Raw genomic sequence first — 72,089 nt, 5'->3', positions numbered from 1 at the left:
CAGTATACCCACTGGGCACAAACTGGTTGAATCAAGGTTGTTTACACGTCATTACAACGTGCAACGTGGAAAACTGATTGAATTTGAAAAAAGTCATCAACGTAATGGCACACACACACACACACACACACACACACACACACACACACACACACACACACACACACACACACACACACACACACACTAACACACTAACACACTAACACACTAACACACACACACACACACACACACACACACACACACGGCGTTGAAGAGCACACCCTGTTCTATAACCCCTTTATGAAAGTGTAGAAGCAGATTTAGTCAGTGAACCTTATATTACAGTCATAGCAGTGAGAGGAAGGCCAACGTTCAGCACAGCAAGAGCAGAAAAAAATAACACACACTTTTCCTCTTTCTGTTCCACTAAAGTTCATGACAACAAAAGAGCACACACACACACACACACACACACACACACACACACACACACACACACACACACACACACACACACACACACACACACACACACACACACACACACACACACACACACACACACGTGCCCCATTTGGCTGCCTTGCATGTTAACGAAGCGGATGGTGTTCCGCCCATTATCCTGGCACCCCTCCAGGGTTCTCCACCTGGGGATTCCTATCAGAACAGAAGGGTGGAGTACTGCTGGGAAAGCCTTGGAGAGAGTCCCTACACTGGACAGAGGTCTGGTAGAGGCTATGGACCACATACAGTCAGACCACAGCCATGTTGACTCTGAGCCTGGATGGGGTACTTGGGAAATACTTCAAAACTTAAACTGTATACGTGGACTGGACTGTCAGGTTGACTCTGAGCCTGGACGGGGTTCTTGGGAAATACTTCAAAACTTAAACTGTATACGTGGACTGGACTGTCAGGTTGACTCTGAGCCTGGACGGGGTTCTTGGGAAATACTTCAAAACTTAAACTGTATACGTGGACTGGACTGTCAGGTTGACTCTGAGCCTGGGGGATAGACAGTGTTAGTTTAGAGGTAGTGTAGAACATCCAGTAACTGTCAGGTGCAGGGTACAAAAAAGTCCTCAGTAAAAACTGCAGGAGCATTCAAAAGTGTGTGGGTATCTATCTTTTATGAACAGTATTATGTCTCAGGCTATGAAAGGCCTTTAAACTTCCCTCACGACATTGCCACGTAAAAATCTGCCCATCTATTGCGAATCAATGTATGGAATCGTAGATAAAACTAGCAGGTATTGTGGAACCTCGCAAAATGATCACTAGGCACTTCAGACAGTACCTCCATACTGTAAATCAGATGGGTTTGGTTGAGAGGTCTCAGTGTTGTGACACACAGGTGACAGAATCTGTCAGAGTAGGGAAACGGATTGGGCCTCTCTGTTCCCCTAGCAGAAACAACAACACTATCTAAGTATGTTCAGAATCTGTCAGAGTAGGGAAACGGATTGGGCCTCTCTGTTCCCCTAGCAGAAACAACAACACTATCTAAGTATGTTCAGAATCTGTCAGAGTAGGGAAACGGATTGGGCCTCTCTGTTCCCCTAGCAGAAACAACAACACTATCTAAGTATGTTCAGAATCTGTCAGAGTAGGGAAACGGATTGGGCCTCTCTGTTCCCCTAGCAGAAACAACAACACTATCTAAGTATGTTCAGAATCTGTCAGAGTAGGGAAACGGATTGGGCCTCTCTGTTCCCCTAGCAGAAACAACCACACTATCTAAGTATGTTCAGAATCTGTCAGAGTAGGGAAACGGATTGGGCCTCTCTGTTCCCCTAGCAGAAACAACAACACTATCTAAGTATGTTCAGAATCTGTCAGAGTAGGGAAACGGATTGGGCCTCTCTGTTCCCCTAGCAGAAACAACAACACTATCTAAGTATGTTCAGAATCTGTCAGAGTAGGGAAACGGATTGGGCCTCTCTGTTCCCCTAGCAGAAACAACAACACTATCTAAGTATGTTCAGAATCTGTCAGAGTAGGGAAACGGATTGGGCCTCTCTGTTCCCCTAGCAGAAACAACAACACTATCTAAGTATGTTCAGAATCTGTCAGAGTAGGGAAACGGATTGGGCCTCTCTGTTCCCCTAGCAGAAACAACAACACTATCTAAGTATGTTCAGAATCTGTCAGAGTAGGGAAACGGATTGGGCCTCTCTGTTCCCCTAGCAGAAACAACAACACTATCTAAGTATGTTCAGAATCTGTCAGAGTAGGGAAACGGATTGGGCCTCTCTGTTCCCCTAGCAGAAACAACAACACTATCTAAGTGTGTTCAGGTGTGTTGGCTGCGCCAGTAATTGGCCATGCCTAATCTTAATGAGTGCTTGTTTCCTTTGAAATTAGGTCTGTTTGAATAGACTCAAATGAACAGCTTTGTATTAATGAGGGGAAAAAAACATTGGCATACGTATTCCATCCTGATGGCGCAGTGGACTAATTCCATGGACAGAGAATAGAAGATCATAGGTTCTAATCTTACTGATGCCGTGACGCAAAAAAAAAAGCAATGAGTTTGCATGATTAATGCCTAAGCAAATTAATTCCATGTGTTCTATCTGTGGTTGGATTTCTAAACAGTTAACCTAAGCTAACAGTGTTATTAAAAGTTTTATTGAAACGTGTTCTCAGAAAGTTATTCAATTACCTTCAAATAACCTACTGTATAACATCCGTTCTCAGAATGTTTATAAAACCTCCCAGGAAAATCTTCAGGGAACAATAGTAAAATGTTCACAAAACCTGCCTCCAACTGTTTACATTAATGTTCCCAGAACAGGCGAAATGTTCACTTCGTTCTCAGAACATTTCAAAAACGTTCAGTTTTATCAGTCAGGAAACATATGGCTTTATGTCCAGAACCAAAGGGAAACCAAAAACATATGTTCCCACAACTTCCAATGAACCAAATGTGCTAGCTGGGAATGAACCTGTGCACAGATCAGATGGCTCTACAGGAGGAAGGTTCACCAGAAGTGCTCAAGTAGTAAAGAGCTCAACAATGATTAAATCCTGCTCTACAGCAGCCTGTGGTGAGAGGGTGTGGCGGTCGACCCTGAAATGGTTTCATACGTGTGTGTGTGTGTTCACCTCATTCCTCTTTGATGAGAACAGTGTGGAAAGTGCTAACTGACCCCATAAATATTACACGTAGCAACTGAAACCCATGTTTCTTCTTTCTATACAGAGATGTGGACGTGGTTCTGTGTTGTTCTTGATGCTCCAACTGAAACCCATGTTTCTTCTTTCTATACAGAGATGTGGACGTGGTTCTGTGTTGTTCTTGATGCTCCAACTGAAACCCATGTTTCTTCTTTCTATACAGAGATGTGGACGTGGTTCTGTGTTGTTCTTGATGCTCCAACTGAAACCCATGTTTCTTCTTTCTATACAGAGATGTGGACGTGGTTCTGTGTTGTTCTTGATGCTCCAACTGAAACCCATGTTTCTTCTTTCTTTACAGAGATGTGGATGTGGTTCTGTGTTGTTCTTGATGCTCCAACTGCCCTTGGAGGATGGATTTGTTGGGGGAGTGCATGTGAGAAAGACAGCAATGATTCAATTCCATAATCCCAATGCCTTTCTAGAGTGTTGTACTATAATCTACTCTTCTGGGGGCTTTCTAGAGTGTTGTACTATAATCTACTCTTCTGGGGTTTTTCTAGAGTGTTGTACTATAATCTACTCTTCTGGGGGCTTTCTAGAGTGTTGTACTATAATCTACTCTTCTGGGGGCTTTCTAGAGTGTTGTACTATAATCTACTCTTCTGGGGGCTTTCTAGAGTGTTGTACTATAATCTACTCTTCTGGGGCCTTTCTAGAGTGTTGTACTATAATCTACTCTTCTGGGGGCTTTCTAGAGTGTTGTACTATAATCTACTCTTCTGGGGGCTTTCTAGACTGTTGTACTATAATCTACTCTTCTGGGGGCTTTCTAGAGTGTTGTACTATAATCTACTCTTCTGGGGGCTTTCTAGAGTGTTGTACTATAATCTACTCTTCTGGGGGCTTTCTAGAGTGTTGTACTATAATCTACTCTTCTGGGGGCTTTCTAGAGTGTTGTACTATAATCTACTCTTCTGGGGGCTTTCTAGAGTGTTGTACTATAATCTACTCTTCTGGAGGCTTTCTAGAGTGTTGTACTATAATCTACTCTTCTGGGGGCTTTCTAGAGTGTTGTACTATAATCTACTCTTCTGTGGGCTTTGTAGAGTGTTGTACTATAATCTACTCTTCTGGGGGTTTTCTAGAGTGTTGTACTATAATCTACTCTTCTGGGGGCTTTCTAGAGTGTTGTACTATAATCTACTCTTCTGGGGGCTTTCTAAGCAGTGTTCAGGTCTAAAGACCAGCTTATTCATAAAAGGTTTATTTTGGTCCTACATATACGAAACTACAAACAAAAACATTTTGACATGAATGAACAAGACATTTTTCTTTCGAGAACAACCCTGACGTTATGTTGTTTTGATAACCCTGAAATGCAAGACTTATTTTCTCTTTACTGGTCTCTTTACAGATTTGACTTTATCTAAGCATACCAGTGATCACACATAATGGAATCAGTTAATAAATTGATACAATTTAGTCCACTTAAAAGACGTTCCCATCAAGTGTTCCATCACAGGAAATTGAGAAGAAAGATGACTAGATAAATGAACTTGACAATTGATGACGTGTTCCAGAACTTCCAACGCTCACAAGGGTAACACAGAGGTATCCTCGCTAGGTAATCTCTATGGTCTATGGTGCAACTACCACCCAAAGATACCAAAGTATCAAAAGTAAACTGAATTGCTCAAATATACTTAAGTATCAAATTACTTAAGCAAACCAATAATTTACGGATAGCCAGGGGCATACTCCAACACTCAGACATCTTTACAAACGAAGCATTTGTGTTTAATGAGTCCACCAGATCAGAGGATGACCAGGGATGTGCGTGAATTTGTCAATTTTCCTGTCCTGCACTCAAAATGTAACTTGTACTTTTGGGTGTCAGAGAAAATGTTTGGAGTAAAAAGTACATTACTTTCCATAAGAATGTAGTGAAGTAAAAGTTGGCAAAAATATAAATGATAAAGTAATATACAGATACCCAAAAAAACTACTTAAGTAGTACTTTAAAGTATTTTTGCTTAAGTATTTGACACCACTGCACACAGAAGATGGAAGAGGGGTAGATGAGGGGTCAAAGCTTTCTTCTCCTGCTAAAATAAGAAACCTGAAGCCTCTACGGGCCCTCGTCAAAAGTATTGTACTATTTAAGAAATAGGGTCCCTTATTTGAGAGAAAAATAAAATGTAAGAACTGTCATTTATCTCAAAATAACTCTCCAAAGGGATGTTGTTTTGTGTACTCTTGTTCATTTCACAGCACTATTATAAAATGTGTTACTGCATTCTAGATGAAAGCAGAAACTGTTTACATTTACCACGAACATTCTCTCCCCAAAAGGCAGAATAAATAAAACATCAGCTAGATACAGTATAATGTTTACTGGCTATGTTCCATGTTTGAAAGTGAAAGCAAAATGATTGAGACTGTTTACTTTTAAATATATTTCCAACGGCGTAAGCTATTTACAAAAACAATATCCACATCATTCCATTTCCATGTACCTTTCCCAGTAAATTCCCAGTAAATGTTGTACAAAATATTTACCCAAGAAAGAGTCCATATAACAAGTTCAGGATGCTTGTTGACCTTACAGTACTTACTTATATACTATACTTATAAAACACATTTATAAAGATGAACAAAGAAAACAGAGACCCTGCAGTAACTTCACAGTATTCTTCTAAAGATATTTAAGATGATCAGACCCTGCAGTATCTTCACAGTTTTCTTCTAAAGATATTTAACATGAACAGACCCTGAAGTATCTTCACAGTATTCTTCTAAAGATATTTAAGATGGACAGACTCTGCAGTATCTTCACAGTATTCTTCTAAAGATATTTAAGATGAACAGACTCTGCAGTATCTTCACAGTATTCTTCTAAAGATATTTAAGATGAACAGACTCTGTAGTATCTTCACAGTATTCTTCTAAAGATATATAAGATGATCAGACCCTGCAGTATCTTCACAGTATTCTTCTAAAGATATTTAACATGAACAGACTCTGCAGTATCTTCACAGTATTCTTCTAAAGATATATAAGATGATCAGACCCTGAAGTATCTTCACAGTATTCTTCTAAAGATATTTAAGATGAACAGACCCTGCAGTATCTTCACAGTAGTCTTCTAAAGATATTTAAGATGAACAGACTCTGCAGTATCTTCACAGTATTCTTCTAAAGATATTTAACATGAACAGACTCTGCAGTATCTTCACAGTATTCTTCTAAAGATATTTAACATGAACAGACTCTGCAGTATCTTCACAGTATTCTTCTAAAGATATATAAGATGATCAGACCCTGCAGTATCTTCACAGTATTCTTCTAAAGATATTTAAGATGAACAAAGCACTATTGTACCCTGGAATGTCTTTGCATGGGGCATCAAGAACAGATCTGATCTGAGTAAAATAATGGATATGATCTCATTACAACATTTTCACTATGAACTACAGATGTCTATAAAGTCTACACAGCTCAGAAGATGGACACTGGTATGTTATTATCTCACCATAAACTGAATACAAAGTGGTTTCAAGAGTAAACAGAAGATTTAAAGAGTCATTTAAAGAGTCAGCTCTGACTCTAACTCTGCCTCATGCCAAGAGTTTGTGTGCCCTCCTTCTTGATTAGAAACAGAGCAGACCTGGGTTCAAATACAATTTGAAATCTTTCAAATGTCTCTACAAATGTTAGCTTACCTACAGTGCCAGGTGGGCAGGGTTTGCACTTTTGGGACTTTTCTATTGCAATGGGCAAGCTGAAGTCTGGAGAGAAACTGAGACGCCATCTTGGTTTTCTCTCAGTGGCCAAGAACACTTGCTGGGCTGCTACAGCAACAATACCAAATCCATCTGTGACAAGACGGTGCAGGAGTTCTACAATTCTCTGATAGAATGACCTGCTTTTATTTCGTCACACTCACAACCGTAAGCCATTTTACCTTAAAATAATGATGTTGTTGTGGGGCGGTTTATTTTCCTGTAGTAATGAATAAAAACTAGCTAAAGTTAAGACATTGTCAGCTGTACTATGGTCATTACTGGCTAGCTAGCAAACCAAAGCATTCTTTAGAAACGTGTTTTTAGTTGCCTGGCTTGCTAGGTTGACATTTATTAAATTCATTTTGGATGAGTTTATTGGTGTTCAAATAGAGACAGTATGCTATTTGGAGCACCGGGCTGCTGATGTCATGCAGAGGCTGTCGTTTTGTTATTATACTTTTTCATAACAACAACGACAAGTTAGATGTCGGATGACAATAGAATGTACATGATGTCACTGCGACACCTTTAAACCAGCCTTTAGAGTAATTAGTTTGATAGCACTGCCTTACATGCTGACTAGACACGATCAGGACACGCAGGTTGAAATATCAAAATGAAATCTAGATCATTTGGGGACAGGTTGAAACGCATGGAACATTTATGGCAATTTAGCTAGCTAGCTTGTTGTGGCTAGCTCATTTGTCCTGGGATATATACATTGGGTTGTTATTTTACCTGAAATGCACAAGGTCCTCTACTCTGACAATTAATCCACAGATAAAACGGTAAACCGAGTTCATTTCTAGTAATCTCCCCTAGTTCAGTCTTCTTCTTCTTTGGACTTCATATGGTGGTTGGCAACCAACTTCAAGGTGCATTACCACCACCAACTGTACAAGAGTGTGGACCTCAGTTAATCTTTCAATCACCCACGTGGGTACATGCTCCTAAAAACCAATGAAAAGATGGGAGAGGTGGGACTTGCAGCGCGTCAAGCGTGAAAAATAGAACCAAGTTCTATTTTAGCGCCTGGCTACGCAGACGCTCGTTGGCTCGCGCAATCAGTTTTGATTAAACACTTGAATAACATGTATGTGTACATTTATTTTGCAACGCTCGCGAGCGGTGTGGCATGTTACATGTTTCAAGCTCTCTTAAGTTGGTTGTTGATCATTGCTAGACAGCCAGTTTCAATTTTTGCCATAGATTTTCAAGACGATTTAAGTCAAAACTGTAACCAGGCCACTCAGGAACATTCAATGTCGTCTTGGTAAGTATAGTTGGCCTTGCATTTTAAGTTATTGTCCTCTTGAAAAGTGGATTTGTCTCCCGGTGTCTGTTGGAAAGCAAACTGAACCAGGTTTTCCTCTAGGACTTTGCCTGTGCTTAGCTCTACTCATTTTCTTTTTATCCTAAAAAACTCCCAAGTTCTTGCTGATGACAAGCATACAGATAACATGATGCATCTACCACCATACATGAAAATATGAAGAGTGGTACTCAGTGCTGTGTTTTGTTGGATAATGCTTTGTAGTTAGGACAAAAAGTGAATTTCTTTGCCACATTCTTTGCAATATTACTTTAGTGCCTTATTGCAAACAGGATACATGTTTTGGAATATTTATTTTGTCTACAGGCTTGTACCTTTTTTTATTCTATGAGCAATACATTTTGCAAATATTTTTGAGTCGCAACATCTCTTTTCAAGAGACTGGATCTTTGTATTACCCCCTGGCTTCTGCTCCAGTAGGAGAGAGACCCTCTATGTGTGTCCGATAGTTTGACATTTATATATGAGCAATTAAAACATGATAGTAATGGATCTTGAAGTAGTTCATAAAAATATATGGTATATGATATATGGTATCTCTATTAGAATGCCGTGGAGACCTGGGGTTTTCCCCATCTAAAAGGAATCAATTGCCAACCATAGTTGGTCATGTGTAATTAGGCTTTCACAATAATTATTTTTTGTCGGAGATAACAGTATTTTGTGGGAGAAGGATATTACGAAACATATCATCGAGTGAGGTTGGAGGACCTTAACAAGAAAACATTTGTTAAAAAATATTTTACTTCCTCATTAAAAATCTATGTTGGTGAGATCTCCATCTTATGTAACAATTTTTTGTAGGTTCTTTTTGGTCGTGTTTCTATATTGCAGGTTTAGGAAAAACATTTGCCGTCCTTCTCCATCCAATTTGCTCCGTTTTAAAAAAATAAATGGAACCTGATCTTTCCTGAAAAACTTCCTCAAACTCTTTTTGTTTTGTGTCTAGGTTATTCAGGGTTTCTGGTTTAAAGTGATCTACACCGTTGAAGTGTAATGTCTAGATTATTCAGGGTTTCTGGATTAAAGTGATCTACACCGTTGAAGTGTAATGTCTAGATTATTCAGGGTTTCTGGATTAAAGTGATCTACACCGTTGAAGTGTAATGTCTAGATTATTCAGGGTTTCTGGTTTAAAGTGATCTACACCGTTGAAGTGTAATGTCTAGATTATTCAGGGTTTCTGGTTTAAAGTGATCTACACCGTTGAAGTGTAATGTCTAGATTATTCAGGGTTTCTGGATTAAAGTGATCTACACCGTTGAAGTGTAATGTCTAGATTATTCAGGGTTTCTGGTTTAAAGTGATCTACACCGTTGAAGTGTAATGTCTAGATTATTCAGGGTTTCTGGTTTAAAGTGATCTACACCGTTGAAGTGTAATGTCTAGATTATTCAGGGACCAGGATTAAAATGGTCTACACCATTGATGTGTAATGTTAGATTTTTTGTGCTGTTAGTCTTTTCTCTGTTGACCGATATGGTTTTTGTTTTTGGGATGGACATTTAATTGAATGGCTGTTGGGATATAGGTGAAGAAATCAAGTCAAATCAAAATCAAATCAAATTGTATTTGTCACACGCACCGAATACAGTTAAATGCTTACTTACACGTGTGTTAGTATTTAGTAACATCTCTGTGTCAGGCACAGAGGCTGCTGAGTGGTGCAGTGAGACGATGATGTCACTGTGGCCCCTGGTTCTCTCTAGAGCTGCTTTAACTCTCCAGGGCCTGGCATCCAGCAAGGATGGGAACGGTTATTCCAATTTTAGAATATCCGAATGGACATTAGTATTCGAATACTTGGGAGAGTATTCATAAAAATAACTCATAGTTCTGTTTTAATGAAAAGGCTTTGTCTAAATTAAATTAAATACCATGACATTAGACATTTTTTATTTAATAAAAACAACAAACTTTTCAATTAAGTTTTTATAAACCCCATAAAAAGACATACTGTAAGGATATAGCCCACACGTTTCATGCATGTAGTTTGTTGTTATTGTCGGCCAATAAAAGTGGTGCGCACTACAGTCAGAGGCTCCATGTGTAGCAACGTGAAGTGGGAGATCTCTAATCAATGCAAAATTAAATTACAAATACAGAATAAGTAAGCAAAATGAGAAGGAGTAGGCTGCAACGAGCAACGACCGGTAGTTTAATCTGAATGGAGTTGTTGTAGACAGGGATGGGGAGCTCAGCAAAATAGGCTCAACTAGCTAACATAGCTGGCTAGCTAACATAGCTGGCTAACTTAGCTACGCTGTAAAACTTTTCCCTGTCCATTTACAGAATTATATTGGCACCAAAGTTGCCAGCTTAATACTGTAATTTTGCATTACAGCAGAGATGCTGTAATATATTTTAGATTCCTATTTTCCTTACTGTAAAGACATATTACAGCATTCCTGCTATACATTTACAGGGATGCTGTAAGGTTTAACAGTAAGGAAAATAGTATTGTGAAATACATTGCAGCATCTCTGCTATAAAGCAACATTACAGTATAAAGTATAAAGAAATTCTCCCTGAAATATAAATGTAAGAAAAACAATTCATTTATTCAAAGTGGTAACAACTTTACCAAGAAATTAAGAACAGAACTGAAAATTGAAGTAACCAAATAAGAGCATCATGACAACACTAATGTAAAAACTAAATTGTGTGCCTGTGTGTGAGGGGTGTGGGGGAGAGAGAGACAAAGAGAGAGAGGAAGATGGAGTTAGCATTAGGATTGGGTAATATCCAAGATCTATGATCAGGAGCAACTCTAATCGGGGTAAGGGGGTTCAGAGGCAGTGAAACACACAACGGGTCAGTTTGGGCCGGAGAGCATCCAGAAGAGAGAAGTTAGCGCAGCCCCCCCCCCCCCACACACCTCTCTGATTCAGAGGGGTTGGGTTAAATGCAGAAGACACATTTCAGTTGAATGCATTCAGTTGTACAGCTGACGGAGCTATCTCCCGTTCCCTTTTCCTTTCACCATGGGGTTCTGTAACAATCCTCCTCAGTTATGATTTGTCAGCTCTTCTCACCCCTAAGGAAGATATGAAAAGAAAGAATAGAATGAGAGACAGAGAGCACCAGGGCTGTTACTCTGTATGTCAACCACTAGATAACCAATTCAACACAGCTAGATACACCTACTGTGCTACAACCCCTAGATAACTAATACAAAGCAGCAAGATACACCTACTGTACTACAACCACTAGATAACTAATACAAAGCAGCAAGATACACCTACTGTACTACAACCCCTAGATAACTAATACAAAGCAGCAAGATACACCTACTGTACTACAACCCCTAGATAACTAATACAAAGCAGCAAGATACACCTACTGTACTACAACCCCTAGATAACTAATACAAAGCAGCAAGATACACCTACTGTACTACAACCCCTAGATAACTAATACAAAGCAGCAAGATACACCTACTGTACTACAACCCCTAGATAACTAATTCAACACAGCTAGATACACCTACTGTACTACAACCCCTAGATAACTAATACAAAGCAGCAAGATACACCTACTGTACTACAACCCCTAGATAACTAATACAAAGCAGCAAGATACACCTACTGTACTACAACCCCTAGATAACTAATTCAACACAGCTAGATAAACCTACTGTACTACAACCCCTAGATAACTAATACAAAGCAGCAAGATACACCTACTGTGCTACAACCCCTAGATAACTAATACAAAGCAGCAAGATACACCTACTGTACTACAACCCCTAGATAACTAATACACAAAGCAGCAAGATACACCTACTGTACTACAACCCCTAGATAACTAATTCAACACAGCTAGATAAACCTACTGTACTACAACCCCTAGATAACTAATACAACATGGCTATAGCCTACAGCCCAGCCACAGCTACAGCCCAGCCACAGTCACAGTCACTTCAAACCCTAGCTAACTATACTGAACAAAAATATAAATGCAACATGTAAAGTGTTGGTCCCATGATTCATGAGCTGAAATAAAAGATCCCAGAAATGTTGCTGTTAGTGAGCATTTCTCCTTTGCGAAGATAATCCATCCACCTGACAGGTGCGGCAAATCAAGAAGCTGATTAAACAGCATGATCATTATACAAGTCCACCTTGTGTTGGGGACAATAAAAGGCCACTAAAATGTGCAGTTTTGTCACACAACACAATGCCACAGATGTGTCAAGTTTTGAGGAAGCGCACAATTGGCATGCTGTCTGCAGGAATGTCCACCAGAGCGTTGCCAGATAATTGAATGTTCATTTGTGCAAGTAGACATCCTGATATGATGTGAATAATAGTCCTATAGTATACCAGTAAACATCCTGATATGATGTGAATAATAGTCCTATAGTATACCAGTAAACATCCTGATATGATGTGAATAATAGTCCTATAGTATACCAGTAAACATCCTGATATGATGTGAATAATAGTCCTATAGTATACCAGTAAACATCCTGATATGATGTGAATAATAGTGTCACGCCCTGACCTTTAATATCTCTGTTTTTCTATATATTTTGGTTAGGTCAGGGTGTGACTAGGGTGGGTACGCTAGTTTTGTATGTCTAGGGTTTTTGTATGTCTAGGGTTTTTGTATGTCCAGGGGTGTTGTATGTCTAGGGGTTTTGTATGTCTATGTTGGCCTGATATGGTTCCCAATCAGAGACAGCGGTTTATCGTTGTCTCTGATTGGGGATCATATTTAGGTAGCCATTTTCCTCGTTTGTGTTGTGGGATCTTGTCTACATTGAGTTGCCTGAGTGCACACCTGTAGCTTCACGTTTCGTTTGGTCGTTTGTTGTTTTGTTAGGTGAGTTTCAGTTGATTAAAATTATGTGGAACTCTACTCACGCTGCGCCTTGGTCTCCTCTTTACGACGAACGTGACAAATAGGCCTATAATATACCAGTAAACATCCTGATATGATTTGAATAATAGGCCTATAATATACCAGTAAACATCCTGATATGATGTGAATAATAGGCCTATAATATACCAGTAAACATCCTGATATGATGTGAATAATAGGCCTATAATATACCAGTAAACATCCTGATATGATGTGAATAATAGGCCTATAAAATACCAGTTAACATCCTGATTTGATGTGAATAATAGGCCTATAATATACCAGTAAACATCCTGATATGATGTGAATAATAGGCCTATAAAATACCAGTTAACATCCTGATATGATGTGAATAATAGGCCTATAATATACCAGTTAACATCCTGATTTGATGTGAATAATAGGCCTATAATATACCAGTTAACATCCTGATTTGATGTGAATAATAGGCCTATAATATACCAGTTAACATCCTGATATGATGTGAATAATAGGCCTATAATATACCAGTTAACATCCTGATTTGATGTGAATAATAGGCCTATAATATACCAGTAAACATCCTGATATGATGTGAATAATAGGCCTATAATATACCAGTTAACATCCTGATTTGATGTGAATAATAGGCCTATAATATACCAGTTAACATCCTGATTTCATGTGAATAATAGGCCTATAATATACCAGTTAACATCCTGATATGATGTGAATAATAGGCCTATAATATACCAGTTAACATCCTGATATGATGTGAATAATAGGCCTGTAATATACCAGTTAACATCCTGATATGATGTGAATAATAGGCCTGTAATATACCAGTTAACATCCTGATATGATGTGAATAATAGGCCTATAATATACCAGTTAACATCCTGATTTCATGTGAATAATAGGCCTATAATATACCAGTTAACATCCTGATTTCATGTGAATAATAGGCCTATAATATACCAGTTAACATCCTGATATGATGTGAATAATAGGCCTATAATATACCAGTTAACATCCTGATTTCATGTGAATAATAGGCCTATAATATACCAGTTAACATCCTGATATGATGTGAATAATAGGCCTATAATATACCAGTTAACATCCTGATTTCATGTGAATAATAGGCCTATAATATACCAGTTAACATCCTGATATGATGTGAATAATAGGCCTATAATATACCAGTTAACATCCTGATATTATGTGAATAATAGGCCTGTAATATACCAGTTAACATCCTGATATGATGTGAATAATAGGCCTATAATATACCAGTTAACATCCTGATTTCATGTGAATAATAGGCCTATAATATACCAGTAAACATCCTGATTTGATGTGAGTAATAGGCCTATAAAATACCAGTTAACATCCTGATTTCATGTGAATAATAGGCCTAAAGTATACCAGTTAACATCCTGATATGATGTGAATAATAGGCCTATAAAATAACAGTAAACATCCTGATATTATGTGAATAATAGGCCTATAAAATAACAGTAAACATCCTGATATGATGTGAATAATAGGCCTATAATATACCAGTTAACATCCTGATAGGATGTGAATAATAGGCCTATACTATACCAGTTAACATCCTGATATTATGTGAATAATAGGCCTAAAGTATACCAGTTAACATCCTGATATGATGTGAATAATAGGCCTGTAATATACCAGTTAACATCCTGATTTGATGTGAGTAATAGGCCTATACTATACCAGTTAACATCCTGATATTATGTGAATAATAGGCCTAAAGTATACCAGTTAACATCCTGATATGATGTGAATAATAGGCCTGTAATATACCAGTTAACATCCTGATATTATGTGAATAATAGGCCTGTAATATACCAGTTAACATCCTGATATTATGTGAATAATAGGCCTGTAATATACCAGTTAACATCCTGATATTATGTGAATAATAGGCCTATAATATACCAGTTAACATCCTGATAGGATGTGAGTAATAGGCCTATACTATACCAGTTAACATCCTGATATGATGTGAATAATAGGCCTATACTATACCAGTTAACATCCTGATATTATGTGAATAATAGGCCTAAAGTATACCAGTTAACATCCTGATATGATGTGAATAATAGGCCTGTAATATACCAGTTAACATCCTGATTTGATGTGAGTAATAGGCCTATACTATACCAGTTAACATCCTGATATTATGTGAATAATAGGCCTAAAGTATACCAGTTAACATCCTGATATGATGTAAATAATAGGCCTGTAATATACCAGTTAACATCCTGATATTATGTGAATAATAGGCCTGTAATATACCAGTTAACATCCTGATATTATGTGAATAATAGGCCTGTAATATACCAGTTAACATCCTGATATTATGTGAATAATAGGCCTATAATATACCAGTTAACATCCTGATAGGATGTGAGTAATAGGCCTATACTATACCAGTTAACATCCTGATATGATGTGAATAATAGGCCTATAATATACCAGTTAACATCCTGATATTATGTGAATAATAGGCCTAAAGTATACCAGTTAACATCCTGATATGATGTGAATAATAGGCCTGTAATATACCAGTTAACATCCTGATATGATGTGAATAATAGGCCTAAAGTATACCAGTTAACATCCTGATATGATGTGAATAATAGGCCTAAAGTATACCAGTTAACATCCTGATATTATGTGAATAATAGGCCTAAAGTATACAAATAAACACCCTGAAATGATGGGAAAGAGTCAGAAGTGTTTGGACTGAAGATGAGTCAAACACTAGTTTGCTGCCTAGCCCTAACTCTGTATCAGGACTTATTTATAAAAAGTGATCAGGGCTTCAGCTGACCTTTCTGAGGCTTGATGAGTGAATACGCCCCGATGCCAATGAGTCAGAAGTGTTTGGATTTGAAGATGAGTCAAACACTAGTAGGGCTGGCTAGCCTAAATATATATATATCAGGGTTTATTTATTGAAATCGCTCACACACCCACACATGTGGGCATGCACACACACATTTATTTAATCTATCCTGGGGTGGATGTCGATGCTGATGTCGATGCTGACTGGAGACACAGGGACAATACCCAGCTGTGTGAGGAGCGCTAGGACACAACAGTTCACTGACACACACACACACACGCTGACTCGCTGTCTCTCTCTCTCCCTCTCTCACATACACACACGCTCTGCAGGAGGTCAGTCACCCTACCTGCAGTCTGCAGTCCATTTTAATGTGTGAAAGTGAAAAAGAGATGCTTAGCCTCTACAGATGTGGCATCTTAATTTGATCATGTTGCAGGAGAAACTTGTAGTGTATTTGAGGTTTTAAAAGGCATCTGAAGTTTGTAAATTCCACTTTGAAATTTCAGACATTTTATTTATTTTTTATTTCACCTTTATTTAACCAGGTAGGCAAATTGAGAACACGTTCTCATTTACAATTGCGACCTGGCCAAGATAAAGCAAAGCAGTTCGACACATACAACAACACATAGTTACACATGGAGTAGAACAAACATACAGTCAATAATACAGTGAAAAATAAGTCTATATACAATGTGAGCAAGTGAGGTGAGATAAGGGAGGTGAAGGCAAATAAAATATATTAATAAATAAAAATATAAAAAAGGCCATGGTGGCGAAGTAAATACAATATAGCAAGTAAAAAAAAACACTGGAATGGTTGGTTTGCAGTGGAAGAAGGTGCAAAGTAGAGATAGAAATAATGGGGTGCAAAGGAGCAAAATAAATAAATACAGTAGGTAAAGAGGTAGTTGTTTGGGCTAAATTATAGATGGGCTATGTACAGGTGCAGTAATCTATGAGCTGCTCTGACAGCTGGTGCTTAAAGCTAGTGAGGGAGATAAGTGTTTCCAGTTTCAGAGATTTTTGTAGTTCGTTCCAGTCATTGGCAGCAGAGAACTGGAAGGAGAGGCGGCCAAAGGAAGAATTGGTTTTGGGGGTGACCAGAGAGATATACCTGCTGGAGCGCGTGCTACGGGTGGGCGTTGCTATGGTGACCAGCGAGCTGAGATAAGGGGGGACTTTACCTAGCAGGGTCTTGTAGATGACCTGGAGCCAGTGGGTTTGGCGACGAGTGTGAAGCGAGGGCCAGCCAACGAGAGCGTACAGGTCGCAGTGGTGGGTAGTATATGGGGCTTTGGTGACAAAACGGATGGCACTGTGATAGACTGCATCCAATTTATTGAGTAGGGTTTTGGAGGCTATTTTGTAAATGACATCACCGAAGTCGAGGATTGGTAGGATGGTCAGTTTTACAAGGGTATGTTTGGCAGCATGAGTGAAGGATGCTTTGTTGCGGAATAGGAAGCCGATTCTAGATTTAACTTTGGATTGGAGATGCTTGATGTGAGTCTGGAAGGAGAGTTTACAGTCTAACCAGACACCTAGGTATTTGTAGTTGTCCACATATTCTAAGTCAGAGCCGTCCAGAGTAGTGATGTTGGACAGGCGGGCAGGTGCAGGCAGCGATCGGTTGAAGAGCATGCATTTAGTTTTACTTGTATTTAAGAGCAATTGGAGGCCACGGAAGGAGAGTTGTATGGCATTGAAACTCGCCTGGAGGGTTGTTAACACAGTGTCAAAAGAAGGGCCAGAAGTATACAGAATAGTGTCGTCTGCGTAGAGGTGGATCAGAGACTCACCAGCAGCAAGAGCGACATCATTGATGTATACAGAGAAGAGAGTCGGTCCAAGAATTGAACCCTGTGGCACCCCCATAGAGACTGCCAGAGGTCCGGACAACAGACCCTCCGATTTGACACACTGAACTCGATCAGAGAAGTAGTTGGTGAACCAGGCGAGGCAATCATTAGAGAAACCAAGGCTGTCGAGTCTGCCGATGAGGATGTGGTGATTGACAGAGTCAAAAGCCTTGGCCAGGTCAATGAATATGGCTGCACAGTACTGTTTCCTATCGATAGCGGTTAAGATATCGTTTATGACCTTGAGCGTGGCTGAGGTGCACCCATGACCAGCTCTGAAACCAGATTGCATAGCGGAGAAGGTATGGTGGGATTCGAGATGGTCGGTAATCTGTTTGTTGACTTGGCTTTCGAAGACCTTAGAAAGGCAGGGTAGGATAGATATAGGTCTGTAGCAGTTTGGGTCAAGAGTGTCCCCCCCTTTGAAGAGGGGGATAACCGCAGCTGCTTTCCAATCTTTGGGAATCTCAGACGACACGAAAGAGAGGTTGAAAAGGCTGATTTTCTCTTACGATAAATTCATCAATTCACATTTCCTGTTGCTGCAGGATTATTTTCCTGCTGTAGCAAACTGGCTCAAATTAAAATCCTACATCTGTACTTCCTCAGAGTCCTAATAGTGCCCAGCAAACATGAAAGGAAAGTTCCACTCAAAAACGCATCATACTGGAGAATCAGGACAGAACCTCGGCCGGTAATGATTGGTTATGATGTATGGATGACCTTCGGGGTCACAGGTCAGGGTTCAAGATTGTGAGAGACAACACACGACAGACACCAGGCATGCAACCATGCTAAGTTCAGAGTCGGCATACACACACACACACACACACACACACACACACACACACACACACACACACACACACACACACACACACACACACACACACACACACACACACACACACACACAGTTGAAGAGCACACCCTGTTCTATAACCCCTTTATGACAGTGTAGAAGCAGATTTAGTCAGCGAACCTTATATTACAGTCATAGCAGTGAGAGGAAGGCCAACGTTCAGCACAGCAAGAGCAGAAAATATAACACACACTTTTCCTCTTTCTGTTCCACTAAAGTTCATGACAACAAAAGAGCACACACACACACACACACACACACACACACACACACACACACACACACACACACACACACACACACACACACACACACACACACACACACACACACACACACACACACACACACACACACACACACACACACACACACACACAGGCTGAGCTTTCAAGTCAGCATACCAGTTCTTTCCCCCCTGCTCTTAGGTTGTACTGTTCCCCTCCTTACATCAGAGGAGTTCTGAGAAAGACAATCTGGAGTAATGTGTTGACTACTCACTGCAGGCCATGGACGCATAAAACTTTCATATAACTGCTTCAAGCCTTGGTTATTTTGGTTATGGCTTTGATTTTGCAATGCTATCCTTCAACTATTCAATATAATTAAACGTTTTGTGCTATCAAAGTCATCTACTGATCGTAGGACATTAAGTATTGTTTTGCTTTTAACAGCATGATCAATTTTTTCTGCTTCTTCAGACAAATGATATGAACCAACATGGAAGTATTTCATGTACAGTAGGGCCTCCCATATGTTTAGATGTCTCTTCTTCATCATTCTTCATCATCTTTAAACGAACTGGATCTGGTAGGTGGATCTTGTGGCTCAACCCAACAAATACTTTGTAAAGCTTCTGAACAGTGAATCTGAAAACTATGTTGTTCTTAGCTTCAGTTACATAATGTGAGTTATTGTATGAGTGTGTGTGTGTGTGTGTGTGTGTGTGTGTGTGTGTGTGTGTGTGTGTGTGTGTGTGTGTGTGTGTGTGTGTGTGTGTGTGTGTGTGTAATGTGAGTTATTGTATGAATGTGTGTGTGTGTGATGTGAGTTATTGTATGAGTGTGTGTGTGTGTGTGTGTGTGTGTGTGTGTGTGTGTGTGTGTGTGTGTGTGTGTGTGTGTGTGTGTGTGTGTGTGTGTGTGTGTGTGATGTGAGTTATTGTATGAGTGTGTGTGTGTGATGTGAGTTATTGCTAGGTTTAGCTAACTGGCTCAATGCGATGGAAGAAAGAGGTACAAATCCAAAGTTCAAAGCAAGAGTGAGGGAGACATGATTCAGTTAGCTATGTAGGGTTACATTTTCACTGCCTATGGAAAAACCAATCAATCAATAACACAAGCATACCTGAAGAACTAATGTTGTTTCTGAAAGAACATGTCAATGGATACATGCTTCTATAAGTAAGGCTTGATAATACAAGTAAATGATTATGATACAATACGAGTGCAACTCAGTGTCAGAGGACTGGGATGAATAATCAGTGTTAGAGGACTGGGATGAATAATCAGTGTCAGAGGACTGGGATGAATAGTCAGTTTTAGAGGACTGGGATGAATAATCAGTGTTAGAGGACTGGGATGAATTATCAATGTTCTGGATGAGAGAAAATATTTACAAGAAGGGTGTAGTATCCTTAAAGGCTTCTTATAATTACGACTCATGAGACTTACGTACGGTTTAGTATTTAATTGTAACTTAGATTTACATTATCTTATGCACCTGGCTTAAACCTACTGAAGCTTTCTTAATCATAGTTATATAGCCAGACATAGGAAATAGCTACGGATAGCGGGAAGCAAACCCCCGTCTTGAGTCAATACTGCCATCTATTGGTAAACATAAATATACCAGGTTACTACAAAGGGTAACTAAAAGACTTCCACCAATTTGATATTTTTTTTAACCTTTTAATCGGGTAGATTGAGATTTGTCCATTCTCTTACAATAATAATCAAGCCAGGCAAGATTTTTAACTTCCCTAATGACAACATTTATCGGACTTACAGAGCAGACATTTCATGTATTTACTTAACCTTTATTTAACCAGGTAGGCCAGTTGAGAACAAGTTCTCATTTACAACTGCGACCTGGCCAAGATAAAGCAAAGCAGTGCGACAAAAACAACGACACAGAGTTACACATGGAATAGACAAACGTACAGTCAATAACACAATAGAAGAAAAAAAATATGTATACAGTGTGTGCAAATAAAAAAGGAGGTAAGGCAATAAATAGGCCAATAGTGGCGAAGTAATTACAATTGAGCAATTAAACACTGGAGTGATAGATGTGCAGATGAGGATGTGCAAGTAGAAATACTGGTGTAGAAAAGAGCAGAAAAACAAAAACCAACATGGGGATGAGGGATGTAGTTGGTTGGATGGGCTATTTACAGATGGGCTGTGTACAGCTGCAGAGGTCGGTAATCTGCTCTGACAGCTGACGCTTAACGTTAGTGAGGGGGATATAAGTTTCCAACTTCAGTGATTTTTGCAATTCGTTCCAGTCGGTCATTGGCAGCAGAGGAAGGAAAGGCTGGAAGGAAAGGCGGCCAAAAGAGGAGTTGGCTTTGGGGGTGACCAGTGAAATATACCAGCTGGAGCGCGTGCTACGGGTGGGTGTTGCTATGGTGACCAGTGAACTGAGATAAGGCGGAGCTATACCTAGCAAAGACTTGTAGATTACCTGGAGCCAGTGGGTTTGGCGACAAACAAGAGCCAACAAGAGCATACAGGACTGCATCCAATTTGCTGAGTAGAGTGTTGGAGGCTTATTAGTAAAAGACTTCGCCGAAGTCAAGGATCGGTAGGATAGTCAGTTTTACGAGAGTAAGATTTGCAGCATGAGTGAAGTGGGCTTTGTTGCGAAATAAGAAGCCGATTCAAGATTTAACTTTGGATTGGAGATGCTTAATGTGAGTCTGGAAGGAGAGTTTACAGTCTAACCAGACACCTAGGTATTTGTCCACATATTCTAAGTCAGAACCGTCCAGGGTAGTGATGCTAGTCGGGCGGGCAGGTATGGGCAGCGATCGGTTGAAGAGCATGCATTTAGTTTTACTTGCATTTAAGAGCAGTTGGAGGCCACGGAAGGAGTGTTGTATGGCGTGGAAGCTCGTTTGGAGGTTAGTTAGCGTAGTGTCCAAGGAAGGGCCAGATGTAAACATAATGGTGTCGTCTGCTTAGAGGTGGATCAGAGAATCACCCGCAGCAAGAACGACATCATTGATATATACAGAGAAAAGAGTCGGCCCGAGAATTGAACCCTGTGGCACCGCCATAGAGACTGCCAGAGGTCCGGACAACAGGCCCTCCGATTTGACACAATGACCTCTACCTGAGAAATACTAAACCAGGCGAGGCAGTCATTAGACAAATCAAGGCTGTTGAGTCTGCCGATAAGAATAAGGTGATTGACAGAGTCGAAAGCCTTGGCCAGGTCGATGAAGATGGCTGCACGGTACTGTCTTTTATCGATGGCGGTTATGATATCGTTTAGGACCTTGAGCGTGGTTGAGGTGCACCCGTGACCAGCTCGGAAACCAGATTGCATAGCAGAGAAGGTACGGTGGGATTCGAAATGGTCGGTGATATGTTTGTTCACTTGGCTTTCGAAGATTTTAGAAAGGCAGGTCAGGATGGATATAGGTCTGTAACAGTTTGGGTCTAGAGTATCTCCCCCTTTGAAGAGGGGGATGACCGCGACCGCTTTCCAATCTTTAGGAATCTCAAACGATACGAAAGAGGTTGAACAGACTAGTAATAGGGGTTGCAACAATGGCGGCGGATAATTTTAGGAGGAGAGTGTCCAGATTGTCTAGCCCAGCTGATTTGTAGGGATCCAGATTTTGCAACTCTTTCAGAACATCAGCTATCTGGATTTGGGTGAAGGAGAATCGGGGGGGGGGAGGGGGGGGGGGGGGGCTTGGGCCAGTTGCTGCAGGGGGTGCAGAGCTGTTGGCCGGGGTTGGGGTAGCCAGGTGGAAAGCATGGCCAGCGTAGTGAAATGCTTATTGAAATTCTAGATTTATCAGTGGTGACAGTGTTTCCTACTCTCAGTGCAATGGGCAGCTGGGAGGAGGTGCTCTTATTCTCCATGGACTTTAGTGTCCCAAAACTTTTTGGAATTATTGCTGCAGGATGCAAATTTCTGTTTGAAAAAGCTAGCCTTAGCTTTCCTAACTGCCTGTGTATATTGGTTCCTGATTTCCCTAAAAAGTTGCATATCGCGGGGACTATTCGACGCTAGTGCAGTACTCCACAGGGTGTTTTTTTGCCGGTCAAGGGCAGTCAAGTCTAGAGTGAACCAAGGGCTATATATTTTCTTAGTTCTACATTTTTTGAAAGGGGCATGCTTATATAAGATGGTGAGGAAAGCACATTTAAAGAATAACCAGGCATCCTCTACTGACGGGATGAGGTCATTATCCTTCCAGGATACCCGGGCCAGGTCGATTAGAAAGGCCTGCTCACTGAAGTGTTTTAGAGAGCGTTTGACAGTGATGAGGGTTGGTCGTTTGACCGCGGACCCATAACAGACGCAGGCAATGCGGCAGTGAACGCTGAGATCCTGGTTGAAAACAGCAGAGGTGTATTTAGAGGGCAAGTTGGTCAGGATGATATCTATGAGGGTGCCCATGTTTACGGATTTGGGGTTGTACCTGGTAGGTTCTTTGATAATTTGTGTGAGATTGAGGGCATCTAGCTTAGATTGTAGGATGTCCGGGGTGTTGACCCAATTTAGGTCACCTAGCAGTACGAACTCTGATGATAGATGGAGGGCAATCAATTCACATATGGTGTCCAGGGCACAGCTGGGAGCTGAGGGGGGTCTATAACAAGCGACAACAGTGAGGGACTTATTTCTGTAGAGACGGATTTTTAAAAGAAGAAGCTTGAACTTTTTGGGCATAGATCTGGATAGTATGACAGAACTCTGCAGGCTATCTCTACAGTAGATTGCAATTACACCCCCTTTAGCAGTTCTGTCTTGACGGAAAATGTTGTCATTGGGGATGGAAATTTCTGCATTTTTGGTGGCCTTCCTAAGCCAGGATTCAGATACGGCTAGGACATCAGGGTTGGTGGAGTGTGCTAAAACAGTGAATAAGGGAAACTTAGGGAGGAGGCTGCTGATGTTAACATGCATGAACCCAAGATCTACATGCATGAACCCATAAATCTAGGATCCCAGACGACATATACATCACTGTGTGGGTTTCACACTGTAATATGCATGGAAAGGTGGAGATGAGATTGGAGTGGGAAGATCCGTGAGGGGGGAACAGAGGAGAGAGGGAACAGAGGAGAGAAGGAAGACTGGAGAGAGGGGGAACAGAGGAGAGAGAGAAGACTGGAGAGAGGGAACAGAGGAGAGGGAAGACTGGAGAGGGGGAACAGAGGAGAGAGGGAAGACTGGAGAGGGGAAACAGAAGAGAGGGAAGACTGGAGAAGGGGAACAGAAGAGAGGTGGAAGGGAAGGGGGAACAGAGGAGAGGGGTAACAGGAGATTGGTAACAGAGGAGAGGGGTAAGACTGGAGAGGGGTAAGACTGGAGAGGGGTAACAGAGAAGAGGGGGGAGACTGGAGAGGGGTAACAGAGGAAAGGGGAAGACTGGAGAGGAGTAACAAAGGAGAGGGGAAGACTGGAGAGGGGTAACAGAGGAGAGGGGAAGACTGGAGAGGGGTAACAGAGGAAAGGGGAAGACTGGAGAGGGGTAACAGAGGAGAGGGGTAACAGAGGAGAGGGGAAGACTGGAGAGGGGTAACAGAGGAGAGGGGAAGACTGGAGAGGGGTAACAGAGGAGAGGGGAAGACTGGAGAGGGGTAAGACTGGAGAGGAGTAACAGAGGAGAGGGGTAACAGAGGAGAGGGGGGGTCAAAACGTTTGACACAAAAAGCTTTTGTGATCCTGGAGGATCTTTATGGAGACATAATACTGTGAATGATGTAAGGGTACAGAGGAAACAGCACTGGATATCCAGAGAGGTCAAAACCTATTCATTCCTGTCAAAATACATAGGTACTGTATTTCCATTGTCTCACGCCAGATAATTTCAGTAATCAATATAAAGAGTAATGTCATTACTACTTAACGAGACAACTCTATTGTCAATTTGATATTGTAATAAGTTATATTCTGTTCTGCTAATGGCCACAGCCAGGATGTAGTTAACCCCTATTATAAGACCAGCCAACCATCAGTAGTTAACCCCTATTATAAGACCAGCTAACCATCAGTAGTTAACCCCTATTATAAGACCAGCCAACCATCAGTAGTTAACCCCTATTATAAGACCAGCCAACCATCAGTAGTTAACCCCTATTATAAGACCAGCCAACCATCAGTAGTTAACCCCTATTATAAGACCAGCCAACCATCAGTAGTTAACCCCTATTATAAGACCAGCTAACCATCAGTAGTTAACCCCTATTATAAGACCAGCCAACCATCAGTAGTTAACCCCTATTATAAGACCAGCCAACCATCAGTAGTTAACCCCTATTATAAGACCAGCCAACCATCAGTAGTTAACCCCTATTATAAGACCAGCCAACCATCAGTAGTTAACCCCTATTATAAGACCAGCCAACCATCAGTAGTTAACCCCTATTATAAGACCAGCCAACCATCAGTAGTTAACCCCTATTATAAGACCAGCCAACCATCAGTAGTTAACCCCTATTATAAGACCAGCCAACCATCAGTAGTTAACCCCTATTATAAGACCAGCTAACCATCAGTAGTTAACCCCTATTATAAGACCAGCCAACCATCAGTAGTTAACCCCTATTATAAGACCAGCCAACCATCAGTAGTTAACCCCTATTATAAGACCAGCCAACCATCAGTAGTTAACCCCTATTATAAGACCAGCTAACCATCAGTAGTTAACCCCTATTATAAGACCAGCCAACCATCAGTAGTTAACCCCTATTATAAGACCAGCCAACCATCAGTAGTTAACCCCTATTATAAGACCAGCCAACCATCAGAATGCTATGCATCTGTCTGTCAGTGTCAGCGTGTGTAGTTGGATCTCTCTCAGACAGGGTCCTATCCTGCGGTAAGATAGACCATCGGTGTTGAAGAGGAATGTTGATAATGTCGGTCTCAGTATGGCTTTCCGTCTGTCTGCTCTGGTTGTTGTACTGTGTGGGAATGTTAAAGGGACAGAGTGATATTTTGACAAGTAAGCCCCTTTTCTGCTTACCTACAGTCAGATGAACTCATGGATACCTTTTTTATGTCCCACTAGTTAGCAATGGCTCAAGAAACTACCTTGAACTACCTTCAAACTGCACGTGGAGACATAAAAGTGGTATCCATGAGTTCATCTGACTCTGGGTAAGATGAAAAAGGGTTTCATTACCAAAATGTTGCACTATCCCATTAAAGGCCCACCTCAGACAGACAGACATATGGAATCCAGCTTGACCTTAAACATGGCCCCAACTTACACATCGTCAATTCTTTGCATTGGTATTCTGTCAGTCAAATACATTCCTTTTAAAGAACAACTGAATTTATAGTTTGGCCAACTAAATCCCTCTCTCATATCTTCTTTAATATGCTGTAAGCAGTCATGATGAAGACTGTTTTTTTTTATATGTGTGAGTGTGAGTCTTTAGAGAAGCCTCTCTCAGATCAGCCATTATGACACTCTGCTGTGAAATTCTGGAACAGCCAGAGGAACCCTGAACTGTTTACTGTCTGAGGGGAGAGGTAGAGGTAGAGGTAGAGGTAGAGGTAGAGGTAGAGGTAGAGGTAGAGGGAGAGGGAGAGGGAGAGGGAGAGGGAGAGGGAGAGGGAGAGGGAGAGAGAGAGAGAGAGAGAGAGAGAGAGACAAGGTTGAGAAAGAACAGGGTGTCCAATAATTTTATAAAATGCATATTTTAACTAATAGGTCAAATACTCTTGATATTAACTGCGTAGATATTCCTCTAAGAAAACCAATGTTCCAAACCTCATGTCATCATAACTCGTTCAAAAGTTATTGGAGTTTTTACCCTTGTAGGATGGCCAGAATTAGGGTGACTAAATCAATGGAGGCCAGAGAAAAAAAATGTGGGAAATAGCTACTTGCTACCTATCCCGTTGAACTCGTCATCTTTCTTCTCAAATCTGCAGGACATAGAACATTATAGATGTAGGATGGATATTTTAGTATACACTTTTCATATTAATTAGAAATTCTTGTTGTTTTTCAAAGATTTCTCACAAAAACAAGCGTATCTCTGTGAAATGTCAACAGAGCACTGATCATAAAAGCAAGCTTTATATTTTCAAAGTTACAATTAATTCAGCTCGTGACATGCTAATTTAGCTTTTTTGCGACCCGCAGACACATTGAAGACGATGACCAAAAAATGTTAAATCTTTAAAAGTTGTTACGAGAAAGCTGCACCGCTCTGTCGGAGCTCAGTGCTTATTTTTGGATGCATTAGGTTACGGAATTGAACTTTTGGGATATAATGTTAATTACAAGTCAGAGAAAGACCCCACTGAACGATTCAGAACATAATCATATTTGTGTTGGTAAAATGTATTTTAGAACATAAGGAAGTGAAATGATCACCACCAAAGCGGATTTTCACCCACTCTGGGCCGATTGAAAGAGAGAGAGAAAGGTTAAAAAGAATAATAGAAATGGAGAGAGGACAGATTGAGATGTTGTCCAAGAATGAGATGAAGCTACGCTCCATAGAATAGAATGTATGATTGGGCCACATCTGCTGCAATACCATTTCCCTCCACACGCACGCATGGATGCACCACACACACACACACACACACACACACACACACACACACACACACACACACACACACACACACACACACACACACACACACACACACTTGTATTTATTAGATTTTTTACTCTTCCTGGGGTCCAATCACAAAATCGAGCAAACAGCCATGCAATCTCCATAGACAAACACTGGCAGTTGTAAGGATCGACGGTGGTAGACGAGAAGCAGTTACAGGGAGAACATTTAATGAACAACGGACATGGAACAAAACAGGAACAGTGTCTGGACAGGGGAAAAAATAACATTAATAATGCTGACACAGGGAACCAATGGAGGAACTGACAGAAATAGGGAAGGCAATCAACAAAGTGAAGGAGACCAGGTGAGTCCAGTGAGCAATGATGCGCATAATGATGGTGACAGGTGTGCGTAATGAAGGGTAGCCTGGCGCCATCGAGCGCCAGAAGGGAGAGCGGAGCAGGCATGAGAGCTCAGTGACTTTCAACGTGGCACTGTCATAGGATGCCACCTTTCCAACCAATAAGTCAGTTCGTCAAATCAAATCAAATCAACAATGTTCCAACATCTAGTGGAAAGCCTTCCCAGAAGAGGGGAGGCTGTTAAAGCAGCAAAGGGGGGACCAACTCCATATTAATGCCCATGATTTTGGAATGAGACATTCGACAAGCAGGTGTCCACATACTTTTGGTCATGTAGCGTGTGTGTGTGTGTGTGTGTGTGTGTGTGTGTGTGTGTGTGTGTGTGTGTGTGTGTGTGTGTGTGTGTGTGTGTGTGTGTGTGTGTGTGTGTGTGTGTGTGTGTGTGTGTGTGTGTGTGTGTGTGTGTAGAGTGCATGTGTTAGCATGTGTTTGCAAAAGCTGTGTCTCTCTCTTCACAGTTCACGCTGTTCCATAAGGTGTAGTCTTACACACACACACACACATACACACACACACACACACACACACACACACACACACACACACACACACACACACACACACACACACACACACACACACACACATACAGAAATAGAGAGGCACACACACAAAGAGTAACACATGAACACTGAGGTAAACCTACAGAGCCGTTTGGGTGATTCATTCCCCATTCCTTTTGCCCTATCAGGATGTCAGTCAGGTAGAGAGTTAGAGAGAGTTTCCCCCTCCACAGCAGAGACAGCTGGTGGTGTCAGAGAGCGGTCACACTCTCCCACTAACTTTCACACATCCATCGCAACAACACCTGAGAGATGACAGCAGTCTCTGGATATCCCATCTACCTCTCTCTCCCTCCATTTCTGTGTCTCCTTTCCCACATATCCTCATCACTTCCTCCATGTCGTACCCACAGTGACCGTACGTACATATCCCAACCAGAAGCCATTGATAACAGGCAACATCCACACTGATCTAAAGGCTAGAGCAGCTGCTTTCAAGGAGCGGGACACATAAGAAATCCCTCTATGACCTCTGACGAGCCATCAAACAGTCACAAGGGACACACAAAACAATTTAGGCAACATGGATTGTGATCCAGGTGGAGATTGAATGTATCGGCTGTAACCAAGGAGCTTGATCTTGCCATTTAGCCACTTAGCTAGCAAGTTAACAAACCAAATGCATAGCTGGAGCCCTGAGCTGGATATCATTTATTTGACACATCTTAGAATTCTTATATTTATACTTGACTTAAGCCGTGGCGTAGCACGCACTCCCACAGCCCCCACGAGGCAGGGGTGCTCCCAAACCCCCCAAAAGGAATAAAAAAATGTCCGTATTTCAAAATACCCCAGTATACTGTATACACAGCATATTTCCCAAGCCTACAATACAGGACTAAGATTGAATCCTACTACACCGGCTCTGACGCTCGTAGGATGTTTCAGGGCTTGCAAACAATCACAGATTATAAAGGGAAACCCAGCTGTGAGCTGCCCAGTGACGCAAGCTTACCAGACAAACTAAATACCTTCTATGCTCGCGTCGAGGCAAGCAACACTGAACCATGCATGAGAGCAACAGCTGTACCAGACGACAGTGTGATCTTGCTCACTGTAGCCGATGTTAGTAAGACCTTTAAACATGTTTACATTCACAAGGCCGCAGGGCCAGAGGGATTACCAGGACGCTCACTCAGAGTATGCACTAACCAGTTGTCAAGTGTCTTGACTGACATTTTCAACCTCTCCCTGACCCAGTTTGTAATACCTACATGTTTCAAGCAGACCACCATAGTTCCTTTGCCCAAGAACACCTAGGTAACCTGTCTAAATTATTATCACCCTGTAGCACTCACACCTGTAGCCATGAAATTCTTTGAAAGGTTGGTCATGGCTCACAGCCACACCATCACCCTAGACACCCTGGACCCACTCCAATTCGCATTCCACCCCAACAGATCCACAGATAATGCAATCTCTGTTGCACTCCGCACCTCCCTCTCCCACCTGGACAAGAGGAACGCCTACGTGAGAATGGCTGACCTTAATCCCATCATAAATTGGACCATCATAAGAAGGTTAATGTCCATGCTAGTATTCTAATTCTATGGACAAAACTGACTGTGTGCATCTGGGAGTCAATATTGTGTTGTGGTGGTGGTGTGCATAGAATAAGGAATTAGAATACTAGAATGGACATTAACCTTCTTATGATGGTCCAAAGGTCAGCCATGTTGGTCAGGGAGTTGGTCAACCATGGTTTGCCAGTGCTGTGATAGGATGTTGTGTAAAACAATGAATGTGAAGAATTTATCTGCATTGTATGTGTTTTAGCTAGCTAGCCAGACAGTTTTAGAGGAATGATTCCATACATTTTTCTAAATACATTTTGCCAATATTCCAACATTCCATTCAAACAATGAAGTCAATCCACAGCCATACACTGGCTGAAATCAGATGATAGGACTTAGACAAGCTGTAAATACAACAAATACTGATACTGTATCATATAATAGCACTCACAGCTTTACAATAAAACAAAATCTGAGACATTTATGGTCTGTTTACATATGTTTTTCAAGGCTATTTATACAGGAAATTGGTATAAAACCCATATAAACTCTATTTTTAAATATATGTGACAATATTTTTGTTTGACTATAATTCCATTACACCATTTCTGATACATCACTTGCCTTACTTTTATTTTCCTGCATAAGTAAAAGCAAGCAATGCATTTCCAATTATTCCACATTTATCTCTATCAGAGTTATACAGCAAGTAACTGCATGCTTTTCATGATCAGTAAACATCAATTCATCATATAATGTCAGATACGTGAGGGTAGCCTATCCACTTGGCATGTAGCTCGATGACACGACCACCTGACGCCCAAGCATGTCCCGGAACGCCTCGTTCACTAATGCCTGGACCACCGACAGAGCATTGGCTAATTCATAAGGCATCATCGAGTACTCGTAGTGCCCACTCGTAGTTCCCAGACATCGTGCTGAAGGCCATTTTCCATTCATGGTGCACGGGTCCCACGGTGATGGTGCACGGGTCCCACGGTGATGGTGAGTGGTGCTGTGAACCGGGAAAGGAGAGGAGAGTGGGTATGAGGTTATGTTCAGGGAGGTGGTGAGGGCATTATCAATGAAATTCCCTGCGGCACCAGAGTCAACTAGAGCTGTAGAGACAACACGAGGGACAGCCAGCCAGTGAAATTGAAGGCAGAAAGAGTTTGGCGGAAAGTGATGATGAAATTCTCATGCCAACCCCGGGAGATGGATGATCATGGGGCTGTCCCTCTGCCCTCGTGGACCCCTAGTTGGGACGCACCAGACACCGTTGAAACTGGTGCCCCTCCTGGCCACAATAGGGACAGAGCCTCAGCTGTCTCTGATGGCGTTGCTCTTCTGCGGGGAGGTGTTTTGACCATACCTCCATGGGTTCAGGCTCTTTCTCAGGACGGCCAAAGGAGGAGGGTGAGAGGCAATGGAAGTGCCAACGCTCCCAAAGAAGGTTATCCAGACGGATGGCCATCGCGATGAGTGCGTCCAAGGAGAGGTTGTTGTCTCGACACGCCAGATCCGTCTGGACCTCTTCGAGCAGTCCTCTTCTGAATAGGGTGCGGAGCGCAGGCTAATTCCATCCACTGGAGGCTGCCATGGTCCAGAAGGTGAGGGCATCCTCCGCAGCGGTCTGGCAACCTGCCGGAGTTGGAGTAGGCGCTTGTAATATTTGTGTTGTGGAGAAATGACCAGGCAGGAGACGGGAGTACAGTTAGTCTCGTTTAGTCAAAACTCCTCGCCCTCTACAGCCCCCGGAACCATAGTGCGCATGTGCATTTCCTATTGTCCGATACGAGCTCATTGACTAGTCCAAAGGATGCGAACAGGTGTCTGAGAAGATTGATGGTCTTCTCAGCTGTGGTCAGTTGAGTAGGGAACACTTCCATCCACTTGGAATGGACATCGACAACAACAAGGAAATGTTGCTTGTCAATCTCGGCGTAATCCACATGGATGCGTTCCCATTGTGTAGCAGCCCAGGACCATAGATGAAGAGGTGCAGCAGCAAGCTTGTTGCAAACAGCTTCACAAGTTGAGCAGTGGCCTACATGCTGTTGAATGTCAGATAAATGCGGGGGAGTGCTTTCAGTCGAGTGGTCCATGGATGTCCCTCATGCAGGTCAGATAGCAGTCTCCTCTGGAATTTGTGACGTACCACCACCCTTGAGCCCCACAGAACACATCCTTTATCAGTAGACAATTGATCTTTCTTGTCAATGAATGGACGAAGGTTATCGTAATTTACAAAGGTTGGCCAACCGCCTAATGTTAAGTCCAAGACTTTGGAAAGCACTGGGTCCTTCCTCGTTTCTTCTGCTATGTCTGAACCAGATATGGGCAGTTCGTCGATGAGAGAGATCTGGAAGACTGCTCTATCATCTTCACTGTCAGAGTCACTATTGCATGGTAGTCTTGATAGTACATCTGCATTTGCGTGACTACTCGATCTCATAGTTGTAGGCTAGCAATATCAGAGCCCAAAGTTGCATTCGAAGTGCAGCAAGGGTTGGTATGGCGGATTTTGGTCCAAGTTGGCCAACAGAGGCTTGTGATCTGTCAGCAGTTGGAACTTCCTTCTGTAGAGATATTTGTGAAACTTCTTCACTCTGAATATTATGCTCAGGGCTTCCTTCTCAATTTGAGCATCATTTTTCTCACTTGGTGACAGAGTCCGTGATGCAAATGCAATAGGGTGTTCTTCACCTGATGGTAGAACATGTGAGATGACGGCTCCTACTCCGTATGGAGATGCATCACATGCGAGTCTCAGCTTCATCTCTGTGTCGTGGTGGGCAAGCCACTTGCTCTTTATCAGACACTGTTTGCAAGACTTGAATGCTTCTTCACATTGTGGGGACCAATTCCACTTTGTATCGGCCTGCAGCAGTTGGTGAAGCGGATGCAACAATGTGGACAAGTTTGTCACAAACTTTCCGTAATAGTTCAGGAGCCCCAAAAATGACCTCAACTATTTGTGGGTGCTGGTGCTGGTGCATTTGCGATTGCTTCCAACTTGCTGTTGGTTGGGTGCAGGCCTTGTGCATCAATCTTGTATCCAAGATACTCAACTGAGTCCTGGAGGAACTCACACTTGCTGCGTTGCATTCTCACTCCATATTTCAACAGTCTTGACATCACTTTGTCCAGTACAAGGTGTTCTCATTTTGGAATCGACATTCACTGTGCTGATGACTATCTCCCCCACATCTGTAGCAACTTGGCTTAGACCTTTGAGATGTGGGCTGCTGTGTTCTTGTGTAGCCTTCAGGACGGGACTGAGAAAGTGTGACTTTTGTGACCCTTTTTCACCACGTGCAGCACTGACCATATGAACACCTTTCTGACGTTCTGCATGTCCTGATAGCTCAATAGTATCCCTGTGGGCAAGCTCGAGTCCAAGTGCGATATCACAGGCTTTCTTAAAGGTCAGGTCCTTCTCTGACAGAAGCCTTCTATGATATGCTTCATCTGTGAGACCACATACAAACTTGTCTCGGAGAGCGTCATCAAGAAATCGTGCAAACTCACATGTTTAGGCTTAGGCTTATTGGTTCAATGAGGCCAGCCTTTTCAAAGCAAGGATGTAGTCAGCCACAGCTTCCCCTTGACTCTGGTGACGTTGGTAAAATCTGAAACGTTCTGCAATGAGAATTGGCTTAGGCTTGAAATCCCTTGAAAGAGTTTCAGTCAGTTCTGCATAAGTCAACTCCACTGCTTTTATTGGTTCAATGAGACCTTTCAGCAATCCATACTCAGTTGGACCCAAAACACTGAGAAATATGTCTGCTTTCTTTTCATCTTTGATTTCATTTGCAGCCAGCCAACGCTCAAAACACTCTAAATAGGAATCAAAATCCTCTTTTGTAGCCTCAAACTCTGGTACTCGACCAATGGTTGCCATTTTCACAGTTAATTGTTTCCTTATTCCTTGTATTCCTTCATTTTCATCAAATTCTTCACTTTCTTCAATTCAGAAGTTTCTGCAATTACTTCATTCACTGCACTCATTTGTACACACTGTGTTACGTTTCTTCTTCCATTTTTTTTTACAATATTTCTCCACTGAGATCGCCTAATTTCAATGGGTTCAATAAGTTTTTTTATTTTACCACCAGAGGGCAGTGTCGTTATTCTGGACTCCAATAGTCTTGCTACTTGGCAGCTCCTGAACACTGTACCTACTAGCAGTGCTTAGCCTTTTCTACTGGCAAAAAAATAAAATAAATAACTGACGATTTACATAATTATTTTGTGTTTCATTACTCACGCAATATTCTTCCCTTCAAGCAATGTCCGTTTAAGAAGCTTAATCACCTCGTCGCCACTGTAATATTTGTGTTGTGGAGAAATGACCAGGCAGGAGACGGGAGTACAGTTAGTTTTTGTTTAGTCAAAACCCCTCGCCCTCTACAGTTCCCGGGCACCATAGTGCGCATGTGCATTTCCTTTTAGGTGTAGTAACGAAACACTGCGTAATACATTACTGCTTAGTAACAGCATAGTAACTAATATAAACAGATGTAGATCACAGATACTACAGCGCTCACAACAGCTCCTCCTTTCCTCTCTCCCAGATGGCCGTGGCCCACTTCAACGCCCGTCTGACTGGCAGGGAAATGGCCGTGGCAACCTTGGACCTCTCAGTGGTAGGGGCTCTCGTCTGATGGGCGGAATAGAGGGAGCACTGGAGTAGGAAGCCACGACATTTAGATGGAGTCCCATCATATTTGTACGGGAGGGACAATCAGGCATCGCTAACTGCTGGATGGGCTGGGTGACTGGCTGGCAGGGACGACTCGTGGTAGAGGGTCCTCCGCTAGTTAGAGGTGATGCCCCTCGGATGATGTTGGAGAACGCGGAGGACCTCATCCATAGCCGTACCCAGTTGCGCCAGTTGGTCGTGGTGTTGGGGGATTAGGTGTCCCTGTTAGCCGACCCTCCGGGAGATGTCTGCATTTTCTGCTGCTTCTATTTGTTGAGGCACTATTCTGTAACGTAGACGCAGGGAGTTAGGAAGCAAGTGCAGTTGGTGAGATTAATAACGAAAAACATGCAGATATACAAAACAAGAGAATAGTACTTGGCATGAAAAACAAAACCAATACTGCCTGAAGACTGAGGCTACTGAGGGCTAAATAAAGGGGAAGTAATCAAGGTACTGATGAAGTCCAGGTGTGCATAACAATGGGGAGCAGGTGTGAGTAATGATGGTTGCCAGGTGTGTGTAATGTGAGTTGCCAGGACCGGTGGTTAGTAGACGTTGAGCGTGCAGTTCCTTGCTGTATAACTCTGATGATGGAGCTAAATGTGTGTAATTGTTTGTAGTTTTGACTATGCTCTTCAAGAGGTGAAGATATTACAACCGAATAGTTAAAATTTATTTAACAATCCGTTTTTAGCGGGGCTGAGGGTCTCCTTGCCCCCCAGCAGGGAAATCAAATGCTCTGCACCTTATTGTGATGTTTTAATGATAACGACTTATAGGATCTCAATGATGGTGTGTCATGGTGGGGTTGTTTGAAAAGGATACATATCAAATTTCCAGACTTTCAGGACATGCGAGTCAGACTACATGAGAGACCCATGAGTCATTCACACAGAGCATTTGATTTGTTTCTTCCCCTCCATGAATTTTACTGTGATCTTCAAACTTCAAACTTCTATGATCCTTATTTTCAGTTGACACTCAATCAAAGAAAAGGGACACGTGGGTTTTTGCTTATTCACAGCTGTATTCTAGGTTTCATTGGATGCTGAAAGCTTGTAAATGTTCAAGCCCATCACATGGAGAACATACCATCTGGTCAAAGACATGGATGCCTTGTGATTCCTCTTCATGCTAACATCACAAAACATCTGTAATTGACATGGACAGATACACAGCAGGGTCTGACCTGCTTGACTTATTCCCATTAGGTCCAAGTGCAGGAAATGGCCTATATCTTGGGCCTAAAGTTGGATAAATCTCCTTTCTATAAGTTGAACTTACAAATGAACACCTGCACCCCCTTATGCCCTCAGAACAGCCTCAATTCGTCGTGACAAGGTGTTGAAAGCGTTCCACGGATTTCAGTTTCAATGGCACTTAAATCTTTTGTCTTGCCCATTAACCCTCTGAATGGCACACATACACAATCCATGTCTCAATTGTCTCACATCTACTCCCCTTCATCTACACTGACTGAAGCGGATTCAACAGGTAACATCAATAAAAAAATTGTCAAAGACTAGTCACCCAAGTCATAGACTGTTCTCTCTGCTACCACACGGCAAGCGGTAACGGAGCACCAAGTCTAGTTCCAAAAGGCTCTTTAACAGCTTCAACCCCCACAACAAAATGTGAAATAAGTCAAGGGTTATATTTAGAGGTCGACCGATTATGATTTTTCAACGCCGATACCGATACCGATTATTGGAGAACCAAAAAAGGCCGATACCGATTAATCGGCCGATTTTTTAAAATGTATTTGTAATAATGACAATTACAACAATACTGAATGAACAATTATTTTAACTTAATATAATACATCAATAAAATCAATTTAGCCTCAAATAAATAATGAAATATGTTCAATTTGGTTTAAATAAGGCAAAAATGCAAAATGTTGGAGAAGAAAGGAAAAGTGCAATATGTGCCATGTAAGAAAGCTAACGTTTAAGTTCCGTGCTCAGAACATGAGAACATATGAAAGCTGGTGGTTCCTTTTAACATCCTTTTAACATGTCTTCAATATTCCCAGGTAAGAAGTTTTAGGTTGTAGTTATTATAGGAATTATAGGACTATTTCTCTCTATACGATTTGTATTTCATATACCTTTGACTATTGGATGTTCTTATAGGAACTTTAGTATTGCCAGTGTAACAGTATAGCTTCCGTCCCTTTCCTCGCCCATACCTGGGCTCGAACCAGGAACACATTGACAACACCCACCCTCGAAGCAGCGTTACCCATGCAGAGCAAGGGGAACAACTACTCCAAGTCTCAGCGGGAGTGACGTTTGAAACGCTATTAGCGCGCACCCCGCTAACTAGCTAGCCATTTCACATCGGTTACACCAGCCTAATCTCGGGAGTTGATAGGCTTGAAGTCATAAACAGCGTAATGCTTCAAGCATTGCTAAGAGCTGCTGGCAAAACGCACTAAAGTGCTGTTTGAATGAATGCTTATGAGCCTGCTGCTGCCTACCACCGCTCAGTCAGACTGCTCTATCAAATCATAGACTTAATTATAACATAACACACAGAATTACGAGCCTTAGGTCATTAATATGGTCGAATCCGGAACTATTATTTCGAAAACAAAACGTTTATTATTATCGCATATACCCTGACTCTGCGTGCAATGAACACAAGAGAAGTGACGCAATTTCACCTGGTTAATATTGCCTGCTAACCTGGATTTTTTTTGCTAAATATGCAGGTTTAAAAATATATACTTCTGTGTATTGATTTTAAGAAAGGCATTGATGTTTATGGTTAGGTACACGTTGGAGCAACCACAGTCCTTTTTCCGCGAATGTGCACCACATCGATTGTATGCAACGCAGGACACGCTAGATAAACTAGTAATATCGTCAACCATGTGTAGTTAACTAGTGATTATGATTGATTGATTGTTTTTTATAAGATAAGTTTAATGCTAGCTAGCAACTTACCTTGGCTTCTTGCTGCCCTCGCGTAACAGGCGGGCTCCTCGTGAGGCAGGTGGTTAGAGCGTTGGACTAGTTAACCGTAAGGTTGCAAGATTGAATCCCTGAGCTGACAAGGTAAAAATCTGTCGTTCTGCCCCTGAACAAAGCAGTTAATCCACTGTTCCTAGGCCGTCATTGAAAATAAGAATGTGTTCTTAACTGACTTGCCTAGTTAAATAAAGTTTCAAAAAAAGTGCCAAGGTAACATCAACCACATGAGCTTCATCTTGCTCACTCCTGAGTCTATTCCAAGTTGGACTCAAACCCTTTCAACAGGAGGAAACCATCTTTGTTTCTGCGTCCAACAGACGACACTACAGTGGTAGGCTTGATTACCAACAACGACGAGACGGCCTACAGGGAGGAGGTGAGGGCCCTCGGAGTGTGGTGTCAGGAAAATAACCTCACACTCAAGGTCAACAAAACAAAGGAGATGGTCGTGGACTTCAGGAAACAGCAGAGGGAGCACCCCCCTATCCACATCGACGGGACAGAAGTGGAGAAGGTGGAAAGTTTTAAGTTCCTCGGCGTACACATCACGGACAAACTGAAATGGTCCACCCACACAGACACCATTTTTGCAACAGCTCCTCTTCAACCTCAGGAGGCTGAAGAAATGTGTCTTGTCACCAAAAACACTCACAAACTTTTACAGATGCACAATCGAGAGCATCCTGTCGGGCTGTATCACAGCCTGGTACGGCAACTGCTCTGCCCATAACCGTAAGGCTCTCCAGAGGGTAGTGAGGTCTGCACAACGCATCACCGGGGGCAAACTACCTGCCCTCCAGGACACCTACACCACCCGATGTCACAGGAAGGCCATAAAGATCATCAAGGACAAGAACCACCCGAGCCACTGCCTGTTCACCCCGCTATCATCCAGAAGGCGAGGTCAGTACAGGTGCATCAAAGCTGGGCCCGAGAGACTGAAAAACAGCTTCTATCTCAAGGCCATCAGACTGTTAAACAGCCATCACTAACATTGAGTGGCTGCTGCCAACATACTGACTCAAATCTCTAGCCATTTAATAATTACAAATTGGATGTAATAAATGTATCACTAGTCACTTTAAACAATGTCACCTTATATAATGCCCTACATTACTCATCTCATATGTATATACTGTACTCTATACCGTCTACTGCATCTTGCCTATGCCGTTCGGCCATCGCTCATCCATATATTTATATGTACATATTCTTATTCATTCCTTTACACTTGTGTGTATAAGGTAGTTGTTGTGAAATTGTTAGATTACGTGTTAGATATTACTGCATGGTCGGAACTAGAAGCACAAGCATTTCGCTACACTCGCATTAACATCTGCTAACCATGTGTATGTGACCAATAACATTTGATTTTGATTTGAAATGAATCCTGTAATCTCTGTCTTATTTACACTTCTGGTTGTTGGCACCTTCAATAGAGACACAGAAGGACACCCACTCTGACCAAACATTAGATCAACAGAACATCTAAGTTAATCAGAAGAAGCTTGGTCCAGATGGGGGGAGGAGAGGAGAGGAGAGGAGAGGAGAGGAGAGGAGAGGAGAGGAGAGGAGAGGAGAGGAGAGGAGAGGAGAGGAGAGGAGAGGAGAGGAGAGGAGAGGAGAGGAGAGGAGAGGAGACATAGAGAGATATATAGAGAGAGATATAGAGAGAGATATAGAGAGAGATATAGAGAGAGATATAGAGAGATATATAGAGGGAGGAGAGGAGAAGGCAATTAAAAGAGAAGAAAAGAGAAACAAGCTAAGAAGAAGAGAGGAGAAGAGAGGAGAAGACAAGAGAGGACAAGAGAGGAGAAGAGAGGGTAAGAGAAGACAAGAGTAGAAGAGAAGACAAGAGGAGAAGAGAAGACAAGAGAGGAGAAGACAAGAGAGGAGAAGAGAAGAGAAGACAAGAGGAGAAGAGAAGACAAGAGGAAGCTGTTCTGGATACTGAACTGATTTCAACCCTCCAGGGTCCTGACTGAACGACTCAGATATCCTTCAGGACAGGATGTCTTTACCATCTGCCTGAACTAGGGCTCAAACTGTCTTTCACCACGCCACACGTCACAGGTAAACATCAAGAACATTCTCTCTCTAAGCCATTGGCAGGTTGTGGATGCAGGAAACGAGGCTTGGCTTGGCCGAGTTGTCATGGCATCATAGTCAGCATGGGGCCAAGAGTGATGAATCGGCAGATTCACAATCATCAATCACTCATCTCATAAAATGGAAGTCCAAAGCCTCAGTTCACAACCAGCAACTTTCAGGTGCAGGACACAAAAAGTATAGTCATAAAAAAGATACTGTATACTCCTGTTGTTTTATTGAGCGGAACCATTTAACCAGAAGTTCTTCAACAGTCCTGGTTTGCTGTGACCCAGTAATGTCTAGCACAAATCAAATCAAATTGTATTATTCACATGCGCCGAATACAACTGGTGTAGACCATTAAATGCAATTTACAACAGGTCTACACTACAGCTGCAAAAGTGCTACGTTGTACCAACCACATACTCTGACTGGAGGGGAGGAAACCTCAGATTGTAAGCCTTTCCAAGACCCACTTTTCTCTGTTCCATAAGAATTGGCTCAGATTTGGATGCCAACACTATGCCAACATTGGCCTATATAGGCTAGTCTGCAATGGATGCTCCATGTGGTTTCTCTGTTCATTTGTTCTCCTGTGTCATTTAGTTTCAGACTTTCTGACTGGAATATATCATCCCGGCTATCTAAACCAATTCCATATTCCTGCTTTGTAGCCTTCTTATGACGTAAGGCTTGGGACTTTACTCCCTACCACACACAGTCAAGCCTTACCTACTGATTCAGATACACAATGAGGTGATGAAGAAACTAACTAAGAGACACATCAATCATATTTACTAAGCTCTCTGTGTCAGTGGCATCATTTAATTTCTATGATCTATTACTTGCGTTAGTCCCAATCCCAGTCAAACCCCAACCACTGCCACAGATACACTTAATGGTGCTGAAAAGAAACATCAATCACGCTAATATAAGCCTTCTGTCTGTGGCATCCTTGTATTTCTAGAATCTAAGACAGTAGATGCATTACTAGAAGAAGCCTGTCATATGTTGTTTTATACCAGAGATATCTGGGTCAGGTTTACACATTGAAAAACATCATTCAAGTACAGCTGGTTAGAAGGCCAATGTATAGCCTATCTTAGACCGTATCCGTCATTAAGAAAACACATTTACTTGTCTTACTATAGTGTAGTGTACATAGCTAACACATGGTGTCCATATCACACTATCAGTCCTTTTGAGGGAAGAAATGAGAAATTCCTGGACCCAAGCTTAGAAAAATATGCAACAATATGTAAATATCGGTACGTTTCATTGCCCTTACGCCTAAAAAAATTCAATATAGACAAAAACAAATAACAATTAAATATCCATAAATATATTTTCATGTTTATTTTTCCCCATTATAAACACTCTTACATACCTGTCTAGGTTGGAACTGTTGCTGTTAAAATACAATAAATAATTTCATTCTGAACTGGAATAAAAAGATTGATCACATCACACAGAGGTAGACCAGAAAACACACACAGTCCTAATGAGAGGTGTGTGGCTGGTTGAAGTTTTCAACAAGCATGTCTATTCTGGGCTCAGTTTTTGACAGTACAACACTGAGGTCATGCTCAGCATTGACACTGCTTCTGTACTTGAGAACCTTGACTCGTGTATGTGGGGCCAAACTGGATCAGAACATCTACTGCTTTCTCAGTCAGGCTGGAGACCACTTCCTGCTGTAGATGAGCAACCCAGAACTGAGTTTGCCTCCATTGTTTTGTTTTTCAATTTAACTAGGCACGTCAGTTACAAACAAATTCTTATTTACAATGACGGCCTAGTTCAGGGGCAGAACAACAGATTTATACCTTGTCAGCTTGGGGATTCAATCCAGCAACCTTTCTGTTACTGGCCCAAAGAGCTAACCACTAGGCTACCTGCCACCCCAAAAAGCATCTTGCTTCAATCAGTTTATTCCAGTTCAGAATAAAAAATATTACTTGTATTTTAACAGCATGAGTTCCAACCTAGACTTGTTTTCGACAATAATTTCTACAGTAAAATGTACAGTAGGCCTGATCATTTTTCATCTTCATCTGTACTGTCTCTTAGGTTTGCACTATCAGTAGGTAGCTAGCTTGGTTTGGCTAACGTTAGCTATTAGCTGGCCATGGGAGAGAAACTCACATCTACTACTATGAGAGATAGTACTCCCTTATTTCTGCTTATCATAAAATGACAACAATGCCTTGCTAGTTGACTTCCTTTCCACTTTCAAAGCAGTTTCCTGAAGCATTCTACTCTGTTCTGAAAGAACTCCCTGGGTTTATCGTCATGTTGTGGATGTTTGGTCAGGACGTGTCTTTTTATTAATTAGTTTGTTTTGAGAGACTCATTACTAAGCACTTCCCCGCACAAAACACAAAGCACTTCCCCGCACAAAACACACTCCTCGTTATTTCTCAAAGTTTGTTTGAAAGAGACAGAAAGTCATCACTGTTTTTGCGTTTCATGACGATTGAGCTCAGTCAAAATGTGTGGCTAGCAAATCAAATCAAATCAAATTTTATTGGTCACATACACATGGTTAGCAGATGTTAATGCGAGTGTAGCGAAATGCTTGTGCTTCTAGTTCCAACCATGCAGTAATATCTAAAAAGTAATCTAACAAATTCACAACAACTACCTTATACACACAAATACAAAGGGATGAATAGAATATTTACATATAAATATATGGATGACCGATGGCCGTGCGGCATAGGCAAGATGCAGTAGATGGTATAGAATACAGTATATACATATGAGATGAGTAATGTAGGATATGTAAACATTACTAAAGTGGCGTTATTTAAAGTGACTCGTGATAACTTTATTAAGTCCATTTATTAAAGTGGCTAGAGATTTGAGTCAGTATGTTGGCAACAGCCTCTCTGTGTTAGTGATGGCTGTTTAACATTCTGATGGCCTTGAGATAGAAGCTGTTTTTCAGTCTCTCAGTTCCAGCTTTGATGCACCTGTACTGACCTCGCCTTCTGGATGATAGCGGGGTGAACAGGCAGTGGCTCGGGTGGTTCTTGTCCTTGATGATCTTTTTGGCCTTCCTGTGACATCGGGTGCTGAAGGTGTCCTGGAGGGCACCTATATGAGTCCATTTCATGACAGCGGTAAGTGATGGCGAGTGAGAATAACAAGTCAGTGGCTGAACAACAGCACATGGGTCGCGGAGTGATCTTCAAGAAAACTGCAGAAAAAAGATCCGGTAACAGAGACCGCTGCTAAGCAGGGAGCGCACTAAACCGAGAGCGCAGTTGCACTTGGCCAAATCAATTCCAGTAATTTATTAAATAATTATACATTTACGTCGCGACCCACCATTAGCAGGTCGGGTCGCGACCCATACTTTAAGAAACACTGGCCTAGGAAAACACTCCCCTCTTTAACAAGCGGAGAAAGATACGTTTGTTAAGGGTGAATGCATCATCTTCTGACAGGTGGCTTCATTCTCACATAACGCATCACATAGGATCTACAACTAGCAGTACAAATGGATTTGTCATCTGAGAGTCTGAGAGTCAATGCTGTTGACCTCTCTATGGTGATGTTGACCTCTCTATGGTGATGTTGGCCTCTCTATGGTGATGCTGGCCTCTATATGGTGATGTTGACCTCTCTATGGTGATGTTGACCTCTCTATGGTGATGTTGACCTCTCTATGGTGATGTTGGCCTCTATATGGTGATGTTGACCTCTCTATGGTGATGTTGACCTCTATATGGTGATGTTGACCTCTCTATGGTGATGTTGGCCTCTCTATGGTGATGTTGGCCTCTCTATGGTGATGTTGACCTCTCTATGGTGATGTTGACCTCTCTATGGTGATGTTGGCCTCTCTATGGTGATGTTGACCTCTCTATGGTGATGTTGACCTCTCTATGGTGATGTTGGCCTCTCTATGGTGATGTTGACCTCTCTATGGTGATGTTGGCCTCTCTATGGTGATGTTGACCTCTCTATGGTGATGTTGACCTCTCTATGGTGATGTTGGCCTCTCTATGGTGATGTTGACCTCTCTATGGTGATGTTGGCCTCTATATGGTGATGTTGACCTCTCTATGGTGATGTTGACCTCTCTATGGTGATGCTGGCCTCTATATGGTGATGTTGACCTCTCTATGGTGATGTTGACCTCTCTATGGTGATGTTGACCTCTCTATGGTGATGTTGACCTCTCTATGGTGATGCTGGCCTCTATATGGTGATGTTGACCTCTCTATGGTGATGTTGACCTCTCTATGGTGATGTTGACCTCTCTATGGTGATGTTGACCTCTCTATGGTGATGTTGACCTCTCTATGGTGATGTTGACCTCTCTATGGTGATGTTGGCCTCTATATGGTGATGTTGACCTCTCTATGGTGATGTTGGCCTCTCTATGGTGATGCTGGCCTCTATATGGTGATGTTGGCCTCTATATGGTGATGTTGACCTCTATATGGTGATGTTGACCTCTCTATGGTGATGTTGGCCTCTATATGGTGATGTTGACCTCTCTATGGTGATGTTGACCTCTCTATGGTGATGTTGACCTCTCTATGGTGATGTTGACCTCTCTATGGTGATGTTGACCTCTCTATGGTGATGTTGACCTCTATATGGTGATGTTGGCCTCTCTATGGTGATGTTGACCTCTCTATGGTGATGTTGACCTCTCTATGGTGATGTTGACCTCTCTATGGTGATGTTGACCTCTCTATGGTGATGTTGACCTCTCTATGGTGATGTTGACCTCTCTATGGTGATGTTGACCTCTATATGGTGATGTTGACCTCTATATGGTGATGTTGACCTCTCTATGGTGATGTTGGCCTCTATATGGTGATGTTGGCCTCTATATGGTGATGTTGACCTCTATATGGTGATGTTGACCTCTCTATGGTGATGTTGGCCTCTATATGGTGATGTTGACCTCTCTATGGTGATGTTGGCCTCTCTATGGTGATGCTGGCCTCTATATGGTGATGTTGGCCTCTCTATGGTGATGTTGGCCTCTCTATGGTGATGTTGGCCTCTCTATGGTGATGCTGGCCTCTATATGGTGATGTTGACCTCTATATGGTGATGCTGGCCTCTATATGGTGATGTTGACCTCTCTATGGTGATGTTGGCCTCTCTATGGTGATGTTGACCTCTCTATGGTGATGCTGGCCTCTATATGGTGATGTTGACCTCTCTATGGTGATGCTGGCCTCTATATGGTGATGCTGGCCTCTATATGGTGATGTTGGCCTCTCTATGGTGATGTTGGCCTCTCTATGGTGATGTTGACCTCTCTATGGTGATGTTGGCCTCTCTATGGTGATGCTGGCCTCTATATGGTGATGCTGGCCTCTCTATGGTGATGCTGGCCTCTATATGGTGATGTTGACCTCTCTATGGTGATGTTGGCCTCTCTATGGTGATGTTGACCTCTCTATGGTGATGTTGGCCTCTCTATGGTGATGTTGACCTCTCTATGGTGATGCTGACCTCTATATGGTGATGCTGGCCTCTCTATGGTGATGCTGACCTCTATATGGTGATGTTGACCTCTCTATGGTGATGTTGGCCTCTCTATGGTGATGTTGACCTCTCTATGGTGATGTTGGCCTCTATATGGTGATGCTGGCCTCTATATGGTGATGTTGACCTCTATATGGTGATGTTGACCTCTCTATGGTGATGTTGACCTCTATATGGTGATGTTGACCTCTCTATGGTGATGTTGACCTCTCTATGGTGATGCTGGCCTCTCTATGGTGATGTTGGCCTCTCTATGGTGATGTTGGCCTCTCTATGGTGATGTTGGCCTCTCTATGGTGATGTTGACCTCTCTATGGTGATGTTGGCCTCTATATGGTGATGTTGGCCTCTCTATGGTGATGTTGGCCTCTCTATGGTGATGTTGGCCTCTCTATGGTGATGTTGACCTCTCTATGGTGATGTTGGCCTCTATATGGTGATGTTGACCTCTCTATGGTGATGTTGGCCTCTATATGGTGATGTTGACCTCTCTATGGTGATGTTGGCCTCTATATGGTGATGTTGACCTCTCTATGGTGATGTTGACCTCTCTATGGTGATGCTGACCTCTATATGGTGATGTTGACCTCTCTATGGTGATGCTGACCTCTCTATGGTGATGTTGGCCTCTATATGGTGATGCTGACCTCTCTATGGTGATGTTGGCCTCTATATGGTGATGCTGGCCTCTCTATGGTGATGTTGACCTCTCTATGGTGATGCTGGCCTCTATATGGTGATGTTGACCTCTCTATGGTGATGTTGGCCTCTCTATGGTGATGTTGGCCTCTATATGGTGATGTTGGCCTCTCTATGGTGATGTTGGCCTCTCTATGGTGATGTTGGCCTCTCTATGGTGATGTTGACCTCTCTATGGTGATGTTGGCCTCTATATGGTGATGTTGACCTCTCTATGGTGATGTTGGCCTCTATATGGTGATGTTGACCTCTCTATGGTGATGTTGGCCTCTATATGGTGATGTTGACCTCTCTATGGTGATGTTGACCTCTCTATGGTGATGCTGACCTCTATATGGTGATGTTGACCTCTCTATGGTGATGCTGACCTCTCTATGGTGATGTTGGCCTCTATATGGTGATGCTGACCTCTCTATGGTGATGTTGGCCTCTATATGGTGATGCTGGCCTCTATATGGTGATGTTGACCTCTCTATGGTGATGCTGGCCTCTCTATGGTGATGTTGACCTCTCTATGGTGATGTTGACCTCTCTATGGTGATGCTGGCCTCTATATGGTGATGTTGGCCTCTATATGGTGATGTTGACCTCTCTATGGTGATGTTGGCCTCTATATGGTGATGTTGACCTCTCTATGGTGATGTTGGCCTCTATATGGTGATGTTGGCCTCTATATGGTGATGTTGACCTCTCTATGGTGATGTTGGCCTCTATATGGTGATGTTGACCTCTATATGGTGATGTTGACCTCTCTATGGTGATGCTGGCCTCTATATGGTGATGTTGGCCTCTATATGGTGATGTTGACCTCTCTATGGTGATGTTGGCCTCTATATGGTGATGTTGACCTCTCTATGGTGATGTTGGCCTCTATATGGTGATGTTGACCTCTCTATGGTGATGCTGGCCTCTATATGGTGATGTTGACCTCTCTATGGTGATGTTGACCTCTCTATGGTGATGCTGGCCTCTATATGGTGATGTTGACCTCTCTATGGTGATGTTGACCTCTATATGGTGATGCTGGCCTCTATATGGTGATGCTGGCCTCTATATGGTGATGTTGGCCTCTATATGGTGATGTTGGCCTCTATATGGTGATGTTGGCCTCTATATGGTGATGTTGGCCTCTATATGGTGATGTTGACCTCTCTATGGTGATGTTGACCTCTCTATGGTGATGTTGACCTCTCTATGGTGATGTTGACCTCTCTATGGTGATGTTGGCCTCTATATGGTGATGTTGACCTCTCTATGGTGATGTTGGCCTCTCTATGGTGATGTTGACCTCTCTATGGTGATGTTGACCTCTATATGGTGATGTTGACCTCTCTATGGTGATGTTGACCTCTCTATGGTGATGTTGACCTCTATATGGTGATGTTGACCTCTCTATGGTGATGTTGACCTCTCTATGGTGATGTTGGCCTCTATATGGTGATGTTGACCTCTCTATGGTGATGTTGGCCTCTCTATGGTGATGTTGGCCTCTATATGGTGATGTTGACCTCTCTATGGTGATGTTGGCCTCTATATGGTGATGTTGACCTCTCTATGGTGATGTTGACCTCTCTATGGTGATGCTGGCCTCTATATGGTGATGTTGACCTCTCTATGGTGATGTTGGCCTCTATATGGTGATGTTGACCTCTCTATGGTGATGTTGGCCTCTATATGGTGATGTTGGCCTCTATATGGTGATGTTGACCTCTCTATGGTGATGTTGGCCTCTATATGGTGATGTTGGCCTCTATATGGTGATGTTGACCTCTCTATGGTGATGTTGGCCTCTATATGGTGATGTTGACCTCTCTATGGTGATGTTGACCTCTCTATGGTGATGTTGACCTCTCTATGGTGATGTTGGCCTCTATATGGTGATGTTGGCCTCTATATGGTGATGTTGACCTCTCTATGGTGATGTTGGCCTCTATATGGTGATGTTGACCTCTCTATGGTGATGTTGGCCTCTATATGGTGATGTTGACCTCTCTATGGTGATGTTGGCCTCTATATGGTGATGTTGACCTCTCTATGGTGATGTTGGCCTCTATATGGTGATGTTGACCTCTCTATGGTGATGTTGGCCTCTATATGGTGATGTTGACCTCTCTATGGTGATGTTGGCCTCTATATGGTGATGTTGACCTCTCTATGGTGATGTTGGCCTCTATATGGTGATGTTGACCTCTCTATGGTGATGTTGGCCTCTATATGGTGATGTTGACCTCTCTATGGTGATGTTGGCCTCTATATGGTGATGTTGACCTCTCTATGGTGATGTTGGCCTCTATATGGTGATGTTGACCTCTCTATGGTGATGTTGGCCTCTATATGGTGATGTTGACCTCTCTATGGTGATGTTGGCCTCTATATGGTGATGCTGGCCTCTATATGGTGATGTTGGCCTCTATATGGTGATGTTGGCCTCTATATGGTGATGTTGGCCTCTATATGGTGATGTTGGCCTCTATATGGTGATGCTGGCCTATCTATGGTGATGCTGGACTCTCTATGGTGATGCTGGTCTCTCTAATGGGATGCTGGCCTCTCTAAGGCGATGCTGTCCTCTATATGGTGATGCTGGCCTCTATATGGTGATGCTGGCCTCTATATGTAATATTGGTCTCTATATAGTGATGTGGGCCTCGATATGGAGACGTAGGCCTCTATAAGGCAATGGTTCCTCTAAAAGGTGATGCTGGCCTCTCTATGGTGATGCTGGCCTCTATATGGTGATGTTAGCCTCTCTATGGTGATGTTGGACTCGATACATGGTGATGTTGGCCTCTCTATGGTGACGTTGGCCTCTATATGGTGATGCTGGCCTATCTATGGTGATGCTGGACTCTCTATGGTGATGCTGGTCTCTCTAATGGGATGCTGGCCTCTCTAAGGCGATGCTGACCTCTCTAAGGTGATGCTGTCCTCTATATGGTGATGCTGGCCTCTATATGGTGATGCTGGCCTCTATATGTAATATTGGTCTCTATATAGTGATGTGGGCCTCGATATGGAGACGTAGGCCTCTATAAGGCAATGGTTCCTCTAAAAGGTGATGTTGGACTCGATATATGGTGATGTTGGCCTCTCTATGTTGATGTTGGCCTCTATATGGTGATGCTGGACTCTCTATGTTGATGCTGGCCTTTATATGGTGATGCTGGCCTCTCTATGGTGATGCTGGCCTCTCTAAGGTGATGCTGGCCTCTATATGGTGATGTTGGACTCTATATGGTGATGTTGGCCTCTATATGGTGATGTTGGGCTCACTATAGTGATGTTGCGCTATATATGGTGATGCTGGCCTTTTTATGGTGATGCTGATCTCTATATGGTGATGTTGGCCTTTATATAGTGATGTAGGACTCTAAATGGTGATGCTGGCCTCTATATAGTGATGTTGTCCTCTATATGGTGATGTTGGCCTCTATATGGTGATGTTGGCCTCTATATGGTGATGCTGTTCTCTATATGGTGATGCTGTTCTCTATATGGTGATGCTGTTCTCTATATGGTGATGCTGTTCTCTATATGCAGATGTTGGCCTCTATATGGTGATGTTGGCCTCTGTATGGTGATGCTGGCCTCTATACGGTGATGTTGGCCCCTATATGGTGATGAAGACCAGGTTAGAGTTGTCTCCGGTCCTTGGGTGGGCAAAAAGCAGAGAGAGAATAGTTACTTAGCCATCCACGTGACAGAGCGCAGCTGTTCTGTAATAGCACCCAGACAACTGTCTCATTGTTTGGGAGAACTAGCGCTGGACCTGAAAGCAAACCACTGAAAACCTGGTTGCCCAATCAACATCACTACAGCGCCAGTGGTGGTGGTGACTAAGAGGAGATCCCTCTCATTTATTTAGCTCTTCTGATATTTTGGACATGAACTATCCCCTTCCAATAAGGAGATCTAGTCTCTCTGGCTGAGTAACAAATAACTGTCAACGAAACCACTGGTAACTACTGTAAATCTAATCTTACATTTTCCTTTCACATTATTGCTTCCGTTTGTTGTGTGGGGCTTGTGTGACGAATGTGAATTGTATAGTTAAATGGTACCAATACATTTCTGTCAAATCTCCATCATAATATAATAGAGAGAGAGAGAGAGAGAGAGAGAGAGAGAGAGAGAGAGAGAGAGAGAGAGAGAGAGAGAGAGAGAGAGAGAGAGAGAGAGAGAGAGAGAGAGAGAGAGAGAGAGAGAGAGAGAGAGAGAGAGAGAGAGAGAGAGAGAGAGAGAGAGAGAGAGAGAGAGAGAGAGAGAGAGAGAGAGAGAGAGAGAGAGAGAGAGAGAGAGAGAGAGAGAGAGAGAGAGAGAGAGAGAAAAAAAAAAATCAGGCCAGTAAACTAGCCACGGATAAAAGTTTCCACTTTCAACATACCTCAGAGAATCTCAATGCATCAGCGTGAAGCGAAGAAGAGACAAGGGAATAGAACAACACAGGAGGCCATGCATGCGCCTTCAAAACACGTGTCCAAATCGACTTCCCATCCAAAGCAAGTAAAAGAAGTAGAGAAGTTCCCATGATACAAGCAACAGAAGTTGGGATCGATGTTGTGAGGTTTTTAAAGGGGTTGTTCGCAGACTACCGATGGCACTCGCTGGTCTCAGGGGTGTGTTTTATCAGACGACATTCTGTCTCATTGGCAGGTTGGGCCACTGTCAGGTCCCTGGTCTCTAGTGATAGCACTGTTTCTTTTAACTTTGACTTCCTCAATAATGACAATTAAAGAGACTCGAATCATGAGAATGAATGGCTTTCTGCCTAAATGTAGCTCTGTTTAATGGCTGCATGGGGCCTTTAGTGCCTCATTTCAAAGGTTAAACCACTCATTCACTCACTGTCCTCAGATCTAAGAACAGAACAGGGCCAGATCCCTGCTGGCCAGAAGAGCAGCTGAGGGTATTAGTCAAGATAGCAGGTAGGAATAACTATACATTATCTCTGGAGTTTACAATATGTACTGGGCATGCCATTGAGAAGTGATGAGCCTACTAATGGACTAAAAACAACACTCAAGGGAGAATCTCTTGAGTTTGAAAGTACTTTTTTTCGTCCAGGAGTAGCCTAGTCTGCAAAAGTCTGAAAAACTAGCAGTGAAAAACTAGCCTAGCTGGAATGTCTGGAAAAGTAGCAGGAAAGTCCTGAAATGTAGTTCTGGGTGTGAAGGTTTTGTGTGTTTTTGACCACCTTGAACGCCCTATGGATTTCTTCATCTGAAGCCTTGACTGACTGGCAGGATGAACATGTCAACCTCAACCTGTATATCTACATAGTGTCATATTTCTCTAGAACATTCTCTCCACTCTATCCCCTAGGACATATCTTACCTCAGAGGCTTAATCTGGCATGGCCGGTAGGCCGTAAAACTTGAAAACTAGTAGTCTGGGTCTGGATACCAACAGTAATACTCCACAGGTGTAGGGGGTTTCTTTACAGTAGTCTGATAACTACAGTAATACTCCACAGGTGTAGGGTGTTGCTTTACAGTAGTCTGATAACTACAGTAATACTCCACAGGTGTGGGGTATTTCCTTACAGTAGTCTGATAACTACAGTAATACTCCACAGGTGTAGGGTGTTGCTTTACAGTAGTCTGATAACTACAGTAATACTCCACAGGTGTAGGGGGTTTCTTTACAGTAGTCTGATAAATACAGTAATACTCCACAGGTGTAGGGGGTTTCTTTACAGTAGTCTGATAACTACAGTAATACTCCACAGGTGTAGTGTGTTGCTTTACAGTAGTCTGATAACTACAGTAATACTCCACAGGTGTGGGGTATTTCCTTACAGTAGTCTGATAACTACAGTAATACTCCACAGGTGTGGGGTATTTCCTTACAGTAGTCTGATAACTACAGTAATACTCCACAGGTGTAGGGTGTTGCTTTACAGTAGTCTGATAACTACAGTAATACTCCACAGGTGCAGGGTGTTGCTTCACAGTAGTCTGATAACTGCAGTAATACTCCACAGGTGTGGGGTATTTCCTTACAGTAGTCTGGTAACTACAGTAATACTCCACAGGTGTAGGGAGTTTTCTTCCTTACAGGCATCTACCACACATTAGCAACATACCAAACAGTTGAAGAAGAAGAGCCCTTGGAATGGTTTGAGACTCGATTTGTTTTGTAAGCAAAATGAAGGCCGGGATTCATTACAACACGATTAACAGCCTGCACACAGAAATAGATTTTTAAAGGCAATGCCCGCAGAGATCACATCCACAAAATGGCCAACTGTGGTTTATCTTCACGATCATCAACAATCAACAGTCTATATTCTCTCCAACAGAAAAGCAATGTTTTCACATTCAGCTGACACTCAAACATACCCCACTTAGGGGCATGGTGAGGAGTCATATTAGGACCTGTTTTCACATTCCAGTTTGAATGATTAGTCATCAATGACTCGATTACCAAGACCTCTACCAAAGGATATTTTCCCAGCATTATTTTGAGGGAGAAATAGTTTCTTGATGCGTTTCCACTTTCCAAAATATGAATGTTTATCTTTCTTATTCTCTTCCTCCCCTATTTCCTGTGAGTCACTACTCTTCCTCCCCTATCTCCTGTGAGTCACTACTCTTCCTCCCCTATCTCCTGTGAGTCACTACTCTTCCTCCCATATCTCCTGTGAGTCACTACTCTTCCTCCCCTATCTCCTGTGAGTCACTACTCTTCCTCCCCTATCTCCTGTGAGTCACTACTCTTCCTCTCATATCTCCTGTGAGTCACTACTCTTCCTCCCCCATCTCCTGTGAGTCACTACTCTTCCTCCACTATCTCCTGTGAGTCACTACTCTTCCTCCCCTATCTCCTGTGAGTCACTACTCTTCCTCCCATATCTCCTGTCAGTCACTACTCTTCCTCCCCCATCTCCTGTGAGTCACTACTCTTCCTCGCATATCTCCTATGAGTCACTACCCTTCCTCGCATATCTCCTGTGAGTCACTACTCTTCCTCCCCCATCTCCTGTGAGTCACTACTCTTCCTCCCCCATCTCCTGTGAGTCACTACTCTTCCTCCCCCATCTCCTGTGAGTCACTACTCTTCCTCCCCCATCTCCTGTGAGTCACTACTCTTCCTCCCCCATCTCCTGTGAGTCACTACTCTTCCTCTCATATCTCCTGTGAGTCACTACTCTTCCTCCCCCATCTCCTGTGAGTCACTACTCTTCCTCTCATATCTCCTGTGAGTCACTACTCTTCCTCCCCCATCTCTTGTGAGTCACTACTCTTCACCTTTGAGGCCAACTTCTTCCAGGTACCTGTTAACTAATTGATTTAACAATAACTGACTACACTCACAGGGACAAAACGTTATGTAACTCCCATAAAAACAACCTTTTAAATCACTAATAATAAATTGTCTGATACAACACATTGGAAACACTGAGATTTGAACCAGAAACAAATATTTATGTATTTCATGGTTGTTGGTAACATACCACAGGACTAATATATTTTGCAGGCAGTACAGACCTAATTATCTCCAATCATCTAACCTGAAAACAAACATATATTTATTAATACCTATAACGTTAGACTTTGAATGATGAATAAATATAGTATTTAGGACAGGAACAAATTCAATTGTACTAGCCTTCCCAACACAGCTTGGATGAAGCAACCTGTCACTTATCTTATCAGCCCTGTTTGGAATGATTGGAAGCTAAGAAGAGGACTGGACTCCCTACTTAACAAGAGTACATGGATACTGACGGGTGCCATTAGATATGAGGGGCTGGGGCAGTATAATGATTACGGTAATCACAATGTAAACAGCAGTTGCCATTCAAGGCACATTAAGTGGGTCAAACAAACAGCTAGTCAGTGCTGTAACCTCATCTAACTACTGAAAAGCAATAACATTCATATCATTCACAGTTTTATGGGCTTGCTTGTTATTTTTAAAGCACCGTTGACGGAAAATCTACGGGGGGAGAGGGGGGGGGGGCAGACGAAGGAAGCAAGGGGCTTAGCTGGGTCTATTTTTTGTCCTTATAAAGAATGCGTAGTGCAGATAGATGAGTTGCGGTGAAAACGTCTTGGCACTTCAAACAGTCCTGGGATCCAACAGTAGTATGTATGAGGCTGAGCATCTCATCTCAAAGCTACAGTCTGGGATTAGTTTTTCAGTTAAATGACAGCCCCGCCACTTGTTTTGGTATATGGCTGAGGGATGGAGTTGTGATAAAGTAAGACAGTTGTGCAGAGCTCATAAGGCATTTGTAAGTTCTATTCTTCAATAATCAGTGGGTCAATATCAAGAATTGATATGGCTCTTAAACAGATTCCCGGCTTCAACATTTAAGGCAGGGATCATAAACTATATTCAGTTAGTTTTTTTCATGAGTGGAAGGTCGGGGGGCAGAACATAATTACAAATAATTTGTAGACTGCAAATTGACCACAAGAAGCCCAAACATATATAATATTTGATTAAAAACATAATCATTTCAAAACTTGCTTACATTTGTATTCAAGCACGTGTTTCTCTATTATGCATGGGAACAATTGGGAACAGATTTCCAAAATTAAAATAACTTGGAACTGATTTCCTGGTGTTTCTACAGTCTTTTATGTCAGGCCAAATTTTGGGGAACCCTGCTTTAAGAAGTGACGCATGGCTTCTGCAGCTGCTCCGCGGGCCAGAGAGAGGAGTAGTGCTGACTGCTGACTGTTGGCGCAAGATGGCGCCGACAGAGCTGGTTGCCTCGTTTCTTAGGAAACTATGCTGTATTTTATTTTTTTATGTATTATTTCTTATGTTGTTACCCCAGGAAATCCTAAGTCTTATTACATACAGCCGGGAAGAACTATTGGATATAAGAGAGACGTCAACTCACAACATTACGACCAGGAATACGACTTTCCTGTTTGGACCACCACCCAGGATAATGGATCTAATCCCAGAAGCCGACCCAAAACAACGGTGCCACAGAAGGGCAGACGGAGCTGCCTCCTGGTCAGGCTCCGTAGACGTGCACATCGCCCACCGCTCCCGAGTATACTACTCACCAATGTCCAGTCTCTTGACAACAAGGTAGACAAAATTCAAGCAAGCCTTCCAGAGAGACATCAGAGATTGTAACATCCTCTGTTTCACGGAAACATGGCTCACTCGGGATATGTTGTCGGAATCGGTTCAGCCACCGGGCTTCTCCATGCATCGCGCCAACAGATATAAACACCTCTCCGGGAAGAGGAAGGGCGGGGTGTATGCTTCATGAATAACGACTCATGGTGTAATCATAACAACATACAGGAACTCAAGTCCTTCTGCTCACCCAACATAGAATTCCTTACAATCAAATGCTGGCCATATTACCTTCTAAGAGAACTCTCGTCAGTTATCGTCACAGCTGTGTACATTCCCCCTCAAGCAGACACCACGTCAGTCCTCAAGGAACTTCACTGGACTCTATGTAAACTGGAAACCATATATCCTGAGGCTGCATTTATTGTAGCTGGGGATTTGAACAAAGCATGGGAACAAGGCTACCTAAATTCGATCAGCATATTGATTGTAGTACTCGCCGGGGTAATACACTTGATCACTGCTACTCTAACTTCCGCGATGCATACAAAGCCCTCCCCCGCACTCATTTCGGCAAATCCGACCACGACGCCATCTTGCTCCTACCGTCTTATAGGCAGAAACTCAAACAGGATGTACCAGTGACTAGAATCATTCAATGCTGGTATGACCAAACGGAATCCGCGCTTCAAGATTGTTTTGATCACGCGGACTGGGAAATGTTCCGGTAAGCCTCAGAGAACAACATTGATCTATACGCCGACTCAGTGAGTGAGTTTATTAGGAAGTGCATTGGAGATGTTGTACACACTGTGACTATTAAAACCTACCCTAACCAGAAACCGTGGATGGATGACGGCATTCACGCAAAACTGAAAGTGCGAACCACCGCATTTAACCGTGGAAAGAGGTCTGGTGATATGGCTGAATATAAACAGTGTAGTTATTCCCTCCGCAAGGCAATCAAACAAGCAAAATGCCGGTACAGGGACAAAGTGGAGTCGCAATCAATGGCTCAGACTCAAACCGTATGTGGCAGGCTCTACAGGAAATAATGGACTACAAAAAGAAAACCAGCCATGTCACGGAAACTGACATCACGCTTCCAGACAAACTCAACACCTTCCTTGCCCGCTTTGAGGATAATACAGTGCCACCGTCTCGGCCCGCTAACGAGGACTGCACCCCCCCCCCCCCCCCCCCCCCCCTCTCCTTCTCCGTGGCCAACGTGAGTAAAACATTTAAACCTGTTAACCCTCGCAAGGCTGCTGGCCCAGACGGCATCCCTAGCCGCGTCCTCAGAGCATGCACAGACCAGCTGGCTGGTGTGTTTACGGACATATTCAATCTCTCCCTATCCCAGTCTGCTGTCCCCACATGCTTAAAGAGGGCCACCATTGTTCCTGTACCCAAGAAGGCAAAGATAACTGAACTAAATGCGTACCGCCCTGTAGCACTCACTTCTGTCATCATGAAGTGCTTTGAGAGACGAGTCGAGGATCATATCACCTCCACCTTACCGTCCACCCTAGACCCACTTCAGTTTGCATACCACCCCAACAGGTCCACAGACGATGCAATCGCCATCACACTGCACACTGCCCTATCCCATCTGGACAAGAGGAATACCTATGTAAGAATGCTGTTCATTGACTACAGCTCAGCCTTCAACACCATAATACCTTCTAAGCTCATCATCAAGTTGGAGGACCTGGGTCTCAACCCCACCCTGTGTAATTGGGTCCTGGACTTTCTGACGGGACGCCCCCAGGTGGTGAAGGTAGGAAACAACATCTCCACTTCGCTGACCCTCAACACTGGGGCCCCACAAGGGTGCCTGCTCAGCCCCCTCCTGTACTCCGTGTTCACCCACAACTGCGTGGCCATGCACGCCTCCAACTCAATGATCAAGTTTGCAGACGACACAACAGTAGTGGGCTTGATTACCAACAACGATGAGACAGCCTACAGGGAGGAGCTGAGGGCATTCGGAGTGCGGTGTCAGGAAAACAACCTCTCAATCAATGTCAACAAAACAAAGAAGATGATCGTGGTCTTCAGGAAACAGCAGAGGGAGCACCCTCCTATCCACATTGAAGGGACAGCAGTGGAGAAGGTGGAAAGTGTTAAGTTCCTCGGCGTACACATCACGGACAAACTGAAATGGTCCACCAACACAGGCAGTGTGGTGAAGAAGGCGCAACAGCGCCTCTTCAACCTCAGGAGGCTGAAGAAATGTGTATTGTCACCCAAAACCCCGACAAACTTTTACAGATGCACAATCAAGAGCATCCTCTCGGGCTGCATCACAGCCTGGTACGGCAACTGCACAGCCCTCAACCGCAAGGCTCACCAGAGGGTGGTGCGGTCTGCACAATGCATCACCGGAGGCAAACTACCTGCCCTCCAGGACACCTACACCACCCGATGTAAAAGGAAGGCCAAAAAGATCATCAAGGACAACAACCACCCGAGCCACTGCCTGTTCACCCCGCTACCATCCAGAAGGCGATGTCAGTACAGGTGCATCAAAGCTGGGACCGAGATACTGAAAAACAGCTTCTATCTCAAGGCCATCAGACTGCTAAACAGCAATCACTAACAGAGAGGCTGCTGCCTACACTGAGACCCAATCACTGGTCACTTTAATAAATGGATCACTAGTTACTTTAAACAATGCTACTTTACATAATGCCACTTTAATAGCTGGGGCGGCAGGTAGCCTAGTGGTTAGAGCGTTGGACTTGTAACTAAAAGATTGCAAGATTGAATCCCTGAGCTGACAAGGTAAAAATCTGTTGTTCTGCCCCTGAACAAGGCAGTTAACCCACTGTTCCAAGGCCGTCATTGAAAATAAGAATTTGTTCTTAACTGACTTGCCTAGTTACATACTTTTTTTTTCCTTTTTTTTTTACATATCTTACATTACTCATATTATATGTATATATTGTATACGGATATGGAGTATATGGATGAGGGCCATCGCTCATCCATATACTTATATACTTATATGTACATATTCTCATTCACCCCTTTAGATTTGTGTGTATTTGGTAGTTGTTGGGGAATTGTTAGATTACTTGTTAGATATTACTGCACTGTCGGAACTAGAAGCACAAGCATTTCGCTACACTCACATTAACATCTGCTAACCGTGTGTATGTGAACAATTTGATTTGATTTGCTGACACCATATGAAGTCACTTGTGCACATAGGGCCCCTATTCAAAAGTAGTGCACTGTAGGGTGGCATTTGGAACACAGATATAGCTTTCCACTCAGAAAGGTGTTGAGGAAGACCCAAGTCGTGACGGAAATAAAGGTGAATATTAAGAAAATAACGCCAAGAAGTAACACAGGGTGAGCATGGAAAGAGGAGACTGTTTCCAGAATCAGATTAAATCTTTCTCTCCCCAAAGAGGACTATGAAAATCTGATGACAAAAATGGATATTACCTTAGACACAGATAATTCAGACTGAGTTTCCCTATTGTTCTCCTTCTCTAGTAGTCGACTAAAAGGTACTGACTGAAAGCCAGTATGATTTTTAGCAGATGCTTTTATCCAAAGCAACTTATGGTCATGCATGCATATATTATTTTGTTTGTACTGGTGGTCCCAGGAATTAAACCCACTATCCTGGTGTTGCAAGCACCATGCTCTACCAACTGAGCTACAGGCGACCACAGTAGCATATTCTATTTTAAAAACAACCAACCCAACATAAACACACAATAAACACAAGCCAATCTGGACACCAACATCTCATCAACTGTTCGTTAATGATCTTAGTGTGCTTCAGTAGTTCTCCCAACAGTACACATTTCTGTTGTAACCCCGGAAAAACACACCTGATTCTACTCATCGCGGGCTTGATGATGAGTTGACAAGTTAGTTGAACCATGTGTGTTTGTCTGGGGCTACATCAAAGTGTGTGCTGTTGGGGTTACTTGAGGACTGGAGGTGGGAAAAACTGCCTTACATGGAGATTTGACACGAAAATACATGAATTAATTAATTAATTCAGCAGTGTGGTTTATTGTTCTTTAGCTTTCTTCCTGAACCTGGACTCATCAAGACAGGATGGTACTCAATCTGTTTACAACTCACCTCACATGGTGATGGCAAGGAACACTTAACATCCCCTGAATTAAATCTGCCTCTAGGGCACTGCTTCCTTACTGTAAAGCAATGACGTTAAGCACCACACAACTAAATAAATAACAAACACCCGGAAGATGCATTATTTATGTTTTCTGGTACCAGCACTAGGATTAAACTGAACCCTGGAATCCGATGTAGACATTATAGATAGCCTTAGCTCTTATGGACTAACAGAATAGAGACAGGACTGAAAGTTGCTCCCTGAAGCAGATCAATTGGAGATTGTGTTGATTGACAGGTAAGAAAGGCTTTTGCTATGGCCTGAGTCTACTCTGAACACACTGCTTAGTGGGGTATTGAACACCCCCAGTGGACTATTCCAGGGACGATGGCTCTGGAAGCAAGGATTGCCCCCCAGAGAGGGGGTCCAAAGTGGGACTTAGCAAGTCCAAACTGCCCACTCCATCTATATTCCTGGGGGTTTTCCTTTCCATGGAATCCACACAGCAGACATCACCAGACCTGGCTTGAAATACTATTCAAAATCCTTTTAATTAATTTAGCTGTGCTTGATTGAGCTTGCCTGGCACAACATGAGTAATGGAATAGTTCCAAAAGTGAAAACCCAACCCATCTGGTTCCCTGGGCAGTCTCAAGCAAACACTGCAAATATTTTAAAGAAAACAAATACCATTTGAATCCAGGTCTGTAATCTTGGGGGTTCTCCATGGAATCCACCACAGCAGCGGATATGGCAGTGTGTTTTTCTACTCAGTCAGGCCAGTCAGAGCTGGACCTCCCTCCGAGACTGTGTCCAATATCCGATTGATAGAGGGGAGCAAGTCCAAGGGGAGCAGGACAACAAAATAAACCACAGGCCTGATTCTAGTCTGGTTAATGTATTACCATCATGCTCTGCCTGATTCTACTCTGGTTAATGTATTACCATCATGCTCTGACTTCTACCTTGCTACAGACAGCTATATTGGTCTGCTAATACTGGACTATTAATAAAGGCCCAGTGCACAATTTTATATTTTTGTATAACTTTTTTGTATTATTATTATTTTTCAGAGGGTGCTGCAGCACCCTCAGCACCCCTGCTTCCTGCGGCTAATGGGAATAACTTCCAAGATGTTATGTCTCTATTCAAGCTGTTATTGGTCTGGTGTCAAGTTCACCGTTGTTGCCATATTTGAGTTTTCTTTCATTTATGATAATGGCGAAGACGGTATGTAGAAAGTTGAGCTCCGCTCGTTTTTGTGATATAACATGCCATAATCCTCTAACTGTATGAAGTGCCTTATGAATGTATATGGAACAAACAGGAGATCAGACTGTCTCAGATATTTAATATATCAGTTTCTTGATTTATTTTGTATCGTGATGCTAGCTAACTACTTGGCACTAAACAAACATTCTGAATGTTTACTTTGCTAGCTAAAGAGGCGTGAAATGGCTAATGTTATCACAAGCGGTCAAGACAGAGTTGTGACTGTATTATATTTTCATGTACAGGAGCTGGAGGAATGTCAATTCATAATGGTCTGATTCTAACTTGGACACCTACATTTTGTGCTTTATTGCCAGGTATGATGTATTTTATTTACAGTGTTAGAAATATTTTTTTTATCATGCTACCTAGCTCTGATATTTCATTTTGAGCCTTTGTTGTGTTACTGAAAAAATAAAAAATGGGTTCTGGTGATGTGTGTACTGAAAGTGTTCTCTATAAAACTATACGATCACATTGTGTTACTATAGCCATTATTTGCTCCTTTCATTTATGATTATGGCGAAGACAGAGGTGGAGGAATGTCAATTCATAATCCTTTGATTCTAACTTGAAAACACGTTGTATGCTTTATTGCCAGACTACAATAAACAGGGCACTCGCCTGAACCCGATGATCCTGTGTGTGTGTGTGTGTGTGTGTGTGTGTGTGTGTAACAGTCCTGCAAAGTAGAGACTCAAGAATTGAGGGGTTACACCTGCAGAGAGGAGAATAAGGGTCAAGGGTCATATGAGTATATCTAAAATGTTAACTTTCTACAGATGCCATACACATGCACTGAGGACAACATGGGTTGAGTCTAACATCTAATATTTTAGTTTACCCATAAAGTATAAGGTAGTTCATCTGTAACTTATAAACCGTTTGAAGGTATTAGATTGTTTTGTACAGTTTGGATGGATACAATTGGAGTTTCTACTCCAATCTCTTCTCCACTAGCAAACTGACGAACCAAAGTAGAGACTTTCACAGTGTGGAAAAAATAACTGATGGGAAAGAAAGAACCCATTTTGAAATGAGAGAAAAAGTGAGAGAGGAGGAAGACAAGGTGGAGGAGGGATGAGGAGGAAGACGGGGGACCATCTGCCATGATAAAACCAGATGTGGGGATGTTTGTTACCAGACGACGACACATCAGATTCCTGCAGCTGATTTTTATTAGGCTTCCCTGAAAAAGGCTCCGGCTATTGCTTCCTAGAAGGGTTCATGCCATGGTAGAGGTACATTCATCTGGAGCCTAACGTGTGACAACACTAGATCATCTGGAGCCTAACGTGTGACAAAACTAGATCATCTGGAGCCTAACGTGACAACACTAGATCATCTGGAGCCTAACGTGACAACACTAGATCATCTGGAGCCTAACGTGACAACACTAGATCATCTGAAGCCTAACGTGACAACACTAGATCATCTGGAGCCTAACGTGTGACAACACTAGATCATCTGGAGCCTAATGTGACAACACTAGATCATCTGAAGCCTAACGTGACAACACTAGATCATCTGGAGCCTAACGTGACAACACTAGATCATCTGGAGCCTAACGTGTGACAACACTAGATCACCTGGAGCCTACGTGACAACACTAGATCATCTGGAGCCTAACGTGTGACAACACTAGATCATCTGAAGCCCAACGTGACAACACTAGATCATCTGGAGCCTAACGTGACAACACTAGATCACCTGGAGCCTAACGTGTGACAACACTAGATCATCTGGAGCCTAACGTGACAACACTAGATCACCTGGAGCCTAACGTGACAACACTAGATCATCTGGAGCCTAACGTGTGACAACACTAGATCATCTGGAGCCTAACGTGACAACACTAGATCATCTGGAGCCTAACGTGACAAACCTAGATCATCTGGAGCCTAACGTGACAACACTAGATCATCTGGAGCCTAACGTGTGACAACACTAGATCATCTGGAGCCTAACGTGACAACACTAGATCATCTGGAGCCTAACGTGACAACACTAGATCATCTGGAGCCTAACGTGACAACACTAGATCATCTGGAGCCTAACGTGACAACACTAGATCATCTGGAGCCTAACGTGTGACAACACTAGATCATCTGGAGCCTAACGTGACAACACTAGATCACCTGGAGCCTAACGTGTGACAACACTAGATCATCTGGAGCCTAACGTGTGACAACACTAGATCATCTGGAGCCTAACGTGACAACACTAGATCACCTGGAGCCTAACGTGACAACACTAGATCATCTGGAGCCTAACGTGTGACAACACTAGATCATCTGGAGCCTAACGTGTGACAACACTAGATCATCTGGAGCCTAACGTGACAACACTAGATCATCTGGAGCCTAACGTGACAACACTAGATCATCTGGAGCCTAACGTGTGACAACACTAGATCATCTGGAGCCTAACGTGACAACACTAGATCATCTGGAGCCTAACGTGACAACACTAGATCATCTGGAGCCTAACGTGACAACACTAGATCATCTGGAGCCTAACGTAACAACACTAGATCATCTGGAGCCTAACGTGACAACACTAGATCATCTGGAGCCTAACGTGACAACACTAGATCATCTGGAGCCTAACGTGACAACACTAGATCATCTGGAGCCTAACGTGTGACAACACTAGATCATCTGGAGCCTAACGTGACAACACTAGATCATCTGGAGCCTAACGTGACAACACTAGATCATCTGGAGCCTAACGTGTGACAACACTAGATCATCTGGAGCCTAACGTGACAACACTAGATCATCTGGAGCCTAACGTGACAACACTAGATCATCTGGAGCCTAACGTGACAACACTAGATCATCTGGAGCCTAACGTGACAACACTAGATCATCTGGAGCCTAACGTGTGACAACACTAGATCATCTGGAGCCTAACGTGTGACAACACTAGATCATCTGGAGCCTAACGTGTGACAACACTAGATCATCTGGAGCCTAACGTGTGACAACACTAGATCATCTGGAGCCTAACGTGACAACACTAGATAATTTGGAGCCTAACGTGTGACAACACTAGATCATCTGGAGCCTAACGTGACAACACTAGATCATCTGGAGCCTAACGTGACAACACTAGATCATCTGGAGCCTAACGTGACAACACTAGATCATCTGGAGCCTAACGTGACAACACTAGATCATCTGGAGCCTAACGTGACAACACTAGATCATCTGGAGCCTAACGTGACAACACTAGATCATCTGGAGCCTAACGTGTGACAACACTAGATCATCTGGAGCCTAACGTGTGACAACACTAGATCATCTGGAGCCTAACGTGTGACAACACTAGATCATCTGGAGCCTAACGTGACAACACTAGATCACCTGGAGCCTAACGTGTGACAACACTAGATCATCTGGAGCCTAACGTGACAACACTAGATCATCTGGAGCCTAACGTGTGACAACACTAGATCATCTGGAGCCTAACGTGACAACACTAGATCATCTGGAGCCTAACGTGACAACACTAGATCATCTGGAGCCTAACGTGACAACACTAGATCATCTGGAGCCTAACGTGACAACACTAGATCATCTGGAGCCTAACGTGTGACAACACTAGATCATCTGGAGCCTAACGTGACAACACTAGATCACCTGGAGCCTAACGTGTGACAACACTAGATCATCTGGAGCCTAACGTGTGACAACACTAGATCATCTGGAGCCTAACGTGACAACACTAGATCACCTGGAGCCTAACGTGACAACACTAGATCATCTGGAGCCTAACGTGTGACAACACTAGATCATCTGGAGCCTAACGTGTGACAACACTAGATCATCTGGAGCCTAACGTGACAACACTAGATCATCTGGAGCCTAACGTGACAACACTAGATCATCTGGAGCCTAACGTGTGACAACACTAGATCATCTGGAGCCTAACGTGACAACACTAGATCATCTGGAGCCTAACGTGACAACACTAGATCATCTGGAGCCTAACGTGACAACACTAGATCATCTGGAGCCTAACGTAACAACACTAGATCATCTGGAGCCTAACGTGACAACACTAGATCATCTGGAGCCTAACGTGACAACACTAGATCATCTGGAGCCTAACGTGACAACACTAGATCATCTGGAGCCTAACGTGACAACACTAGATCATCTGGAGCCTAACGTGACAACACTAGATCATCTGGAGCCTAACGTGTGACAACACTAGATCATCTGGAGCCTAACGTGACAACACTAGATCATCTGGAGCCTAACGTGACAACACTAGATCATCTGGAGCCTAACGTGACAACACTAGATCATCTGGAGCCTAACGTGACAACACTAGATCATCTGGAGCCTAACGTGTGACAACACTAGATCATCTGGAGCCTAACGTGTGACAACACTAGATCATCTGGAGCCTAACGTGTGACAACACTAGATCATCTGGAGCCTAACGTGACAACACTAGATAATTTGGAGCCTAACGTGTGACAACACTAGATCATCTGGAGCCTAACGTGACAACACTAGATCATCTGGAGCCTAACGTGACAACACTAGATCATCTGGAGCCTAACGTGACAACACTAGATCATCTGGAGCCTAACGTGACAACACTAGATCATCTGGAGCCTAACGTGACAACACTAGATCATCTGGAGCCTAACGTGACAACACTAGATCATCTGGAGCCTAACGTGTGACAACACTAGATCATCTGGAGCCTAACGTGTGACAACACTAGATCATCTGGAGCCTAACGTGTGACAACACTAGATCATCTGGAGCCTAACGTGTGACAACACTAGATCATCTGGAGCCTAACGTGTGACAACACTAGATCATCTGGAGCCTAACGTGACAACACTAGATCATCTGGAGCCTAACGTGTGACAACACTAGATCATCTGGAGCCTAACGTGACAACACTAGATCATCTGGAGCCTAACGTGACAAACCTAGATCATCTGGAGCCTAACGTGTGACAACACTAGATCATCTGGAGCCTAACGTGACAACACTAGATCATCTGGAGCCTAACGTAACAACACTAGATCATCTGGAGCCTAACGTGACAACACTAGATCATCTGGAGCCTAACGTGACAACACTAGATAATCTGGAGCCTAACGTGACAACACTAGATCATCTGGAGCCTAACGTGTGACAACACTAGATCATCTGGAGCCTAACGTGACAACACTAGATCATCTGGAGCCTAACGTGACAACACTAGATCATCTGGAGCCTAACGTGTGACAACACTAGATCATCTGGAGCCTAACGTGACAACACTAGATCATCTGGAGCCTAACGTGACAACACTAGATCATCTGGAGCCTAACGTGACAACACTAGATCATCTGGAGCCTAACGTGACAACACTAGATCATCTGGAGCCTAACGTGTGACAACACTAGATCATCTGGAGCCTAACGTGTGACAACACTAGATCATCTGGAGCCTAACGTGTGACAACACTAGATCATCTGGAGCCTAACGTGACAACACTAGATAATTTGGAGCCTAACGTGTGACAACACTAGATCATCTGGAGCCTAACGTGACAACACTAGATCATCTGGAGCCTAACGTGACAACACTAGATCATCTGGAGCCTAACGTGACAACACTAGATCATCTGGAGCCTAACGTGACAACACTAGATCATCTGGAGCCTAACGTGACAACACTAGATCATCTGGAGCCTAACGTGACAACACTAGATCATCTGGAGCCTAACGTGTGACAACACTAGATCATCTGGAGCCTAACGTGTGACAACACTAGATCATCTGGAGCCTAACGTGTGACAACACTAGATCATCTGGAGCCTAACGTGACAACACTAGATCACCTGGAGCCTAACGTGTGACAACACTAGATCATCTGGAGCCTAACGTGACAACACTAGATCATCTGGAGCCTAACGTGTGACAACACTAGATCATCTGGAGCCTAACGTGACAACACTAGATCATCTGGAGCCTAACGTGACAAACCTAGATCATCTGGAGCCTAACGTGTGACAACACTAGATCATCTGGAGCCTAACGTGACAACACTAGATCATCTGGAGCCTAACGTGACAACACTAGATCATCTGGAGCCTAACGTGACAACACTAGATCATCTGGAGCCTAACGTGACAACACTAGATCATCTGGAGCCTAACGTGACAACACTAGATCATCTGGAGCCTAACGTGTGACAACACTAGATCACCTGGAGCCTAACGTGTGACAACACTAGATCATCTGGAGCCTAACGTGTGACAACACTAGATCATCTGGAGCCTAACGTGACAACACTAGATCACCTGGAGCCTAACGTGTTACAACACTAGATCATCTGGAGCCTAACGTGACAACACTAGATCATCTGGAGCCTAACGTGTGACAACACTAGATCATCTGGAGCCTAACTTGACAACACTAGATCATCTGGAGCCTAACGTGACAAACCTAGATCATCTGGAGCCTAACGTGTGACAACACTAGATCATCTGGAGCCTAACGTGACAACACTAGATCATCTGGAGCCTAACGTGACAACACTAGATCATCTGGAGCCTAACGTGACAACACTAGATCATCTGGAGCCTAACGTGACAACACTAGATCATCTGGAGCCTAACGTGACAACACTAGATCATCTGGAGCCTAACGTGACAACACTAGATCATCTGGAGCCTAACGTGACAACAGTAGATCATCTGGAGCCTAACGTGTGACAACACTAGATCATCTGGAGCCTAACGTGACAACACTAGATCATCTGGAGCCTAACGTGACAAACCTAGATCATCTGGAGCCTAACGTGACAACACTAGATCATCTGGAGCCTAACGTGACAACACTAGATCATCTGGAGCCTAACGTGACAAACCTAGATCATCTGGAGCCTAACGTGACAACACTAGATCATCTGGAGCCTAACGTGACAACACTAGATCATCTGGGCCTATGATCTAATATTCATCATCTATGGTGATAATGACCAGGCCTCCCTTGAGAAAGAGGTATTTTAAACTCAATGGGACTGGTGAAATAAAAACATGCCGTAGGGTGATTCATTTTAAACTCAACAGAAGGTCATGGCTATGGTGATGGTGAGCCTAATGCGTGAGAACACTAGAAATTAGTATATTCACAACCTATAGTGCTACGTGTCTATGTTAGTGTATACATGACATGGAGTTATTCATTTGATGAGGCTACGATGGAAGGGCATGTGTGATGGTTGATGACCTACAGTCTCATACAGATGTAGGATCTAAATTTGATCACCCTGTTGCTGGGGAACTTTCCTGCAATGCAGGACATTTAAAACTTGTAGTTGATTTAAGGTTTAAAAAGGCTACTGAAGTTTGTCATTTCCACTTTGAAATTTCAGACTTGATTTTCCCTTAAGAAAAATGAATCAACCTGTACAAAAATGTCCAGTAATTATGAGCCACATAATAATTCACATTTACTTTTGCTGCAGGATTATTTTATTTTTCTTCCTGTCTCCAGGTTGAGTGAAGGTTTTCCATCAACACAGGGAGCTGAACATTAAAATGTACAATCCAGCTATAGTTCAGGCATACATGCTGAATCCTGAAGAATCTTGATGCCTTCTGATAACAGCTATGTTCCAGTGTACCATACCGATTCAATATCATTAACACATGTAACCACATTGGAATCATATCTCATCTCGTTTACATTCTGTTCTTATTTGTGTGGGTGGAAATTATGTCATATGATATACAGTAGGCCTTTACACAATTTCCATTCTAGAGAGTCTTTTTGGTGGGGTGTTCAGTTCAGTACATTCTTTTTGGGGAGTTATTTTTCCATGATTGTCTTGTGAAATAAGAAGACAAATACAAATCCCTCTGGCTCATGGTACTCTCTGGCTCATGGTACTCTCAGGGCAGTCACAAATAAGGTACGGTGTAGCTCACTACCGTACACGCTTCACCAAGCTCCACTGGTTGCCAATAAATGCCTGGAAGCGTCCACTCTCAAAGGAGATGCTCTCAAAATTCTGTTGCTTCGGCAAGACAAGACGAGTCCCCGCAATTAATAATCCGACAACCATCAGCATTCATATATTATTCCACTGCTTTCACCAAACACATAGCAGGAAAAATGAGAGTAGAGCCGGACAGGGAGAAGAAGGGAATCTCCCAAAAACACTACAGGGGCAGTTTGAGGCTCACTAGTCTGGAAAAGTAATTAAAACAACTGTGCCTCAACAAAAATGTTGCATCAAACTTCAATGGAAAAAAGGCTAAATTCAAGACCATGTGAGGATCTATAGGGACAGAAGATTGTATATCCTCCCCTCAAAAGAAAATGAGTTGAAGGTGGGTATGTACTGTTGAGGGCTTTTGCACCTCTAGGAACTAAAAGGAGTAAGTCCAGGTAGTCCAAGTTGAAGGTGAATAGGCTTAGCAGCCAATGCCATTAGACTGAATGAGAAAAAGGTGAGATAGATAGATCGTTCGATTGTCATAGTTTAAGTTTCAACGTTCTTGTCCAAGAGGAAAAAGGTTTTGAAACATAGAATACATACATACTGAATGTACATTGACAGTTGCTGGGGACGACATAGTTGAAGGGGTACGGACTGACTGCACCAAAGTCCAATAGTCCCTAATATACTGTATCTATAGGTTTTTTGCAGTCTGGTAAACAAGTCATATCTCAGCAGCCAATTAACATTCTCAAAAACTGTGTGGCAGCCATGGATCCTTATCTAACTCTCCTCAGTTCAAGTTTCACAATCTGAGACAGTGGGGGTCATGGTCTCGTTGAATTGATATGAAATGACCCCCATGTCATCAGTCCAAAAAACTCCTAATTAAACTGTGTAACCAGCCTTTCATCGTTCTATAAACATCTAAACTGTGTAACCAGTCTTTCATCTTTCTATAAACATCTAAACTGTGTAACCAGCCTTTCATCGTTCTATAAACATCTAAACTGTGTAACCAGCCTTTCATCTTTCTATAAACATCTCAACTGTGTAACCAGCCTTTCATCGTTCTATAAACATCTAAACTGTGTAACCAGTCTTTCATCTTTCTATAAACATCTAAACTGTGTAACCAGTCTTTCATATTTCTATAAACATCTAAACTGTGTAACCAGCCTTTCATCTTTCTACAAACATCTAAACTGTGTAACCAGTCTTTCATCTTTCTACAAACATCTAAACTGTGTAACCAGCCTCTTATTTCTATGAGGTATCACTACATTTGTTGATATATGTAAATACCATTGTAAATAACAATGGTAAATAACAAACAACCATGACTTCATAAGTAAATGAACACCATTGGGATGAAAATGCAAGTCAACACATCAATCGAGACAGTCATCTGGCGCAAAGATCAGACTGAAGAACATGCTCGGTTATACTACATATATACAGTATATCACTGAGTGAAGGGAGGGAAATGTCTTCGCTCTGACCTGCGAAACCAGCAGGGCAAGATTTACACTTGGAGAAAGAAGCATTCGAACTACATAGTTTAAGGTCTGGGTTTCTTATTACCAAACCACCAGGGTGCTATTCACTGACTTTGCTCAAAAGCCATCTGCAATAAGCTTCATGACTGAACTGAGTGGTAAGCCTCTTAGGATGTGAGTTTGTGATGGTTCCCAGGGCCTTGTACTGTATCTGTTACTAACATTTGAGTTACAGAGCTTGACCCTTTCACCTACAGTACCTGACCAATCAACCAATCAATCAATCAATCAATCAATTGGAACCTTCTTACTAGGGCTCAAATTACCATGGGGTTCCTCAACAAGTTAAAGGGATACTTTGGAATTTTGGCAATGAGGCACTTTATCTACTTCCCTAGAGTCCGATGAACTCGTAGATTCCATGTTTTATGTCTCTGCGTGCAGTTTGAAGGAAGTTGCTAACTAGCGCTAGCACAATTGCTAACTAGCATTAGCATGATGACTGGAAGTCTTTGCTAACATGCTAGCAGATTCCAAATAGACTTCCAGTCATTGCACTAATGCTAGTTAGCATTGGCTCGCAAAACAACCTCTGACTTCCTTCCTACTTGACATAGAGACATAAAAATGGTATCCACAAGTTCATCTGACACTGGGGAAGTAGATAAAGAGCCTCATTGTCAAAATCCCAAAGTATCCTTTAAGGTCAAAAACAGAATTCAATTGGTGGAAGCAATCCATCACATTTTAGTACATTATCCTGACCAGTGAAATGTTGGACGCCAAGTGGCTACTTTCCGGTCTTTCACAAAAATCTCTATACAAATTAAATCTGTTATTGAGTCTGGTCCATGTGTGGCAAGAAGCTATGTTGAGCCAGCTCCTTACAATGCTAAACTTAACAGTCCTCTTCAAGGAATGGGACTCACCAGGCTTTCATGTATTTTATCTGTCCACTAAAGCACCAAGAACTGGGTCCAAATCCTTTGAAGAACAAGAGTGCTTGGAAGAGAGACTGAAAAGTTAAACGCCTATACTCAAGTGTTCAATGTTCTATTCAGTGCTCTAGCTGGAAAGAGAAATGTTTGAAGGTTAAACTCATCACTGGTTCAGTGTTCTAATCTATCGACTATTGACTAAACAGAACTCCCCAACAACTCTGTCTCTCAACATGACTGTGCTAGTGGACAATCATGGAATAGAAGTTCCACTACTGTTGTCTTGGTTGGGAAGAATGAATTGTTGTGACAGTTCTGGTGCTGGGTTGGCACCAGACATGGAGAGGATCAATGATAAACACAAAGCAGCTGCTCAATAAAAGACCAGAGATAAGATTTACTCACAAGGCTAGAGGAAAGACAGACACGGTTGGAAAAAAATGGCAAGAGAGAGGGAAGAGAGAGGGAAGAGAGGAAATAAATTGTGACTTGTGTATTGGTGACCTCTACACATCATTCAGGAATAAACCCGCTTTGCGTCACCATGTGGTACAAATCTGTATTTTGGCCATTGAAGTTATGTTTTCCAATTCCATTAATCTCTTGGTCTCTCACACTCCCACTCATGGATTTGAAAGCATTGGATTGAGGTAAGCATTGTATTGGAATAAGCATTGGATTGGGATAAGCATTTGATTGGGATAAGAATTGGATTGGGGTAAGCATTGGGTTGGGGTAAACATTGGATTGGGGTAAACATTAGATTGGGGTAAGCTTTGGATTGGGGTAAATATTGGATTGGGTTAAGCATTGGATTGGGATAAGCATTTGATTGGGATTAGAATTGGATTGGGGTAAACATTGGTTTGGGGTAAACATTGGGTTGTGGTAAACATTGGATTGGGGTAAATATTGGATTGGGTTAAGCATTGGCTTTGAGATTTCCACCATTTTTAAATCCATTATGGGGAGAAAGTTGGAGAATCGGGACGCAGATATTGTTTTGTCTAGCAAGAAGAGGAAAGACTTATTCTGATGTCAGTGAAGTTGGAGAAGGTTCAACATGGGAATGTGTCAGTCATGTGTACCAAGTACCAGGTATTAATCACGTGTTATACAACTACAGACACCTACAGTGTTTTGCAAAAGTATTCACCCCCTTGGCGTTTTTCCTATTTTGTTGCATTGCAACCTGTAATTTAAATAGATTTTTATTTGGATTTCATGTTATGGACATACACATAATAGTCCAAATTGGTGAAGTGAAATGAAAAAAAATGACTTGTTTCAAAAAATGCAAAAAAAATGA

General features: G+C 42.7%; 1 long non-coding RNA gene across 1 annotated transcript; it reads right to left on the bottom strand.

The window, feature by feature from the left end:
* Positions 1-34,328: 34,328 nt before the first annotated feature.
* LOC120045750 lies at positions 34,329-59,950 on the bottom strand. The gene is made up of 2 exons (XR_005476753.1): positions 59,798-59,950; positions 34,329-34,946 (listed from the first exon to the last, which is right to left on the bottom strand). It is a non-coding gene; the product is annotated as an uncharacterized LOC120045750 (long non-coding RNA).
* Positions 59,951-72,089: the final 12,139 nt, after the last annotated feature.

Source organism: Salvelinus namaycush, chromosome 4 (assembly GCF_016432855.1).
Source record: "Salvelinus namaycush isolate Seneca chromosome 4, SaNama_1.0, whole genome shotgun sequence".
Taxonomy (NCBI): Eukaryota; Metazoa; Chordata; class Actinopteri; order Salmoniformes; family Salmonidae; genus Salvelinus; species Salvelinus namaycush.
The sequence above is the reverse complement of the archived record's forward strand: the minus strand, read 5'-3'. Positions and strand labels throughout refer to the sequence as shown.